Consider the following 72089-nt stretch of genomic DNA (forward strand, 5'->3'; position numbering starts at 1 on the left):
GAACAGGTATGCAATGGCGGGTTCACTGAACAGAACAGGTATACAGTGGCGGGTTCACTGAACAGAACAGGTATGCAGTGGCGGGTTCACTGAACAGAACAGGTATACAGTGGCGGGTTCACTGAACAGTACAGGTATGCAGCGGCAGGTTCACTGAACAGGTATGCAGTGGTGGGTTCACAGAACAGGTATGCAGTGGTGGGTTCACAGAACAGGTATGCAGTGGTGGGTTCACTGAACAGGTATGCAGTGGTGGGTTCACAGAACAGGTATGCAGTGGTGGGTTCACAGAACAGGTATGCAGTGGTGGGTTCACAGTACAGGTATGCAGTGGTGGGTTCACAGAACAGGTATGCAGTGGTGGGTTCACAGAACAGGTATGCAGTGGTGGGTTCACAGTACAGGTATGCAGTGGTGGGTTCACAGAACAGGTATGCAGTGGTGGGTTCACAGAACAGGTATGCAGAGGCAGGTTCACTGAACAGGTATGCAGTGGTGGGTTCACAGAACAGGTATGCAGTGGTGGGTTCACAGAACAGGTATGCAGTGGTGGGTTCACAGAACAGGTATGCAGTGGCGGGTTCACTGAACAGGTATGCAGTGGTGGGTTCACAGAACAGGTATGCAGTGGTGGGTTCACAGAACAGGTATGCAGTGGTGGGTTCACAGTACAGGTATGCAGTGGTGGGTTCACAGAACAGGTATGCAGTGGTGGGTTCACAGAACAGGTATGCAGTGGTGGGTTCACAGTACAGGTATGCAGTGGTGGGTTCACAGAACAGGTATGCAGTGGTGGGTTCACAGAACAGGTATGCAGTGGTGGGTTCACAGAACAGGTATGCAGTGGTGGGTTCACAGTACAGGTATGCAGTGGTGGGTTCACAGAACAGGTATGCAGTGGTGGGTTCACAGAACAGGTATGCAGTGGTGGGTTCACAGTACAGGTATGCAGTGGTGGGTTCACAGAACAGGTATGCAGTGGTGGGTTCACAGAACAGGTATGCAGTGGCGGGTTCACTGAACAGGTATGCAGTGGTGGGTTCACAGAACAGGTATGCAGTGGTGGGTTCACAGAACAGGTATGCAGTGGTGGGTTCACAGAACAGGTATGCAGTGGTGGGTTCACAGTACAGGTATGCAGTGGTGGGTTCACAGAACAGGTATGCAGTGGTGGGTTCACAGTACAGGTATGCAGTGGTGGGTTCACAGAACAGGTATGCAGTGGTGGGTTCACAGAACAGGTATGCAGTGGTGGGTTCACAGAACAGGTATGCAGTGGTGGGTTCACAGAACAGGTATGCAGCCAGGGACAAGCTAAGCCTAACTAATCTTTCCCTATGAGAGAGAGTGTGCAGCAGCTCGCCCTACTCTCACTAATGCAGGCACACGAGTGACCGTAATGGTCGCCGCTGCCTGCCTTTTAGTAGGGGGGAGTGGCTCCAGGGGCTAGTGTAGCCTAATTGGCTACACTGTGTCTGCTGACTGTGATGTAGAGGGTCAAAGTTGACCCTCCATGGTGCATTATGGGGCGAACCGAACTTCCGCAAAGGTTCGCCTGCGGGACGCGAACGCGAACCACGGAAGTTCGCATGGAACCGTTCGCAGGCGAACCGTTCGGCCCAACTCTACTGACAATACTCGTCTGGCCTGCAATATCTTACAGGACTCTAAATTAAATAACCAACGATTTTTATTATTGAGTCTTGATTTGCATAAAGCATTTGACTCAGTCTTATGGCCATATTTAAATAAAGTATAAATGAAAATGGGCATTCATGGTCCATTTTTGAAAGCAGTATTAGCTTTGTATGATAATCTGCAGGCCAGACTACGTATTCCGGGGTCCTTTCCAAATCAATCCCAATTAGCCAAGGTACCCGACAGGGTTGCCCTCTCTCCCTCTTATTATTTGCAGTGGCGATGGAACCATTAATCACTTGCCATTCAAACAAACACAGATATTAAAGGGTATATCAAGCAAGACAAGGAATATCAAGCAAGACAAGGAATATAAAGTCAGTTTATATGCAGATGATGCATTATTAATTTTGTCACAACCTATTACCTCTATGCCCATTCTTTTTCCATTAGATAAATTTAGCGATCTTTCTGGTTTAAAAGTCAATAACTCCAAATCTCAGGCCCTCCCAGTTAATTTACCACCACAGGTAGTTAAATTATATAAAGCTAATTTTGACTTTAAATGGGTTACCTCTAGCATTTCATACCTTGGCGTCAAATTAACAGCATCATATGACTCTTTAATAAAAACAAATTACCTCCCCCTTTTGAAATCTATCTCCAACACTTTGAATGAATGGTCACACTACAAAATTCCGTGGTTAGGCAGATCTGCTGCTCTGAAAATGGTTATTTTACCTCAGATCCTTTATTATTTTAGAGCACTCCCTGTTAATCCTGGTCGCTCTTTGATAATAAAATTCCAAAAACTATTTACTAAATTTATCTGGGACTCCAAACCCACTCGTTTCAAGAATGCAAATTTATATAGGCCTTCATCAGATGATGGAGTGGGTCTTCCAAATTTATGGTATTACTTCTTAGCTTCCAGATTTGCACAAATGCTACCTTGGTTCGCTCCAACCCCTAATATACTTTGGACACAATTTGAGGCAGATTCAGTCCTTCCCTACAACTCAGCTTCTTTGCCTGCACTCTCGTGCAAATTCAAATCTTCTATACAACGGCTGAACCTAAAAGTAATTGAATATTTCTCATTGTGGTCTTTCTATAGGGAGAACATGAAGCTCTGCTCCCCTAAACCTCTTCGACTATCCTTCACCGGTCATCCTGACTTTCCACCTGCTCTTTGAGACCGTTCTAGTTTTGAATGGTGGATATCTAACTCTATGACTACTTCTAACCGTTTTTCGATAGCTGACAAATGTATTTCCTTTCAGGCTTCACAATTTGGTAGCGACGTGCCTACGCAAGAATATTTTAGATATATCCAAATACAATTTTTTTTTAAACACTCCAGTCCTTCTGGTCTCTATAATGCCACTTTTTTTGAACGCTTGTATCTATTTTCAGATGCTCATGCCTCTACAGCTGGAGTGATTTCAAAGTTATATACACATATGATAGCACTCTCACATTTGATTAAAACCAAAAGTATGGGAGAATGGGAGGTGGAGCTTCATGTGAACCTTTCGTTAGAAGATTGGAGCAAAATAGGTGACAACATGATGTCAGTCACTAAAACCCCAATGATCAGAGATACAGCACTTAAACTTTCTACGAGGTGGTATAGAACTCCTTTAAAATTGCGTAGAATTTGACCTTCAATCTACCCAATGTGCTTTTCGTGGATATACCTAGAAGGCTGTTTTCTTCATTTGTTCTGGGAATGCACAATTATGAGCTCCATTTGGGACAAATGTAAAAGTGATTTATCTCGAATTTCCTCAGTTCTAATTAATCTGGAACCACAACATGTATTGCTATTTAAACATAATGAAAGTATTCCCAAGAAATGGAGAAGAATTTATTATGTGATTATCTGTGCAATATTATGGGCAGTAGCTAGAAACTGGAAAACGTCCCTTATTCCTATCGCACAGATACTTCAGAGAATGGAGGATAGACCTATATCATACCTTATATGATTCTATACCAACCTACTCCTTTAACTGGGAGCTCTGGTCCCAAACAATTTTTTTCAACAACTAAAAAAAAAGTGCTTTACCTGGGAGAAACGTATTGTATCATTTAAAAAGAGATTCTTACAATTGCATAGGAGAGGATCTTTGTTTACTCATGTTATTGTTGGTTTATCTCACAGTTTGCATGTCTTACCGTATGTTCTTTATAGATTACGGATATACCTTATGGTCAACTTGTACATTTTATATATGCCTTACTCTTTGTCATGGACCATGTTTGGTTATCACATTGTTGTAACTTTTCTTGATGACTTTTCATTTGACAATGATCATATATGATGGAGCAGCTTCAATTGGTCGCCAGGGTGATAACATTGTGATTGGTAATGCTCAGGCATCGGGGCTGGTTAAGGATTCGTCTAGGGGCCATTAAAGATTCAACAGGACGTATCCTTGAAGGGAAGGTCCGAGGAACTAAAAGAAACCCACTTACCTGGGGCTTCCTCCAGCTCCTGGCAGCCGACCTGTGCCCTCACCGCAGCTCTGATGGCTCCTGGTCCCCTCAGGTGCGGATGCCAACCTCGTCTGCATCTTCCTTGTCTCCAGCGTGTGGCTCACTGGTCGCGCTGACGACATCCAGGCTGTTCTGCGCAGGCACAGAACTACTGCGCCTGCATAGTACAGTTTGGATGACGTCAGCGCGACAATGAGATCCACTCGCGCAGGTGCAGTGGACATCTTGCACTGGTGGGGACCCTGGGCCACCAGCAGGGAGCAGAGCTGCGATGAGGGCACAGGATGACTGGCAGGGGCTGGAGGAAACCCCAGGTAAGTGGATTTTTTTTTATTTTTAATGTCCTTTAACGACCCACTATGCCTGAGCAATATCCATCGTCGGCTGCTGTACACTCGTAACAGTCGTTGGCTGATATGGTCAGTCTCGGCTGTTGCAGCCGATGGTTACTGCATGTGTGGATGTGGAAGTAACTTTGCTGTGTTTCAGGAACAAAGTTCAGCAGCCCTAGCGTGTCTGTATATATAGTGTGTGTTTTTGTAATGGGTGCATGTGTATGTAGTGTGCAAGTGGTGTGGGTGTTTGTAGTGGCTGTGTAGAGTGCATGTATACCTTACAAGCTACCTGCCTCTGGTTTTCATATAAGATCCTTGCTGTTTCTGGAAACCTGGCTGCAGGTTACATGGGGTGCTGTTTTACTAACTTCTGCCAGCTGCTAAGAAGCAGCTAGCAAATGGCCATCAGCCTCTTCTCACTTCACAGCTTCACTTCAGCAGCCGCCAGCCGCCTCTTTTCCCACTGTATCAGAGGGGGAGGGGGGAGAGGGGGACTAAATCGGGCCTGACTAGGATAAGCTCACTTCACTACACTGCACTTTAGGTCAGGCCGAGCCAGAGACAGTAGCTGAACTGCGTGTGCTGCAGAGAGATCACTATCAGCGTAATCTGTGCAGAGCAGTCACATAGAAGAGCATTATGTGATGGTGATTACCACAAATAAACTCAGGGGGCACTGGGCAGCGAATTCACAGCAACTCAGCAAAAAAAAAGCCAGCAAGTAGCAAAGTGAGTGACAAGTACAAAAACCACATGTATAAAAACTCGCTCTGGCGACCTGAACCCGACCTCCTCTCCTCCTGCCTCCTCCACAGCTTAGCTAGTTGGCATCTCCTTCTCCCAGCCAGGACTAGATCTCTCCGACTCCTCCAGCCAGCTCAGCAGAAGTCTCACTCTGACAGGCACACACACAGGTTGCCTCAGCAGAGGAGTGCGCTGAGCGGCAATGGCTTCAGGCTGGGGGCGGGGTCAAGTCCCGACCAAATATCAGCATGCAAAGCACTGACCAGGGTACGCCACGGCTGCCTCAGCCCCTGATTGGATTAGGAGGAGGAGGAAGGAGGCAGACCGGTGGACCGTGGCGTGTGCATCTTAATTCATCCTCCGCCGGAAAAGTAAGGCTGTCTGTTACAGGGGGCGGGCCAGGTAGGGCAGAGCAGAGCAGGGGGCTGGCTTTGAAGTGAGCAGCCGCGGCAGATTAACAGCCTTTACTGGCAGTCGCTGTGGTGCACCTGTCCCGCCTACCGGCCCTAATTACTGAGGATTCGGGCGGCCTGGGGGGCAATCGCCACCGGTCTCCCTGGGCCAGTCCATGCATGTCTGTAACTCTGGGTGCTTCAAGTCCTACCCCATAGAGCCACATTAATCCATACTTATGAGGATCAACCAATCCAAAACAGTTTATCTCACAAGGACATCAAACAATGATTTGCATATTCAACAGTGATGCATTGTGGGAGACATCATATGCACTCTAATCTGAATAATTGCAAATGCCTTCTGTTTTAAGAAGGCAAACTTTTGTTTTGCATAACATTTTAGTATGAGGGCTTTTTGGTCTTTTGTAGCCCCTTACACACTCCTAGGAGTTTTGGTTCACCATGAGCTTGCTAGGTAATCTGAAAATAAATGGGATCCCTTTTTGCACAGAAATCGAGCAGAAACTGAACACCAGGGAGGTTATGGATTCTCAATGGCTCAAATTCTTCTGTTAAATCAGAAGGCCTCAATTTCCTCGAGGATCCAGGAATCCACCTACAAGCACCAAATTCATTGGTATCTGACCCCTAGTAGCAGGGGTGAGCCTGGGGTGCCTGGTACCTGGGTGCAAGATTTTCTCTGGCGCCTATGGGTGTATAGGTGTCCCCAGTATAGCCAGGTGTATAGGTGTCCCCAGTATATACAGCCAGGTGTATAGTTCTCCCCAGTATAGCCAGGTCTATAGGTGCCCCCAGTATATGAAGCTAGGTCTATAAGTGCCCCCCAGTATATGCAGCCAGGTGTATAGGTCTCCCCAGTATATGCAGCCAGGTGTATAGGTCTCCCCAGTATATGCAGCCAGGTGTATAGGTGCCCCAGTATATGCAGCCAGGTGTATAGGTGCCCTCAGTATATGCAGCTAGGTACATAGGTGCCCCCAGTATATGCAGCCAGGTGTATAGGTCTCCCCAGTATATGCAGTCAGGTGTATAGGTCTCCCCAGTATATGCAGCCAGGTGTATAGGTGCCCCCAGTATATGCAGCTAGGTGTATAGGTGCCCTCAGTATATGCAGCCAGGTGTATAGGTCTCCCCAGTATATGCAGCCAGGTGTATAGGTCTCCCCAGTATATGCAGTCAGGTGTATAGGTGCCCCCAGTATATGCAGCTAGGTGTATAGGTGCCCCCAGTATATGCAGCCAGGTGTATAGGTCTCCCCAGTATATGCAGCCAGGTGTATAGGTCTCCCCAGTATATGCAGCCAGGTGTATAGGTCCCCCCAGTATATGCAGCCAGGTGTATAGGTGCCCCCAGTATATGCAGCCAGGTGTATAGGTGCCCTCAGTATATGCAGCCAGGTGTATTGGTCTCCCCAGTATATGCAGCCAGGTGTATAGGTCTCCCCAGTATATGCAGCCAGGTGTATAGGTCTCCCCAGTATATGCAGCCAGGTGTATAGGTGCCCCCAGTATATGCAGCCAGGTGTATAGATGCCCTCAGTATATGCAGCTAGGTGTATAGGTGCCCCCAGTATATGCAGCCAGGTGTATAGGTCTCCCCAGTATATGCATCAAGGTGTATAGGTCTCCCCAGTATATGCAGCTAGGTGTATAGGTGCCCCCAGTATATGCAGCTAGGTGTACAGGTGCCCTCAGTATATGCAGCCAGGTGTATAGGTCTCCCCAGTATATGCATCAGGTGTATAGGTGCCCCCAGTATATGCAGCCAGGTGTATAGTTACATAGTTACATAGTTATTTTGGTTGAAAAAAGACATACGTCTATCGAGTTCAACCAGTACAAAGTACAACTCCAGCCTGATCCCTCACATATTCCTGTTGATCCAGAGGAAGGCGAAAAAACCCCCACAAGGCATGGTCCAATTAGCCCCAAAAGGGAAAAAATTCCTCCCCGACTCCAGATGGCAATCAGATAAAATCCCTGGATCAACATCATTAGGCATAACCTAGTAATTGTAGCCATGGATGTCTTTCAACGCAAGGAAAGCATCTAAGCCCCATTTAAATGCAGGTATAGAGTTTGCCATAATGACTTCCTGTGGCAATGCATTCCACATCTTAATCACTCTTACTGTAAAGAACCCTTTCCTAAATAAATGGCTAAAACATTTTTCCTCCATGCGCAGATCTAAGGCGTCTTTTCTCTAGACTAAATAAGCCCAGTTTATCTAACCTTTCTTGGTAAGCGAGACCTTCCATCCCACGTATCAATTTTGAAGCTCGTCTCTGCACCTGCTCTAAAACTGCAATATCTTTTTTGTAATGTGGTGCCCAGAACTGAATTCCATATTCCAGATGTGGCCTTACTAGAGAGTTAAACAGGGGCAATATTATGCTAGCATCTCGAGTTTTTATTTTCCTTTTAATGCATCCCAAAATTTTGTTCGCTTTAGCTGCAGCGGCTTGGCATTGAGTACGATTATTTAACTTGTTGTCGATGAGTACTCCTAAGTCCTTCTCCAAGTTTGATGTCCCCAACTGTATCCCATTTATTTTGTATGGTGCTAGACCATTGGTACGACCAAAATGCATGACTTTACATTTGTCAACATTGAATTTCATTTGCCATGTATGTGCCCATATAGACATCCTATCCAGATCCTGTGACACTATCTTCCTGAGAGTTGATGATTCTGCACAATTTTGTATCATCTGCAAAAATAGCAACATTGATCACTAGTGCATCTACTAGGTCATTACTAAATACATTGAAGAGCACTGGACCCAGTACAGACCCCTGTGGGACCCCACTGCTAACATTCTCCCATTTTGAGTACGATCCATTGACCACAACTCTTTGTTTTCTGTCCATTAGCTAGTTCCCTATCCATGCACACAAACTCTTCCCCAGTCCTTGCATCCTCAACTTTTGCACCAGACTTCTGTGGGGAACAGTGTCGAAGGCCTTTGCAAAGTCCAAGTATATCACATCTACAGCATTCCCAATATCCATATTAGCATTCACTACCTCATAAAAGCTGAGCATGTTAGTCAAACAGGACCTGTCTTTAGTAAACCCATGTTGCTGAGAAATAAGATTATTTTCTACTATGAAGTCATGTATAGTATCTCTTAGTAACCCCTCAAATAGTTTGCATACAACTGATGTTAAGCTTACAGGTCTATAATTTCCTGGATCTGATTTTTTGCCCTTCTTAAATAATGGGAAAACGTGGCTGTACGCCAATCCACTGGGACTCTGCCAGTTGCAAAAGAGACACAAAAGATAATATAAAGGGGTTTAGCTATAACTGAACTTAATTCCCTTAGGACCCGAGGATGCATGCCATCCGGGCCAGGTGCCTTGTGTATTTTTAATTTATTTAGTCTTGCCTTCACTTCTTCCTGCGTTAAGTATTTAATATTACAGTTAGAAGATTGAGACTCTTCTGCCTCTGTAATTTGCAACAGTGCTGTTTCCTTTGTGAAGACAGAAGCAAAGAAAGCATTTAATAACTCTGCCTTACCGTGGTCATCCACCATTGAGTTCCCACCCTCATCCTTTAGGAGTCCTATACAGTCAACCTTTCTTTATTTAGAGTTGATGTACTTGTACAACTTTTTTGAGTTAGATTTGATATCCCTAGCGATTTGATTTTCAGCTTCGATCCTTGCCAGCCTAATTTCTTTTTTACAATTTTTATTGCACTCCTTATAATTGCTTAGTGCAGCCTCGGTCCCCTCCTGTTTTAGGACCTTATAGGCATTCCTTTTCCTCTTCATTTTATCCCTAACCTTTCTATTCATCCATAGAGGCCTTTTTTTATTCCTAGACATTTTGTTTCCATATGGGATTTACATACTACAATATTGATTGAGAATAAGTTTAAAAGCTTGTCATTTCCCTTCAGTGTCCTCCCCTTGTAGTACATTATCCCAGTTCACCAAACTTAGTGCCTGCCTAATTTGATTGAACTTTGCTTTTCTAAAATGCATAGTTTTAGTGGTCCCGCTGCCCCGTGGCCTATCAGTCACCAGATCAAACGTTATCATGTTGTGATCACTATTTCCCAAATGTTCTTGAACCTGCACATTTGATACATTATCTGGTCTATTAGAAATAATCAGATCCAGTAACTCATTCCCCCTAGTTGGTTCCGTTACCATTTGAGTCAAGTAATTGTCCTGTAGTGCTGCCAGAAATCTGCTGCTTTTACCAGAATGGGTAGCCTCAATACCCCAGTCAATGTCTGGAAAGTTGAAGTCGCCCATAATTATGACCTCATTTTTACTTGCAGCTTTTTCAATCTGCTGTAGTAATCGCAGTTCTATAGGTGCCCTCAGTATATGCAGCCGGGTGTATAGGTGCCCATAGTTTCAATTCGGAAGGGTCGGTTGGTGAAAACAGGCCTAGGATGATGAAAAGTATAAATCCGGCCCTGAGTGCGGGCGCTAGGACCTCGCAGACACTGCACTGATATGCGGAAGTGACATCACTTCTGCATATGCAGCCCAGTTTTTTTTTTTGTTTAACACAAAATTTTTATTAAGTGAATTCACAAAGCATGAACAGCTAAATCAAAAACATTGAATGATCACTATACATATGCAAATATATACATAATTAGGATTCTATAAACAAGAAAGGTACATATACATCAGAGGTTATGATATTTTATCGTCCTTCTAACAATGTCGACTTCTATTTGTATCATGGTGCTATAAACAGCCTTAAAGAGTATTAGTAACATTGTAAGGCAAAAGAGAAGGAGATAAATACGGAGAGAGAAGTAAAACCTAGAGAGAATAAGGAGAAAAATAGAACTAGGAAGAGAAGGTCTATTTGTGTGGGTTTGTCTTTCCGTTTAGTAGTTGATGTTTGAGGTATAACTTCCTCAGGTCCCCGTTACCATTTAAACTTCCAGTTCAATCATGGAGGCATATAGTTCAAGAAGTATGTTTCCCATGGATCCCATATTTTATCATAAGTGGTTTCTGAGTCTCGTAGTAGAGCTGTTAAAAACTCCATTAGCTTGGTCCATCTGATTTTAGCCATAATCTCAGGTGTTGTGGGGCTACAGAGACTGCGCCAATTGGAGGCCAGAGAGAGTCTAGTGGCCGTGAGAATATGAGTTATTAATCTCATGGTATATTTTTTGACTTTAGGGATAGGTTTGCCTAATAGCATGTATATAGGATCCATGGGAATATAAATACCTGTTACTCTTAAGATCAGGGCCTGAATATCTGTCCATAGAGGTTGAATAGCTGGGCAAGACCAGAAGATATGTTCCAGGGAACCCATATGACCACACCCCCTCCAACAGGTGTTAGACACATCATGATAAATCTTAGCTAATACTTCAGGAGTTCTATACCATCTGAATAGTATTTTATAAATATTTTCTTTTCACTTGTGTGCACATAGAAGTGTGTTTAGCGTTTTCCCAGATAGAGGACCAGTCTTCTAAACTTATAGTTTGGTTCAGAGTTTGTTCCCATTTTGTCATATATGAATGATTAGATTTTGCAGAACCAGATTTATCAAGAAGCAAGATATAAATTGCTGATATAAGGCCTTTTTGATGGCCTTTATAATCACACAGACGTTCAAATGGAGTGTAAGTAGGTATAGGGTTAATGTCCTTGGAGAGGGATTTCAGAAAATGATAAATTTGATTGTATTCCATAGTGAGCATAGCTGTGAATTGTACTTTCTCCTCTATTGCTTCTTTAGTTACAATTTTTTCTGTTCGCGTGTCAATCCAACTGCTGAATTTAGTGTATTGAAGGGTGAACCATCTGCCCATAAAATCTTCTGCCATACCTGGGATAAAGGCTGGGTTTCCTAGTATAGGGTAAAGTGGGGATATGGGGGATCTAAGGTTGGCCGTTTTTGCAGTTGCCCGCCATATTTGCAGAGTGAATTTAATAGTAGGGAGTAATTGAGCAGTGGGGATCTTAGGCGGGGTCTGGGGCCAGATTAGAGCTGGTAGTGATATTGGGAAAATACTCATTGCTTCAATAAAGCCCCATTAAGGCCCCGTTCACACTTGCGGTTTTGCAAAAACCGCACCGGATGTCCGGACCGCACCGGAGCCGGATCGGACCTGAACCGTACGGTTCCTGTCCGGATCCGGTCCGGATCCGGTCCGGTTGCATACGGTTTCCGTGCGGTATGAACACGGTTCCGGTCCGGATCCGGATTCTTAAAGAGATAACAACCTGTATAAATACCTGGGGTTCTGGGAGGTCAGCAGAAGCTCTGGGGTCATTGTTGGAGACAGCTGGACGTGTGGAGACCATCCTTGGATACAGAGACAGCAGTTGGGACCATGGATCCAGTCATTTTTTACGCTTATTACCTGGGAATTCTCTCCTTCCTGTTGTTTACCTACTACTATGTGGGGAGAAGGCGTGCTCCTCGCAGGAGATGGTGGGTGCACCCTCTACTAGCCAGGAGGCAGAGGAAGGGAGAGTTCCAGGCCCTCTACCGGGACCTCAGACGACACCCACAGAAGTTCTACAGCTACACTCGGATGTCTATTCCCCTGTAAGTATATAGGCCTAAATACACCAACCCCCACCATTCCTAAACACCCCACCCTCACCCCCACAACACCTCATCCCTGTATACCTAGCTAAACACACCACCCTGACCCCCACACCCCTGTATACCTAGCTATACAGTACACCCCCACCCTCCACAACACTCCCAAACCTCTGTAAACACACCTCCCCCATCCTCCACCCAACACCTTGTCCCACAACATACTTTACAGCTTCTTCCTTTCCATCTCCTGACAGGTTTGATACCCTTTTGGAGATGGTGAAGGATGACCTTAGGAAGAAGGATACCACGTTCAGGAGAGCAGTCACACCACAAGAACAACTACTCATCACACTGAGGTATGTAAAAACAAATTTTTTTATTGCAAAAACAACCACTTTCCAACATGGAAACATTCTTCCAACATGGAAGACAAAAAAATAACATATCTATGGTATAGCCCGGTCAGTTTTAAGGAACACCAACCACCAACTTTGTGCTGGAAGAGTTGTAGGGCATAGCTGCCCAAGTGTCTTTCGGGGACACCAGGCCCTAATAAATTGAAGTGCTTCAAAAACCTAACCACTGGCACAGGACCCTCTGAGCCATGGATGAAGGACACAGGTCAGTGAAAAGGCTAGGCCTCTCACCGACCAGTGTAGGTGTCCTTCATCCATGGTTTCAAGGGTCTTGTGCAAGTGGTTAGGAACAAGAAAAAAGTGAGGAGCAAGAGGAACCGATGGCAGAGGTGTATGACTACAGGTGCAGTGCAACAGGCACAAGGTTGTGACCCAGGTAGTGTCTTTCGGGGACACCAGGCCCTAAAATTGAAGTGCTTCAAAAACCTAACCACTGGCACATGACCCTCTGAGCCATGGATGAAGGACACAGTTCAGTGAAAAGGCTAGGCCTCTCACCGACCAGTCAAGGTGTCCTTCATCCATGGCTCCAAGGGTCTTGTGCAAGTGGTTAGGAACAAGAACAAAGTGAGGAGCAAGAGGAACCGATGGCAGAGGAGCAGGACTACAGGTGCAGTGCAACAGGCACAAGGTTGTGACCCAGGTAGTGTCTTTCGGGGACACCAGGCCCTAAAATTGAAGTGCTTTAAAAACCTAACCACTGGCACAGGACCCTCTGAGCCATGGGTGAAGGACACAGGTCAGTGAAAAGGCTAGGCCTCTCACCGACCAGTCAAGGTGTCCTTCATCCATGGTTCAAAGGGTCTTGTGCAAGTGGTTAGGAACAAGAACAAAGTGAGGAGCAAGAGGAACCGATGGCAGAGGTGCATGACTACAGGTGCAGTGCAACAGGCACAAGGTTGTGACCCAGGTAGTGTCTTTCGGGGACACCAGGCCCTAAAATTGAAGTGCTTTAAAAACCTAACCACTGGCACATGACCCTCTGAGCCATGGATGAAGGACACAGGTCAGTGAAAAGGCTAGGCCTCTCACCGACCAGTGTAGGTGTCCTTCATCCATGGTTTCAAGGGTCTTGTGCAAGTGGTTAGGAACAAGAAAAAAGTGAGGAGCAAGAGGAACCGATGGCAGAGGTGCATGACTACAGGTGCAGTGCAACAGGCACAAGGTTGTGACCCAGGTAGTGTCTTTCGGGGACACCAGGCCCTAAAATTGAAGTGCTTCAAAAACCTAACCACTGGCACATGACCCTCTGAGCCATGGATGAAGGACACAGGTCAGTGAAAAGGCTAGGCCTCTCACCGACCAGTCAAGGTGTCCTTCATCCATGGCTCCAAGGGTCTTGTGCAAGTGGTTAGGAACAAGAACAAAGTGAGGAGCAAGAGGAACCGATGGCAGAGGAGCAGGACTACAGGTGCAGTGCAACAGGCACAAGGTTGTGACCCAGGTAATGTCTTTCGGGGACACCAGGCCCTAAAATTGAAGTGCTTTAAAAACCTAACCACTGGCACAGGACCCTCTGAGCCATGGATGAAGGACACAGGTCAGTGAAAAGGCTAGGCCTCTCACCGACCAGTCAAGGTGTCCTTCATCCATGGCTCCAAGGGTCTTGTGCAAGTGGTTAGGAACAAGAACAAAGTGAGGAGCAAGAGGAACCGATGGCAGAGGAGCAGGACTACAGGTGCAGTGCAACAGGCACAAGGTTGTGACCCAGGTAGTGTCTTTCGGGGACACCAGGCCCTAAAATTGAAGTGCTTTAAAAACCTAACCACTGGCACAGGACCCTCTGAGCCATGGATGAAGGACACAGGTCAGTGAAAAGGCTAGGCCTCTCACCGACCAGTCAAGGTGTCCTTCATCCATGGCTCCAAGGGTCTTGTGCAAGTGGTTAGGAACAAGAACAAAGTGAGGAGCAAGAGGAACCGATGGCAGAGGTGCATGACTACAGGTGCAGTGCAACAGGCACAAGGTTGTGACCAAGGTAGTGTCTTTCGGGGTCACCAGGCCCTAAAATTGAAGTGCTTCAAAAACCTAACCACTGGCACATGACCCTCTGAGCCATGGATGAAGGACACAGGTCAGTGAAAAGGCTAGGCCTCTCACCGACCAGTGAAGGTGTCCTTCACCCATGGCTCCAAGGGTCTTGTGCAAGTGATTAGGATCAACAAAGTAAGGAACAAGAGGAATCAAAGGCACAGGAGCAGGACTACAGGTGCAGTGCAACAGGCACAAGGTTGTGACCCAGGTAGTGTCTTTCGGGGACACCAGGCCCTAAATTATTAGTGCTTCTAAAACCTAACCACTGGCACAGGACCCTCTGAGCCATGGATGAAGGACACAGGTCAGTGAAAAGGCTAGGCCTCTCACCGACCAGTGAAGGTGTCCTTCACCCATGGCTCCAAGGGTCTTGTGCAAGTGATTAGGATCAACAAAGTAAGGAACAAGAGGAATCAAAGGCACAGGAGCAGGACTACAGGTGCAGTGCAACAGGCACAAGGTTGTGACCCAGGTAGTGTCTTTCGGGGACACCAGGCCCTAAATTATTAGTGCTTCAAAAACCTAACCACTGGCACATGACCCTCTGAGCCATGGATGAAGGACACAGGTCAGTGAAAAGGCTAGGCCTCTCACCGACCAGTGAAGGTGTCCTTCACCCATGGCTCCAAGGGTCTTGTGCAAGTGATTAGGATCAACAAAGTAAGGAACAAGAGGAATCAAAGGCACAGGTGCAGGACTACAGGTGCAGTGCAACAGGCACAAGGTTGTGACCCAGGTAGTGTCTTTCGGGGACACCAGGCCCTAAAGTTCAAGTCCAGCAAAACCAAAAGTTAAAAAGCCCTGTGATGGTATCCTTCCTCCGAGGATCGGAGGTATTCAGAGGAGCATGTCCAGGAACAATTTGACTTTTTTTTTCAAATTGTATCGGCACCACTACTAGAAAAGGTGGGAGTTGCTGCCTGGAAATCTGGACTCTCTTGGGTGCTGGTCGTGGATGAGCTGGACCCTGACAGCGGTGGCCCATATTGACTGCCTCTGTAGCCGGTGTACATCTGTGATGATTGCCAGGTGGGCACCGCTGTTGGTTGTGGGGGTCTAAAAATTGGTGGTTGCAATAATGGCGTGTCCATGTGCTGTTTAATCACCTCCAGCAAATTGGAATGGCACGCCATCAGGTTTTGGGAAGGCACCTTTTCCAGATATGGTATTAGAGACATCACAGTGTGAAAACACGGGTGTGCCTGCAATTTCAGTAGTTCCTTGCTTTGTTGATGCATTTGCTGCATCATGTTCTGCAGCTGGCCCACCGACTGATGATGCTGCGCACGCAGTTGGTCGATTTCTCCTCTGTGCATCTCATGCACCATTTTAAGCTCGTCCCTGTAGTGCCCATGTACAGCGTCGAGCTCACATTGCAGTGAAGTGATGTGGGACTTGTACTGCTCCATGATATGGCCCCTGTCCTCATCTTGCAACTGCCGGGTTATGAGAGTTTGGTGGCTCTGAAGAATCCCGAGAAGTCCGGAGACAGCCCCGGACATCTCGGACTCTGTCTCTCTCCTTGTTGGGGGGAGGGTACCTCGACGCCTCACTGGTGTGGTGGTCCTCACTGGTGGTGTGGCAGCATCTTCCCGTCCTCTGGCCTGTGTCGGGGTTGCCCTGCGCGCTGGTTGTGCTGCAGTCTCTCGGTGCTCCTCACTTTGTTCTTGTTCCCCTGGAGCTTCCATAGCAGTCGATTGTGGAGGTTCAGCTTCTTCCACACTCGGTCCTGCAACCTCAACATCCAAGCTCTCTTCTGCCAAGTCATCATCAAAGGAGAGAGTTGGGATTAAGGACTCCCTCCTCCTACTCCTCTCCTCGGGGCAATAGGTTACATCGGCGACGTCATCATCCACCAAGCTCTCCTCACTGCTGAACCGTGCCTCCTGGGTCGGTTCCTCTTGCTCCAAATTGTCTTCAGTCCTGTAGATAAAAACAATATTTATTGGTGTGCCAAACAGCATGTGGCGTCAATTCACAGAGCTAGCAAACACTAGCAATCACTTTATCAACCGTTTCTACCCAACATTTGATAAAGCTTGTGAGAAAAGTTCGCTAGCCATGGGAATTGAGGCCATAGCAATACATGGCCGAAGTCATGGTAAATGAGCTCTCAGTTCCTGCCCACAGTAGTGGTACTTACAGTCTAGGTTCCAGGCTTGCATTGATGAAAGACAATTGCTTGGCAAATTGGTAGTCTTTTTGTCGCCTTCCCCCGCCACTGCCACTTCGTTCGGCAAGTTTTTTCTTCCGTAGCCATTTCACGTATGCATCCCGTATATTGCGCCACCTTGTCTTGAACCTTTCTCCTGTAACGACATGAAAAATTGATTTCGATTATTTCTCTTGTAGGTACATTGCAACTGGACAAACATATACATCGCTACATGTCACATTTCGTATTGGGAAGAGCACGGTGGCAGGCATCGTCGTGAGGACTTCGAGGATCCTTTGGACGCGACTGAGGGCCAGATACATGCCTGTGCCGGACACCACGAAATGGGAGGAGATCGCCCAGGGCTTCTGGACCGAGTGCAAGTTTCCTAATTGTGTTGGCGCACTGGATGGGAAACACATCCGGCTTCAGAAACCCGTGGGGAGTGGCAGCCATTATTTCAACTATAAAAAATACTTTAGCATTGTTCTAATGGCAGTGGCAGATGCGGACTACAAGTTTGTGTACGTGGACGTGGGGTCGTACGGTAGTTCCAATGACTCTGGAATTTTCCAGCGTACGACCCTTTGCCGGCTGATGGAGGAAGGCAGACTGCGTCTCCCCCGTGACAGACCCTGGCCTGGGACAAGGGCACCGGCCTACCCCTATGTGTTTGTGGGGGACGAGGCCTTCGCCCTGTCCGACCATGTAATGCGTCCGTACCCAGACAGGGGACTTGATGCCAGCCAGCTACACTTCAATGCTCGGTTGAGCCGTGCAAGGAGAATGGTGGAGTGCACATTTGGGATCCTGGTGTCAAAGTGGAGGGTGTTCCACACGCCCATGCTGCTGAAACCGGGCAACGCAGTTGTCGTGGTGAAGGCAGCATGCATCCTCCACAACTTTGTGCGGCAGGAGGAAAGAGAGACTCCGGAACCCCCGAATGTGCTTCCACTAATGCCCCTGCGGAGGTATGCAACCAGGCCAAGGGTAGTGTCACTGCGGAACAGGGACCAACTGAGACTTTATTTTACCACACCACCAGGACGAGGGTGAATGTTTGGTTTTTAATATGTTTTGTTGAAATGTGTTTATTTTGGAGTTTCAAGTTTTTGAGTGATTTTAAATGTATTAATTTTTTACAATAAATTGATGTATAATAATTGGTCATTGTGTATGTTTTATGTGCACAGGTGGGGTACATCGCAGGTGGGTGGGATACATCACAGGTGGGTGGGATACATCACAGGTGGGGTACAGGTGGGTGGGATACATCACAGGTGGGGTACAGGTGGGTGGGATACATCACAGGTGGGGTAGAGGTGGGTGGGATACATCACAGGTGGGGTACAGGTGGGTGGGATACATCACAGGTGGGGTACAGGTGGGTGGGATACATCACAGGTGGGTGGGATACATCACAGGTGGGATACATCACAGGTGGGGTAGAGGTGGGTGGGATACATCACAGGTGGGGTACAGGTGGGTGGGATACATCACAGGTGGGGTACTGGTGGGTGGGATACATCACAGGTGGGATACATCACAGGTGGGGTAGAGGTGGGTGTGATACATCACAGGTGGGTGGGATACAGCACAGGTGGGGTACAGGTGGGTGGGATACATCACAGGTGGGGTACAGGTGGGTGGGATACATCACAGGTGGGTGGGATACATCACAGGTGGGATACATCACAGGTGGGGTAGAGGTGGGTGGGATACATCACAGGTGGGGTACAGGTGGGTGGGATACATCACAGGTGGGGTACAGGTGGGTGGGATACATCACAGGTGGGTGGGATACTGCACAGGTGGGATACATCACAGGTGGGGTACAGGTGGGTGGGATACATCACAGGTGGGGTACTGGTGGGTGGGATACATCACAGGTGGGATACATCACAGGTGGGGTACAGGTGGGTGTGATACATCACAGGTGGGTGGGATACAGCACAGGTGGGGTACAGGTGGGTGGGATACATCACAGGTGGGATACATCACAGGTGGGGTAGAGGTGGGTGGGATACATCACAGGTGGGGTACAGGTGGGTGGGATACATCACAGGTGGGGTACAGGTGGGTGGGATACATCACAGGTGGGTGGGATACAGCACAGGTGGGGTACATCACAGGTGGGGTACAGGTGGGTGGGATACATCACAGGTGGGGTACAGGTGGGTGGGGAACAGGTGGGTGGGCAACACGTGGGTGACACAAATCCATAGCAAAAGTGGAATACATCACAAGCTTAAACCACAAGCCCCCCCCAAAAACTTCTAGTCAACATACCCTCTGTGCCTTGCTGTCTCTTGCTCAAGTTCTCAAAGTCCTCCACATACAGCTTGGCAATTTTTTTCCACAGGCCTCTGCATTTTTTGATGTTGCTGTGGTCCGCATCCCCCTTGTCCCACAGGGCTGGTACCTGCTGCACCTGTAGGATGAGGTCTTCTGATGTGTAGGGCCTCACCCCCTCGCTATCAGACAGATCCTGCTCCATATTGCTGCCAAAGAGCTCCAGCATGAAGTCACTGCTGCTCCACTCTGTGAACGCTGGTGCCATGTGGTCCCCATCCAAAATGGCCACCATACCATAGAGTCAGCATAGGAAGTGTGGTACAACATCCGGTTTTTATAGCCAGTGTGTTGTGCGCTCTCCGGTTCTCATTGGTTTCCATTGGCCGGATGCAACATTCCGGCTCCGGTCCGGATACGTCAGCCGGACCAGCCGGACCAAAAAATAGCGCATGTTGGAACGGACGCCGGAGTCCGGATCCGGTCCGGCTCCGGTCCGGACGAAACGGACGCATGTGAACGGTCGCATAGACTTTCATTGCTATGCCGTGCGTCCGTTTCGTCCGGTCCGCATGCGGTCCGGCTCCGGCACGGCTCCGGCACGGCGATTCCGGATAGCAGCCGCTAATGTGAACCGGGCCTTAGTGAATGTTTTAAGATCAGACCATTCAGAGAGTTGTCTTAAATGCGCCGCTTGGTAGTATAGTTTTAAGTTGGGTAATCCCAGACCTCCTTGTTCCCTGGATGCCATTAAAATAGTGGATTTAATTCTGGGTTTGGAGTTATTCCAAACAAATTTTAAGAAAGCACGCTGTAGTATTTTAAACTGTAAGGGTGGTACTTGAATGGGAAGGGTCTCAAATAAATACAATAATCGTGGCAGGACATTCATTTTGAGGGAGTATATTCTGCCAATCCATGATATTTTATATGCCGTCCACTTGTGTAAGTATAGATTGGATTAGAGATGGATAGTTTGCTTTATATAATGTAGAGTAAGTTTGAGTCAGGTGAATACCTAGGTATTTGATAGCATGTGTCTTCCAGTTATAATGAAAAGTGTTTTGTAGGGTTTCGAGTAGGTTTTGTGGGATCTTAATAGGTAGTGCCTCAGTTTTTTCCTGATTAAGTTTAAAGCCTGAGATGGACTCAAAGTTCCGAAATATAGTATGTAAGACAGGAAGTGTAGTGAGCGGCTGAGTCAAGGTTAGCAGGATATCATCCGCAAAAAGCGAAATTTTATAATCTTGGGTTCCTTGCCTAACGCCTACAATATCTGGATTCTGTCGTATTGCACAAGCGAGTGGTTCTATACTGAGAGCGAATAATAGAGGGGAAAGGGGACATCCCTGGCGTGTACCGTTGTGGATAGGGAAGGGTGTTGGGGACGCAAAGGGCAATTTTACTGAGGTGGATGGAGAAGAATATAGGAATCGTATTAAAGTTAGAAAGGGTCCGTCGAACCCCTGATGTTCCATGACTCTGAAGAGAAATGGCCATGATAATCTGTCAAAAGCCTTCTCTGCATCTAAACTCAGAAGCAGAGAAGGCTGTTTAGATCTATTCATTAGTTCTATCAAATTGATTGCCTTCCTTGTATTATCTCCTGCTTGGCGGCCCATTATGAAACCAACCTGATCATTATTGATTAGGGATGTGAGAATTGGGTTTAAGCGATTAGCCAGAACTTTAGTTCAGAACTTTAGGTCAGATAGGGAGCTAAGATGAATTTAAACTTTTTGTAGTAGGAATATGGTAGTTCATCAGGGCCAGGGGCCTTAGAGGAAGGTAAGAATTTGATTACATCTAGGACTTCTTCAGTTGTTATAGGGGAATTTAAAAGCTGGACGTTATCTTCCGTTAATTTTGGTAGAGGTAGTTGATTTAAGAACTCGTCTATTTTAAGCATGTGTGTAGGGTGGTGGAGTGGTTTGGGAAGGTTATAGAGTCGCTGATAGTATTCTGTAAAGATTTGAGCAATTTTTTGAGGATGGAAGTGTGTGGTTCCTTGAGAATCTTTAACAGAGTAAATAAGTTGTTGGGGTGATTTTGGATTTAATTTTCTAGCGAGAATGGTGTGGGGCTTATTACCCCTTTCAAAAAAGAGTTGTCTGGTCCATCTCAGGCTTTTTTCTAACTGTGTGGATTGGAGGGCTTGAATTTCTTGTTTTATAGTGTGTAGGGCGGTGTAGTGTGTCTGGGAGGGATCGTCTTTATAGAGGTTTTGTGCCTGTTTAAGTTTTGAGTGAAGAGTTAAGAGTTTAAATGACGCTGCTTTTTTACGTTTAGTAGCTTCCGAAATGAATAATCCCCTAATAAAAGCTTTATGAGCTTCCCAGAGTGTCCCTACGGAAGAAACAGAGCCCTTATTTATGTCAAAGTAGGATTGCAACTCATTTGTCAGTCTTGAAAAAAGTTCCTTGTCTTGTAACAGAGTTTCATTTAACCGCCAAAAATTCGGTTTATGACTATGGGAGAATAGGTCAATCTCTACAATAACAGCTTGATGGTCCGACCATGCGATTGGTTGTATTTCAGCTTCCTTTAGTAATGGTAATATAGAGGCTGTTGAAAACAGGTAGTCTAATCTGGAGTGGGATGCATGTGGTGGAGAGAAAAAGGTATATTCTATAGAGGTGGGATTGGATATTTGCCATAGGTCTAATAACCTATATTGTCTCATTAGTGTTCTGAATTTACGAGAATTACGATTGTGGGAGGATGTAGTGGTTTTATTAGGAGGAATATATCGGTCTTTTATATCAGAGAAAGCTAAATTAAAATCTCCCCCTATCAGTAGCGTGCCCTTAGTGATTTTAAATAGTTTCCTAAGAAAGGTTGTTAGAAATGATATTTGGTCCTGATTAGGGACGTATACGTTAGCCAAAGTGATAGGTTTACCTAATAAAGAGCCAATTAGTATTAGGTAACGCCCTTTGGGGTCTGCGACAGTCGTAGAGATCTGTAGAGGGAGTGTTTTTTTATAGATTATGGCTACCCCTGCTTTCTTTTTGGGACCTGAGGCTAAACACACCTCAGAATATAGCTTATTATATAGACGAGGTGGATCTTTTTTGCATATATGAGTCTCTTGTATGAAAGCTAAATCGATATTTAGTCTTCGTAAATCTTTAAACAGAGAGAACCTCTTCTGAGGTGTGTTTAGTCCTTTGGTGTTTAGGGTCAAAAAATTAACCATTGTCAAAGATGATGTGAGCGCTTGCATATAATCCTAAGACAAACCCAATAGACCTAGAAACAATACCTAATATAGATGGAGAAGTAGCAATAATAAGAAAAGCAAAGCTAAAAACATATATAATAATCTGAACATTAATCTGGCAGAACATGCCACTGCTATTACAGTGGTCTGTTGTAGGGGCAACATAAAACTGTTGCCTATATGGAGACCTCCCCGAGTTGGTCACCCGTAAAAACGAGTGATCAAATTGAGGAAAAGTCCCCCGGAGGTACATGAGGAGTCTCAGGAGAAGGCAAATAACAATCAGCATAGTAAACAGTGTGATATAGTGGTGGGAGAAACCGACTTCCACCGCCAGCTTTGGGAGTGTATTCAGTTCGCTTCTAGAGTTAAGGAGCCGCCAATCAAATAAAGTTTAACGGTTACAAAAGGGGAGAACAGAAAAGCTGGATATGTGAAATGGGTAGGCAGTTTGAAAGCAATATCCTGTCTCTGTAGGAGACACAAAAAGATATGTTGAGGCCCGCGCTCAGGTTCCAGATGGTTGGTCTTCCATATTGTCAGCTCTGTCAGGATAAGTGATACTGCGAATCGGACCTTTCGACCATTCTGAGATATGTCGCATCTTCCGCGGGGGTGATGACATAGGTGACGAGCGGGACGTAGATGTAGATGTATTAGGGAGTTTAAGTCCCATTTGTTTAAGGCAGGTGTGCCCAACCTACGGCCCGCGGGCCATTTGTGGCCCGCGAGGCCTGTTTATGTGGCCCGCGGAGGTGTCCTGGAGAGGATCGGGTGAGGGCAGAGGCTGCACGCGGAGGGAGACGATCGGGGGGTTATATGAGGCTGCCCGCGGAGGGAGAGGATCGGGTGGATATAGGCTGAGAACGGAGGGAGAGGATCGGGTGGTATTGGTACAGAGTCTGTACTACAGACCGTTATCCTTGCTGCATCGGCATTCGGCAAGTAGTTGCGCGCATACACCCGAGTGTGCTGCGTATTCAGCCCCGGGTAGCGCTGGGATAGTTACAAAGCCTTCCTCATTGGTTATTGCAGGAACCTTCCTCCAATAGGAATCAGCCTGATTCCTATTGGAGGAAGGTTCCTGCAGTAACCAATGAGGAAGGCTTTGTAACTATCCCAGCGCTACCCGGGGCTGAATACGCAGCACACTCGGGTGTATGCGCGCAACAACTTGCCGAATGCCAATGCAAGGATAACGGTCTGTAGTACAGAGTCTGTACCAATACCACCCGATCCTCTCCCTCCGTCCTCAGCCTATATCCACCCGATCCTCTCCCTCCGCGGGCAGCCTCGTCCTCAGCATAATTACAGGCCCACGCAGAGCCGACAGCCCCCTCAGCCAGCACAGAGCTGACAGCCCCCTCAGGCCCACACAGAGCCCACAGCCCCCTCAGCCAGCACAGAGCCGACAGCCCCCTCAGCCAGCACAGAGCCCACAGCCCCCTCAGCCAGCACAGAGCCCACAGCCCCCTCAGGCCCACTCAGAGCCGACAGCCCCCTCAGCCAGCACAGAGCCCACAGCCCCCTCAGCCAGCACAGAGCCCACAGCCCCCTCAGCCAGCACAGAGCCCACAGCCCCCTCAGCCAGCACAGAAGCGACAGCCCCCTCAGCCAGCACAGAGCTGACAGCCCCCTCAGCCAGCACAGAGCTGACAGCCCCCTCAGCCAGCACAGAGCCCACAGCCCCCTCAGGCCCACACAGAGCCCACAGCCCCCTCAGCCAGCACAGAGCCGACAGCCCCCTCAGCCAGCACAGAGCTGACAGCCCCCTCAGGCCCACACAGAGCCCACAGCCCCCTCAGGCCCACACAGAGCCGACAGCCCCCTCAGCCAGCACAGAAGCGACAGCCCCCTCAGCCAGCACAGAGCTGACAGCCCCCTCAGGCCCACACAGAGCCCACAGCCCCCTCAGGCCCACACAGAGCCGACAGCCCCCTCAGCCAGCACAGAGCCGACAGCCCCCTCAGCCAGCACAGAGCCGACAGCCCCCTCAGGCCCACACAGAGCCGACAGCCCCCTCAGGCCCACACAGAGCCGACAGCCCCCTCAGGCCCACACAGAGCCGACAGCCCCCTCAGCCAGCACACTACAGGCAGGCCACGTGTGAGTAATTAGGCCTCTGTTCCTCCTCAGCAGAGCTGACAGCCTCCTCAGCCAGCACACTACAGGCTGGACTCTGATACCATTGCTGCATCAATCTGCCCTGTGCATACACCCAGGTACCGTACTGGACTCTTGATACCATTGCTGCATTAATATCTGCCCTGTGCATACACCCAGGTACCGTACTGGACTCTGATACCATTGCTGCATCAATCTGCCCTGTGCATACACCCAGGTACCGTACTGGACTCTTGATACCATTGCTGCATTAATATCTGCCCTGTGCATACACCCAGGTACCGTACTGGACTCTGATACCATTGCTGCATCAATCTGCCCTGTGCATACACCCAGGTACCGTACTGGACTCTGATACCATTGCTGCATTAATCTGCCTCTGCACATACACGGGCACACTACAGGCCCTGTAAGTGGCACAATGTCGGTTCGTAAAAAGCTGAAGGTGCACTCGGAGTGCAGAAATTTTCAAGAGAAGTGGACAAACTTGTATTTTTTCGTACAACATGAAGATAAACCATTGTGTCTCATCTGCAAGTATACAGCATCAGTGTTTAAGGAGTACAATGTCAAACGACACTATGAAACAAAACATAAGGCTAAGTATGATGAATATGTTGGTTTGCACAGAGAACAGAAAATTGCCAAATTGCGTGAAGAACTTGGTGGAATACCAAAAATGTTCAATCAAAAAAGAAAAGAGAATGAAGCAGCAGTCAGAGCAAGTTTTCGAGTGGCTCATATATTGAGTAGGGAAGCCAAACCATTTTCTGAAGGTGAATGTGTAAAAAGGTGCATCTTGGCTGTAGTGGAAGAACTGTGCCCGGAAAAAAAGAGTGAAATTGAAGCTGTTAGCTTGTCGCGTATGACTATCACGAGACGGGTGGAAGATTTGGGAAGCGATCTTCAGCTACAGCTAAAGAAAAAGGCAAGTCAGTTTGTAATGTTTTCAATTGCAGCTGATGAATCTACAGATGTGAGTGACACTGCTCAATTGTTAGTATTTATTCGTGGTGTTACCCCTATGTTTGAAATTACTGAGGAACTGGCAGCAATGAAGAGCATGCATGGAACAACTACTGGTGAAGACTTGTTCAGAGAAGTGTCAGAAGTGATCAATGACCTTGCGCTAGACTGGAGTAAATTAGTAGGAGTGACTACGGATGGTGCAAAAAGCATGGTTGGACGGCACAATGGGTTGGTTGCAAGAGTAAGTCAAAAGGTGATCGAATCAAATGGATCTCGACCATTGGGGCTCCATTGCATTATACATCAGCAAAATCTCTGTGGGAAGCAGTTGAATTTGGAACATGTGATGAAAGTAGTTGTTCACTCTGTTAACTTCATAAGATCCCATGCGCTGAATCACAGAACTTTCAGAAAATTACTAGATGAAATGGAATCAGAACACGAAGATGTCATTTATCATAGTGAAGTCCGCTGGTTGAGCAGGGGAAGGGTATTGAAACGCTTTTTTGAATTGCGAAACGAGATCAATATCTTTATGACTGGAAAATCAAAGCAACTTCCTGAGCTTGGCGATCCCTCATGGCTGTGGGATTTGGCAATTCTCTGCGATTTGACGGAATATTTGAATGAGCTCAATGTCAAGCTGCAAGGCAAAAACAAACTTATCTGTCATGTGTATGCAGACATAAGTGCATTTAAAACTAAATTGCAACTGTTCATAGAACAAGCAGAACAAGAAATATTGGTGCACTTTCCAACCTGCGCTGCCTTGCGACAAGAACAGAGTAGTCCCTTCCCAAGGAGAAAAATGATTCAACTTTTGAAGCTGCTGAATGAAAGTTTTGAAGAAAGGTTTGAAGATTTTCACAGCCTCAAGAATGAAATCCGTTTGTTTGAAAACCCATTTTCAGTTGAGGTTTCCACTGCACCAAGTGATTTACAACTGGAACTGATTGAGTTACAATGCCAGACATCGCTTCAGGACAAGTTTAGAGAAAAGTTGCTACCTGAATTTTATGCGGAACTCCCACTGCAGGACTTTCCAAATTTGCGGAAACACGGCCTGAAAATGGTCACAACTTTTGCCAGTACTTATGTCTGTGAGCAAACTTTCTCAGTGATGAAAAGGGCAAAAACTGGCTCACGTTCTCGCATCACAGATGATCATCTTCATTCTGTATTAAGAATAAATGTTACAAATTTGGAGCCAAATATCCAGAAATTGGTTTCTGAAAAACAGCCGCAAACTTCTCATTAAGAAAATGTACATCAAATGGTGAGTACAACATTTCTTATATTGTCGTTTTCTTTCCATTTCCAACACCATGTTAACTGTTACTAGAAAAACGTTAAAAGTTTTACATCGAAATTTTGTATGCATGTGTTCCGGCCCTCGAGATTTTTCTTGATTTGAAGTTCGGCCCTCGGGCCAAAAAAGGTTGAGCACCACTGGTTTAAGGAATAGAGGTGCATCGTCAAAGTCAGATAAAGTGAGAGTCAGGCCCTGTTTGTTTACAATCAGTCGAAAAGGGAAGCCCCATTTGTATGGGATATTAGCATCCCTGAGTAGCTGCGTAACTGGTCTAAGAGCTCTGCGTTTAGCCAATGTTATTAATGATAAATCGTTGTAGATAGCAATATCATCTCCTTTAAATGAAATGGTGGTTGTGTTTCTAAGAGCTCTAAACAGGGCGTCTTTGGCCTCATAGTAGTGCAGTTTCGCGATAATGTCTTTGGGTCTTGAAGTACCAGGGCGCCGTTCACCTAAAGATCTGTGGGCTCTATCAATCCTCCACATTTCTTCTGGCATATCAGGCAGAATAGTATGGAACAGTTCTTTCAAGTGGGCCTCAATGTGTTCACTTTTTAAAGACATGGATACCCCTTTAATGCGTACATTTTGTCTCCGCTCTTTGTTTTCCACGTCTTCTTGTGCTGTGCGTATTGATTTTATATCAGTCTGCATGAGTTGCTGCTCCTCAGCTAGGTCAGCCTGTTTAACAGTTAGAGCATCCATCTTGTCTTCTAATGCCTGGGTGCGCTCCCCCATCCCTGATATGTCTGCCCGGAGCTCCTGTACAGCAGATAATATAACATTTTGTAGGGAGTCATGGAGGCTGTGGTAGTGTCTGTTTAACGTTTGCTCCAGCAAGTCTGCTGTGAGAAGCTGCGTGTTCCCCCCTGCACTTGCCTGGTCAGAGAGCTGAGAGTCCTGGAGAGCTGCGTGGCCAGCGCCATCTTGACTGGGAGGGGGGCGCAGGAACTTTTCCATGGTGCCCGCTGCAGAGGTGTTTCTCTGGGCCCCTTTGCCTGTCATAAGCTGCGGAGAAGGATGCGGAGGTCGTCCCCTTCAAAGCCGCCCGTTTGTGAGGCTGGGTAAGCGGAGGGAATCGCTGCTGACGGCGGTGGAATACGGAGCTCCTCTCCTATGCGGCCATCTCCCACGGCTCGCGCATGCGCCTCTCCTATGCAGCCCAGTTTTTCCGGAGTACCGTGCACCTGCTCTCACTGATCGCCAGCTGATTCAGGTACCTATCTAACCTATACTGGGGAGCAGCTACCTATCTAACCTATACTGGGGAGCAGCCACCTATCTAACCTATGCTGGGCGGCAGCCACCTATCTAACCTATGCTGGGCGGCAGCCACCTATCTAACCTATACTGGGGAGCAGCCACCTATCTAACCTATACTGGGGGCACCTACTTATCTAACCTGTATTGGGGGCAACTATAATGGCTACCTATATTGGAGGCACCTACCTAACCTATACCAGGGGCACCTACTTATCTAACCTGTATTGGGGGCAACTATACTGGCTACCTATATTGGAGGCACCTACCTAACTAACCTATACCGGGGGCACCTACCTATCTAACCTGTGCTGGGGGCAACTATTCTGGCTAACTATATTAGAGGCACCCACCTAGCTAACCTGTACTGGGGGGCACCTACCTATCTAATAACTTATACCGGTGGTGCCTGCCTATCTAACCTATACTGGGGTCAACTATACTGGGGCACCTATGCCTGGCTACCTATACTGGGGGGACCTATATCTGGCTACCTATACTGGGGTACCTATTCATGGTTAACTATACTGGGGGGACCTATACTGAGTGCAACTAGATCTGGCTAACCTATACTGCGGGCACCTATACCTGGTTCTGCGGGGGGGGGGGGGGGCGCATTTTAGCCTAGAAACTGCCCTGTCTGAAGCTAACAGTACTGATAGCCGAAATATGTGAAGTTCCCTGAACAGAAAGAGGCAGCTCCGACAATTTAGATAAGAGGATTTAATTACATGGCTTTCCTGTTCTGTCCTCTCACACACACATACACACGCGTACGTTAAAAAGGGGCGCTGGGAAAAAAAGGGCGCGGGGTTTTAAACGATAAACATGGATAACGTTTAAAAATATAATGTACTATATTTCGTTTAAATATTCGTTTTTATAAAGTTATAAATCATTAAATAATGTTCATGAAATCGGCAAATGTGAAAACGTTAATCTTCCAGTTAAAAAGTGAAATGTATAATAACGTTTAAAAAAAAAATAGTAAGTAACCCTCCCTGTACCTACCCTTAACCCCTAGACCCCCGTATTGGTGCCTAAACCTAAGACCCCCCTGGTGGTGCCTAAACCTAAGACCCCCCTGGTGGTGCCTAAACCTAAGACTCCCCTGATGGTGCCTAAACCTAAGACCCCCCTGATGGTGCCTAAACCTAAGACTCCCCTGATGGTGCCTAAACCAAAGACTCCCCTGATGGTGCCTAAACCTAAGACCCCCCCTGATGGTGCCTTAACCTAAGACCCCCCCTGGTGGTGCCTAAACCTAAGACCCTCCTTAGTGATAACTGTATTGTGTGTAGAATAATGTTTTAGAAACAGTAAGGGATAAAATATATTACAATTTACGTTACGTACTGATCACTTTATTTTGTGAATAATAATGTTTTACAAACAGTAAGGGATTACATTTAAAATAATGTTTTATTGAAATAGGAAACGTAAATCATCACAAGAAGTTATAAAACATTAAAAATCTTCGGGCGCCCTTGGAAAACGTTATTATACGTTATTATTCTCGGGCGCCCTTTTTTCCCGTTCGGCGCCCAGTAAACGATATTTATTATGGAGTGAATGGCGGCGCCCGATTTGTCCACTAGCCTCCTGCGCCCTTTTTTACTGTTGCCCATACACACACCATGTGCTCTCCTGTCTCTGCCCTGCTCAGTGAAGTATGTTGGTGGTGTGCTATACATGTCCCTAACAAACGGGACCAGTGAAGGCTAAACTCCCAGTCTGTCCCTTCTGTTTCACTGCCACCTCCCACCCTTCTTCTCTCTAGTGTGTTTTTACTTCCTCTCTGTTTTGCCCTCTCTGTTGTGTCCACCCTCTGCCTTTCCCACATGTCTCACTCTCCTCCATTTCCCCCTCTGCTTCTCTTATCCTTCCCCCTTCCTCTTTCTATCTATTGCTTCTCCCTGTAAAAGGAATTTGAAATAAATCTGTTAGTTTATCTCACCTGGAGCTTCTTCCAGCCCCTTGAAGTCCTGTGCCCTCGGTGTCATTCCGCAGGGTTTAGATCTGCCAGACTGCCACTGTCCCCCTCTGAAAGCTGGCAGAGTCCACCAGTCACTGGCCACGACACATGCCCTGCCCCCACCACTTCGATCACGCTCCCATGGCTGGGAATGTTATATGCATTCGCAACAGAATTTTTTTCTTACAGCGCAAGCGCATAATGCTTCCAGCCATGGGAGCGCGATGAAGGAGGCACATGGCACCTGGTCGCACATACAGCTTTCAGAGGGGCAGAGTGGCTGAATGGAGCAGGGCCGAATGATAACCAGGGACCAGAAGGACTTCAGGGGGCTAGAAAAGGCCCCTGGAAAGTAACTGGCAACATTACATTCGCTTAAAATCTTTCTTTAAGATTGCCACTAATGGTCCAATTTCCTGAACAATTAACTGTCTGAAAATCGGCCACAAGTGATTGATCTGGAACACCATGGAATCGATTCCCACAATCGGTTTGAATCTAGCAGATTTTAATTTCCCATTAGTGTTCCTGGATGATTTTCAGCCATTCTTCAGGAAACTGGACCATTAGTGGCTGCTTTTGATTCCATCGCTCCCTCTGCCCACCACCCTCGACATCATCTGCAGCATTTTACAGAGTACATAGTCATGTCACTGACTGTCCTCAGAAGAGCTCACAATCTAATCTTACCATAGTCATAGTCTAATGTCCAACCACATTATTATGTATTTATATAGCACTGACATAATCTACTTTACAGAGTACATAGTCATGTCACTGTTTGTCCTCAGAGGAGCTCACAATCGAATCCTACCATAGTCGGTCTAATGTCCTACCATATTATTATTGTGTATTTATAGCACTGACATCTTCTGCAGCACTTTACAGAGTACATAGCCATGTCACTGACTGACCTCAGAGTAGCTCACAATCTAATCCATACCATAGTCATAGTCTAATGTCCAGGGGGGGGGGGGGGGGGGGCGCAGATTTCAGTGTTTGCCATAGGCGCAATTATACCCAGATACGCCCCTGGGGCACCTACCTAATCTAACCTACACTGGGGGGCAGCTATCTATCTAACCTACACTGGGGGCAGCTACCTATCTAACCTACACTGGGGGGCAGCTACCTAATCTAACCTACGCTGGGGGGCAGCTACCAATCTAACCTATACTGGGGGGCACCTACCTAATCTAACCTACACTGGGGGCACCTACCTAATCTAACCTATGCTGGGGGGCAGCTACCTAATCTAACCTATACTGGGGGGCACCTACCTAATCTAACCTATACTGGGGGGTAGCTACCCATCTAACCTATACTGGGGGGCAGCTACCTATCTAACCTATACTGAGGGGCACCTACCTAATCTAACCTACACTGGGGGGCAGCTACCTATCTAACCTACACTGGGGGGCAGCTACCTATCTAAACTATACTGGGGGGCAGCTACCTAATCTAACCTATGCTGGGGGGCAGCTACCTATCTAACCTGTACTGGGGGGGGGGGCACCTACCTAATCTAACCTACACTGGGGGGCAGCTACCTATCTAACCTACACTGGGGGGCAGCTACCTAATCTAACCTACGCTGGGGGCAGCTACCAATCTAACCTATACTGGGGGGCACCTACCTAATCTAACCTACACTGGGGGCACCTACCTAATCTAACCTATGCTGGGGGGCAGCTACCTAATCTAACCTATACTGGGGGGCACCTACCTAATCTAACCTATACTGGGGGGCAGCTACCCATCTAACCTATACTGGGGGGCAGCTACCTATCTAACCTATACTGAGGGGCACCTACCTAATCTAACCTACACTGGGGGGCAGCTACCTATCTAACCTACACTGGGGGCAGCTACCTATCTAAACTATACTGGGGGGCAGCTACCTAATCTAACCTACGCTGGGGGGCAGCTACCTATCTAACCTGTACTGGGGGGGCACCTACCTAATCTAACCTACACTGGGGGGCAGCTACCTATCTAACCTACATTGGGGGGCAGCTACCTATCTAACCTATACTGGGGGGCAGCTACCTAATCTAACCTACGCTGGGGGGCAGCTACCTATCTAACCTATACTGGGGGGCACCTACCTAATCTAACCTACACTGGGGGGCAGCTACCGATCTAACCTACACGGGGGGGCAGCTACCTATCTAACCTACACTGGGGGGCAGCTACCTAATCTAACCTACACTGAGGGGCAGCTACCGATCTAAACTACGCTGGGGGCACTTATCTAACCTGTATTGGGGGCACCTACCTAGCTAACCTATACAGATGGCAACTATACTGGCTACCTATATTGCAGGCACCTACCTAAATAAACTATACTGGGGCAACCTACCTATCTAACCTATGCTGGGGGCAACTATTCTGGCTACCTATATTAGAGGCACCCACCTAGCTAACCTGTACTGGGGCACCTACCTATCTAACTTATACCGGGGGTGCCTGCCTATCTAACCTATACTGGGGGCAACTATACTGGCTACCTATACTGGAGGCACCTACCTGGCCAACCTATAGCGGGGGCAACTATACTGGCTCACCTATGCCTGGCTACCTATACTGGGGTACCTATTCTTGGCTACCTATACTGGGGGGACCTATACTAAGTGCAACTAGACCTGGCTAACCTATACTGCGGGCACCCATACCTTGCTCGGGGGGGGCGCAGTTTTTACACCCTTGCCCTGGGTGCATTTTAGCCTAGAAACTGCACTGCCCTGGCTGCAGTACAGTCTAATATCTGATCTCCAAGTATCACTGGTTGCCAGGTTCTCACTATTCCCTCTCACAAGGAGATAGTTCCAGCACACCCCAGGGCCACCTGCCCCTCAGGAGGTTCTTGGATGGGCTGCCTGTATCTCCCGCCTCACGGGAGATAGCCTACAGTTACACCAAACACTTACACTTTATTAGGTGTCCAGAGGTTAGTCATACTTGTATTATTGGTGATTCTGCAGATCATCCATAATCAAGTATACATCTGTATTATTGATGATTCTGCAGATCATCAATAATCAGATTCTCTCTGTGTGCTGACACCGATCGTTACACCTTTTTTGTTTGATGGCAGATGGTATCGACAGGCCTCTGGCGTGGCGATGGGGACCCGGGTGGCACCTACTCTTGAGAACCTCTTTCTGGTGCATTGGGAGGAAGAATTTGATCAGTGGAATCCCTATCGCCACACCATAGTGTCCTGGCATCGATACATGGATGACGTCCTATTGGTCTGGTCAGGGGATAAATCCCTTTTTGATGAGTTTGTTGAATGGCTTTGTTTCAGGCCAGGTGCACACATGGCAGAAATGCTTGCATAGCATAAAATGCTGCGTTTTATGCAGCAATGTTAGTCTATGGGCCACAGGAAAAAACGCATGTAAAAAACGCATATGTGTTTTATATGCGTATTTACAGTAAGCGTTGCAGTGTTGCATAATATGCAGGCTGGCTGCCAAAACGCACATAATGAAAGTCTATAGTAATGCGTATGCATTGCGTTTTGCATGTGTTTTTAATTTTAAAAAACCATAGATTTCTGATGTTTTTCCGCTTCCTGTTGTCTTCCTAATAATTTGCATATATCACACAAACAGTAGCGCGGAATAGGGAGAAATGCTGCTGGAGGTGCGCTGGCTTCACAGCGCAAGAGAAGGAAAAGTGTGTCTATGATACCTCAGCGCAATGGATACCACTTTGTCCGCATAAAGCAGGATAGTCACAGTACCTGTTCCTGGAGTTCCCACCTCTTGGACTTTGCGGAGTGAGTTAAAACGGAGCTGTGATCTTGCTGTAATCCCGACCACTACCAACACACACCGCTCCGTATGGGTGCTAGGACGGTCACGCTGGACGGATTTCCGGGCCTCTAGGTCATGTGATCCACACTGGATGGTTCCCCTGTGCGTTCCAAGTGCGTCCTCTGCGCGGTGCTTTATTCTTCTTGCTTCAAGGTTGAGGCACGTACTCTATTAGATAGATAGAAGATGCGGCGTATGCTACGACGCGGGACGGCTAGTAAAATCTATTTTCTAACTTATAATAATAAATAGCAGCTTTTTTCAGCTGCATGATGACAAATATAAAATAAAAAAATTTTATATTTGTCATCATGCAGCTGAAAAAAGCTGCTATTTATTATTATAATAAGAGGACGCACTTGGAACGCACAGGGGAACCATCCAGTGTGGATCACATGACCTAGAGGCCCGGAAATCCGTCCAGCGTGACCGTCCTAGCACCCATACGGAGCGGTGTGTGTTGGTAGTGGTCGGGATTACAGCAAGATCACAGCTCCGTTTTAACTCACTCCGCAAAGTCCAAGAGGTGGGAACTCCAGGAACAGGTACTGTGACTATCCTGCTTTATGCGGACAAAGTGGTATCCATTGCGCTGAGGTATCATAGACACACTAATAATTTGCATATATTTAAATTTAAAACATAAAAAAGCATACAAAACACATATACGTTTTCTATTAGCGAACCGCAAGCGCGTACAAACGTACACAATATGCATCAACACTGCAAACGCACAAAAAATGCAAAAAAAAAGCATTACAGGAACGCAACCGCACCTACTGAAAATGCAAGATTTTCACACTATGCTATGTGTACACTTCTCAATTATCTGAATATACAGTTTACAGGAGTGTGGGAATTCACTCAATTGCAGTTTTTGGATTTGGTGGTCTTTTGGGAGGGAGGGAAACTTTTATCCTGGGGTTATAGGAAATCCACAGCCACCAATTCCATTCTCTCTTATTCCAGCTTCCATCCTAGACATATTTTGGATGGTATACCGTATAGTCAATTTCTAATTTTGAAAAGAAACAATAGCAGACAGGAAGACTTCGAGAGCCAATGTAGAGAGGTGGGTTTTAGGCTGCTATCCCGTAAGTACCCCCTCTCCCTTCTGATTGATGCTTTTGTGAGGGCCAATGGACAAGGAAAAGTGAAACTTCTCAATAGAAAAAAGAAAAATGCAGTAAGAAACGTCCCAGTTAGGGGGAAACCTGCTATATCATTTGTCTTTGATTTATCTCCTATAAGATTTTTCAATCAGTTGGTAGGAATTGGATAGATCTGGTGAATATGCCTCGAATGAAAAATAAACTTTAGGAAAAACCCTTAGTTACCTTTAGACCGGCTCGTACTATCGGTGACTATTTGGTCAAAAGTGAACTTTGGGAGGCAAGAGACGTTAATTGGGTAACTATAATGAGATCTAAGGGCAATTTCCAGTGTCACAAATGCAGCCATTGTCACCAATTAATCAATGTTAAAGAGAACCCGAGGTGGGTTTGAAGAATATTATCTGCATACAGAGGCTTGATCTGCCTATACAGCCCAGCCTCTGTTGCTATCCCAAACCCCCCTAAGGTCCCCCTGCACTCTGCAATCCCTCATAAATCACAGCCACGCTGCTGACAAACAGCTTGTCAGAGCTGGCTGCGTTTATCTTTATAGTGTCAGTCTGCTGCTCTCCCCGCCTCCTGCAGAACTCCAGTCCCCGCCTGCATCCCTTCCCTCCCTGTTGATTGGAGGGAAGGGACGGGGGCAGGGACCAGAGCTGTGCAGGAGGCGGGGGAGCAGCTGAGACTGACACTACAGATGTAAACACAGCCTCACAGCACGGCTGTGATTTATGAGGGATTGCAGAGTGCAGGGGGACCTTAGTGGGGTTTGGGATAGCAACAGAGGCTGGGCTGTATAGGCAGATCCAGCCTCTGTATGCAGATAACATTCTTTAAACACACCTCGGGTTCTCTTTAAAGTGATCAATCTGGGGGGATATGAAGTTGTGATTAAGGACTTTATTCATTGTAAATCTACTCTCACTGTGTATGTAACCTTATGTCCTTGCAGGAGGTTATATATCGGAAACACTACAAGATCAATTGGCACCCACTTCAACAACATTATAAATCCATGGAGAATGGAAAGGGAGCTGTGAGACTAATTGCACATGTGAGGAAAGAACATGCGGGAAACCCCGACTGCCTACGGTTCTGTGGCCTTAGGACAGTGTCATTACCCCATAGAGGGGGTTGTAGGGATCAATATCTGCACAGAGAGGAGGCCAAATTGATTTCTGCAACTGATGTTTGCGATAGATTGGGACTAAATGAGTGAAACAAATTGTGGTGCTTCTTGGATAAGCATTAATTGTGTGGTGATTGAAGCGGATAGGATCTTTTTTGTCAGACCGGATCTGCATTTCCTTTTTTTCTCTTTTTTTTACTTCTGTTTTTCCTCTTCTGTTTGTCTTGCTTTTTCTCTCTCCTCTCCTGCATCGACTCCTTATGTTCTTCCCTCCCTCTTCCCTTTTTCTTTTCTATATCTTTCCTTGGTTCAATTTTGCAATTCCAGTTGGCCAATCTAATTGGGATGTGTATGGAGTGATTCCCAAGTTGCTTGGACTTCAGTTATATATGTATATACGATATCCCTCCTTCCCACCTGCTCCTTAGTTGACCCCTAGGGGTGCAGTTAGGAATGGGCCCCTTATACAAATAATTGTGGGAGGTTAGGTTATGACCGATTTAAGCTCAATGACCCACTCTTTTGATGGTATTATGCCGAATTTTGTCAAAAACTGCCTGAATATCACTTAAAAATCGCCTGATTTAAGGATATTTGTTGTAATGTAATTATGTATTTTTTTAGAAGGCTTCGTGCTTCACTTTTCAACTATGATCTGTTTGTTTTTATTTACAGCTTTCTCGTTCCTATGCAGGTCACCTAGACAACTAGACGTTTGCTCTTCACTCCCCCCTGATACTGTGGCCGGAACTGCGTGAGATGCGATTGGTCACCTGGTGGTCACGACAGCCTATCAGATTTTTGTATACGCACCCAGAAGGGGTGGGGCCTATCTGGATGTTGTTAGCGGCTTGGAGCGGCGTTTTGTGATGCACACTCGGCTGGGGGGAGGTGCCATAGGAGTGGTAAGGTGATTTTTTAGTATATATGTATATATAAGTATATATATGTATATACAAGTTTGACATTTGTATGATGTATATGGTTTGCCTCTGAAGAAGCAGATTTTGTTCTGCGAAACAGACTGTCAGGCTATGCATCTATTTTATTAAAAAATTCAACCCATAATGTGCGCTCCTCAATCAATTTGTTAAACTAGCAACACTCTAAAATTGGTTACTGTGTTTTTGGATCGCTCCCAGTATTCAAGTGTGTGCCACTTTAAATCATAGGTAAATTTTAAATAAACCAGGGCGCTCTACAATAAAATATAGCCAAAGGTAGGTTCCTCATAACCTTTGCAATTCACTGAATAACAAGTCCCAAAATTAAAGTTCATGTGCAGCTATCTCCAGACTCTCATAGGATGCAAACAATCTTCCTGTGACACAGTGACCAGTAAACTCTCACCAGATTCTAAGCTGCCTTTTCAGGAACAGCTCATAGCGCTCCTGGCCCAGCCAGTAGTTCAGCCAATCTCCCAGATGTATCCTAGATCTTCCTGTGTCCTCAAATCATGGGGGCATAAGACAGAAAAAATCGCAATAGTGTAATACTGTTGGTAAGTAATATGGCTAAAGTAAGCACCAGTGCTCCCAGAGATTACGAGACACCACGTGCCCCTCCACCAAACACTCAATGAAGCCTCTCACCAGACTTCATGGCTGACCCAGCACAGACCAGCAGTAGCGCTTCATAGATACTCTCAATAATCCTCCTTCAGCAGCAGTATCCCTGAAACTCAGACAGGGACCAGCATAGTGTAAAACCGTTTTTTATTAAAAAGTATTAAAAAGAAGTGCACTCACAAATTTTCAGCAACAATGCGCATATAAAAAGTCCTTGAGCTCGATCAGAGTCCCTCGCTCCTTAGGCTCCGCCCAACTAATTTCGTCTCATGACTCATCAGGGGCTTAAGCCAATCAGAGCGAGAGGACGCTTTATACTCTGCCCACGCCGTCACATACCCTCAGGTGTCAGCATAATCTATTCATCACTCATTGGCTAAATCCTCATCCTACTCCGTAATTGGCTTATAGGTGCCTACATTACCCACCAGCCTCTAGTGGCCTAAAAACTTGGGCTCTGCAATTGGCTCAGTTACATGTCACTCACCACTCTCCTGTTTGAGCAGCCAACTGCGCCATACTAGATTCATTTGACGCCTACATTCCCCATGACTCCCTGGGGATACCAGAAACGTTCCGCTATTGGTTAGAGTTTCCGCTCCCGCTCACATCCCCACCCAAGGGCACCTGTCTGACAGCCCAAAAACCTCCCAAAAAACTCCCAAAAACCGTGTTTCATCCGCGTAACCTTACATGTAAGACTCTCTTTTCCCCTTAACTACATTCCCCATAAGGAGCATGACCGCTAAGTGGGTGAACATATTGCTAATATTAGTAGGGGCTTTAGGGGACATAATGTGTCTAAAAATTTTCTAGAAAAACATGATCGTAATCCAGCACTTTTGAAGTTTTGCGGTATTCAGAAACTCACCACAAAGTGAAGAGGTTGTCATAAAGTCCGGGAAATTTCAAGAATGGAGACAAGATGGATATTCGATTTTCAAACATTGTCGCCTGGTGGGTTGAATGTCGAGCTGGACATTAACTGTTTTATAGCTGATGATTGAGGGGAGGCACCAATATGGGTAAACATGTGACAAGTGTACCTAAAAGCTATGCAATGTATGTTGGGATGCTAAAACGGGGCACAGTCGGGTGGGTACCTAATGTGCAATATGAGGTAATCCCCTTTTGTGTGGATTTATGGATATGAAGGAGGGGGTCACTAATTGTGATATACTTTCCGATGATGGTTCTCACCCTTGTCAGCCTTTTGGGTGTTATGAATTGCATTAAGAGAGGGGCCGGGAAGGTCTATTGTGGAGATACCGGTCTATGGTGGAGATACCCCCCTATGAATTAACTCCTGTCCCTTTGTAAGATTTAAAAAGATATAATAGAGATATAACAAGAACAGTGATGCTGCTTGTAATTGCATTTAGGTAATGGTTGGGAAGGTCTATGTTGCATATTTCAAATAAACTGTTGCCCCTTTAAGAGTTTTAAAAGATGTAAAAAGATAGAATAGAGATAGAATAATAACAGTGAGCCGCTCTATTATGTAGGCAATAGACCGCTGACGGGTGGTGTAGCGGCACGACCACCTTAGCGGTCATGCTACTTATGGGGAATGTAGTTAAGGGGAAAAGAGAGTCTTACATGTAAGGTTACGCGGATGAAACGCGGTTTTGGGGAGTTTTTTGGGAGGTTTTTGGGCTGTCAGACAGTCGGTTGCCCTTGGGTGGGGATGTGAGTGGGAGCGGAACGTTTCTGGTATCCCCAGGGAGTCATGGGGAATGTAGGCGTCAAATGAATCTAGTATGGCGCAGTTGGCTGCTCAAACAGGAGAGTGGTGAGTGACATGTAACTGAGCCAAAAGTTAAAGAGAAATCGAGAGCCCAATATGGTGTAGTATGTCAAAATTGATTGGATAAATGAAACAGTGAGATGGTAATATTCACAAACACGGGTTAACACCTAGGTAACCACTCATTAGGCAGGTGAGGAGATTAGACCTGTCCTCACTCAGGATTAAGAAGTCGCTCTCTGTAGATAGGAAGAAAGGGGGTAGATCACCCCTCCACCTGGGGTGGACTCAAATATATTGGTAGGTGAACAGAGGCACCAGAAGGATAAAAGTACATAAAATTTTTTAAAAAATTGCTGGGAGGAAGTGGTGGACTCGCCTCCGTTAAAGCAGACACCAAGGACTGTAAATATATAGATATATACATTTATTGAAAATACCCCAAAGATGCAACGCGTTTCGCGGGCACAGCCTCTGGTGCTCTGCTTGCTATAACTGAATTGCTGTTGTTTATCCCCTGCTTATTGCCTGAAGAAGTGGGCTGTGCCCGCGAAACGCGTTGCATCTTTGGGGTATTTTCAATAAATGTGTATATCTATATATTTACAGTCCTTGGTGTCTGCTTTAACGGAGGCGAGTCCACCACTTCCTCCCAGCAATTTTTTAAAAAAATTTATGTACTTTTATCCTTCTGGCGCCTCTGTTCACCTACCAATATATGTAACTGAGCCAATTGCGGAGCCCAAGTTTTTAGGCCACTAGAGGCTGGTGGGTAATGTAGGCACCTATAAGCCAATTGCGGAGTAGGATGAGGATTTAGCCAATGAGTGATGAATAGATTATGCTGACACCTGAGGGTATGTGACGGCGTGGGCAGAGTATAAAGCATCCTCTCGCTCTGATTGGCTTAAGCCCCTGATGAGTCATGAGACTTAACTAGTTGGGCGGAGCCTAAGGAGCGAGGGACGCTGAACGAGCTCAAGGACTTTTTATATGCGCATTGTTGCTGAAAATTTGTGAGTGCACTTCTTTTTAATAAAAAACGGTTTTACACTATGCTGGTCCCTGTCTGAGTTTCAGGGATACTGCTGCTGAAGGAGGATTATTGAGAGTATCTATGAAGCGCTACTGCTGGTCTGTGCTGGGTCAGCCATGAAGTCTGGTGAGAGGCTTCATTGAGTGTTTGGTGGAGGGGCACGTGGTGTCTCGTAATCTCTGGGAGCACTGGTGCTTACTTTAGCCATATTACTTACCAACAGTATTACACTATTGCGATTTTTTTTCTTATGCCCCCATGATTTGAGGACACAGGAAGATCTAGGATACATCTGGGAGATTGGCTGAACTACTGGCTGGGCCAGGAGCGCTATGAGCTGTTCCTGAAAAGGCAGCTTAGAATCTGGTGAGCGTTTACTGGTCACTGTGTCACAGGAAGATTGTTTGCATCCTATGAGAGTCTGGAGATAGCTGCACATGAACTTTAATTTTGGGACTTGTTATTCAGTGAATTGCAAAGGTTATGAGGAACCTACCTTTGGCTATATTTTATTGTAGAGCGCCCTGGTTTATTTAAAATGTACCTATGCATCTATTTTACTCTGTTATATGACTGAGGATGACATAAAGGTGTAGTTCTTTGTACTGGAGCTGGTGTCGGATTCTCTTTATCTGCCTTGCTGGTCACTTTTGGTCTGGAGGCATGGCTCGAGACACCATATTCCCTCAGCAGGTCAGCCACTCATCTATTGCCGATCCATAGACTTTCCTTCTCTTTGTGGATATTTTGGAAAATGCCTTGAGATCTCTAGCTGTTGGATGGATGTTAAAAAGTATATCAAACTTTTGACAGAGGGAGAACCGGTCTCCAACCCATCCTTTTATCTGTTTCATAATACCAAAAAAACTGTTATAAAGTTTAAGCGCTCTCTTATGAAACATCTTATCCATGCAGTTCTTATACTGATAGCTAGATATTAGAAACTATGCCGTTCTTATACTGATAGCTAAATATTTGAAATCTATTCAAGCTTCATAGTCCATGCAATGGGTTCATGAGCTTAAAGTGTATCCATACAATGGATTCCCTTACTGCTCTTGGACCTAAAAACAAGATGCAATGTTCACACCCGTGGTTACCATGGCTTGAATTCCTTGAGTCTGATGACAACAAAGCCTTAACTGCTTCTTATCCAAATGGATGATCACATATTGTCTTGTATAATTAATTCCCCTGGATATTATTTGGGCATGATAGCCATATGAACCTGATCCATATATCTAAGGCTGAGTAGGGTCTTCTGGCCTTCTTGTCCAAGTGTCTCTGTTCTCTTTGCCTTTTTCTTCCCTTTTTTTCCACCTATGTTTTATACTCTTCTCTTTTTGTCTTATGGAACCCCTTCAAATAGCTTCATGCTGATGTACTTTGCTTTTATATACAATTTTCTAATACTTTTAGCTATCTAAGAGGTCTAGGTGTGTGTTCCTGCTGGGTCCTAGGTCTCTCAACCTGTCATAGGATAAGGCTGATATACGATATACGGGATCAGTGAATAATGGCGCACAGCGCCTATGCATAACAATGGCGCCGCATTAAAAAGATACGCTTATCGCTATTTATCGTTAGTACTTGTCACGTTCCGTAACAACTAGTGAGGACAGAGAGTGACTGATCTCCGGAGATCTGCAGTATCGCCAGAAATACAGATATACCTGATTATAAGTGATCTGCAGTCTCACCGATAATCCGATATATATGCTAACCTCTGTCCACCCAAAATGGAGTGTAATGATTGGTGCAAACAGTAAATAGCGTATTGCTCTGTGGCGAGGGCCCACAGAGCACAGACTATTGTCCAGCGGCAAGGGCCCGCTGGCGGGGATGGTCGACAAACAGGGGTCGGCAACAGGTAATCAGAAATACGAGGTACAGAATCAGGAGGCAGAGGCAGAGTATTGAGGGCTAGCCGGGGTTCGGCAACAGAGATCAGAGATACGAGGTACAGAGTCAGAAGGCAGAGGCAGAGTCTTGAGGGCTAGCCGGGGTTCGGCAACAGAGATCAGAGATACGAGGTACAGAGATGGTAGGCAAGAGAGTGAACGAGGGCACAGCAAGGTAGGCAACGGGTAATCAGATAGGCAACAGTACAAAAGGATTAGACAAACTCAGAGTCGAGAACAGGCAAAAGATCAAAGGCACAGGTAAATACAATGGTATATTTCTTCCAGTACTTATATATTGGCGTAACCAATATATAAGTATACTGTGGATCCGAGAGCTAGCACAGAGTGTGATCGCTACAGCGGACAAGGAGAACTGGCAGTCTGCTGCTTAAATGCAGACTGTCAGTCCAGGAACCCCCACCCCCCTGATGAGGTCAGCAAGAGGCGGGGAGTGCCTCAGCAGGACGGATCAAGGCAGCCTCCTCCTTAGGGCATAAAGGGCCTGACGCTCCGTGCGTGAGCGCGTTGCCCTGCCCTGAGATGAGGACATGCGGCTGGAACGACCGCCGGCGCTGCCAGCTGACGCGGGCCGGAAGTTCGGGGATCCGGTGACGTCAGAGCCGAGAGCAGCGTCCACACTGCCAGCCGCCGGAGGGGTGAGTCTATGCCTGACATTACCCCTCCCCTGAGGCATGGTCTCCGAACGCGCCAATGAAGGTTTATCAGGATGGGAATCGTGAAATTCCTGTATGAGTTCTTGTGCATGGAAATGATGTGCTGGTACCCAGGATCTCTCCTCAGGACCGTATCCTCTCCAATGAACCAGATACTGGAGAGAGTTCCTAACAAATCGAGAGTCTAGTATTCTCTCGACCTCATACTCAGGCTCACCGTCTACAATAACAGGAGGAGGACCAGAGTCCACATGCACCGCGGGTTTCAATAAAGACACATGAAATGTTCTTACCCCACGCATAGATTGGGGTAACGTTATCTGATAAGATACTTTATTGATTCTTTTAGCTACCGGATATGGACCTACGAATTTAGGCCCAAGTTTAGCTGATGGCTGCCGCAAAGCGATATGCCGAGTGGAGATCCAGACAAGATCCCCGGGAGAGAACTCCCACTCGGGTGAACGCTTTCGGTCAGCCTGTTGTTTCTGGAGGGAAACTGTTTTCTTTAAATTGGCATTCACTTCCCTCCAGCGAGATCTTAACGTCTCCTGCCAGGTTTCCAGGGCAGGAAAAGGAGAGGAACTGACAGGAAGGGGGGAAAACCTAGGAGATCTCCCATTAACAATCTGAAAAGGTGAAAACCCTGAGGAAGAGCTCCGAAGATTGTTGTGGGCAAATTCGGAGTATGGTAAGTATTGAACCCATTCCGTTTGATTGTCTGCCACATAACACCGGAGATACTGTTCCAGTGACTGGTTCACCCTCTCTGTCTGACCATTGGTCTGAGGGTGATAACCAGACGAAAATGAGAGCGTGATTCCTAGTACTCTGCAAAATTCCTTCCAAAATTCCGAGACAAACTGCACCCCCCTGTCAGACACTATATTCTCCGGGACCCCATGAAGGCGAAGGATGTGGATCACAAACAGATCTGCCAGTTCCTTGGCCGAAGGAAATTTTTTCAATGGCACGAAATGAGCCATTTTAGAAAATCGATCGACAATAACCCAAATCACCGTATTACCATCTGAAGAAGGTAATTCCCCTACGAAATCCATGGATATGTGAGTCCAGGGCTCGGAGGGTATGGGTAGGGGTTGGAGGGTACCTACTGGAGATATATGTGAGGGTTTGCTCCGTGAGCATACTGTACAAGAGACAACAAACTCCTCGACATCCCTCCTCCAATTGGGCCACCAGACACTTCTAGATAACAATTCTCTGGTTCTGGCTACTCCAGGATGACCTGCCAGTTTGGATGAATGAAACAGCTGTAACACTTGTAACCTAAACTGTAAAGGAACAAACATCAGATCAGGAGGTTTTCCTGCCGGACTGTCTGATTGATGAGGAAGAAGAACAGAGGCCAGATCCTCCCTTGAGTCTATACAAGCCAACACCACTTTCTCTGATAAAATTGGATCTGGTTCAGAGGGCAATACCGATTCTATGTCAAAGCATCGGGAAAGAGCATCTGCTTTGACATTTTTGCTTCCCGGTTTAAACGTGATAATGAAATCAAACCTGGAAAAAAATAAAGACCACCGTGCCTGTCTAGGATTTAACCTCTTAGCCCCCTTCAGATACTCTAAATTCTTATGATCCGTATATACTGTGATCACATGTTCTGCCCCCTCAAGCCAGTGTCGCCACTCCTCAAAAGCCAATTTCACAGCAAGCAATTCCCTGTTCCCGATATCATAATTTTTCTCTGCCTCAGAAATTTTTTTCGAAAAAAAAGCGCAAGGATGGAGTCTTCCCTGTGACCCGGTGTATTGTGATAAGACTGCCCCAACCCCAATCTCAGATGCGTCCACCTCCACGATAAACGGCCTGGAAGAATCGACGTGATGCAAAATGGGGGCGGAACAGAAGGCTGTCTTAAGGCTTTGAAAGGCGGAGATGGCCTCGGAAGACCAATTGACGGTGTTAGCCCCTTTTCTTGTCATATCAGTAAGAGGGGCTATCAAAGCGGCATACCCTCTTATGAATTTTCTGTAATAATTAGAAAAGCCCAAAAACCGTTGTAAGGCCTTCAGCCCAACCGGTTGAGGCCAGTTCAATACAGCCGTGACCTTGCTGTTATCCATTGATAACCCGGAACTAGAAATTATATAACCTAAGAATGGTACCTCAGTGACCTCAAACAAACATTTTTCCAATTTGGCATATAATGAATTCTCACGTAATTTGAGCAAAACATACTGAACCTGTGACCGATGTTCCTTGATATCATGAGAAAAAATCAGAATGTCATCTAAATAAACGACCACAAACCTCCCCACAACGTCCCTAAAAATGTCATTAACCAGCTCCTGGAAGACAGCGGGGGCATTACACAGGCCAAAAGGCATGACCGTATATTCGTAATGCCCGTCCTGAGTGTTGAACGCCGTCTTCCATTCGTCCCCCTGTCTAATTCTGACCAAATTGTAGGCTCCCCTAAGATCCAACTTAGTAAATATCTGGGCACCGGTGACCTGATTAAAAAGATCGTCGATCAGGGGAAGCGGGTAACGATTCTTAATCGTGATTGCGTTGAGAGCTCTGTAGTCAATACAAGGACGTAGCCCACCATCTTTTTTTTTCACAAAAAAAACCCCTGCCCCAGCGGGTGACCTAGAGGGTCGAATGAACCCCTTTTCCAAGTTCTCCCGGATGTATTCTCTCATGGCCACTTTCTCGGGACCAGTGAGATTATAAAGGTGACCCCTGGGAGGCATGGTTCCAGGTCTGAGTTCAATCGGGCAGTCATACGGTCTGTGAGGTGGCAGTGAATCAGCAGACCGTGGACAAAACACATCGGCATAAGATACATAAGGCTGAGGGAGGCCCTGAAGAACTAAATGAGTAGAACGAAGCGGGATTTGGGAAATACAATGCTCCTGACAGTAGGGTGACCAGGATAGTAATTGCCCAGAGGCCCAATCAATCTGTGGGGAATGCAGACGTAGCCATGGCAAGCCCAAAATAATAGGACAGGATGGCATTCTAATGAGATAGAATCGTAACTTCTCACAGTGTAGAACCCCCACATTACAAGTTAATTCAGGTGTGACAGAGACAGGCAAACTATCCTGCAATGGTGAATCGTCAATGGCCGTGACTATGATATGCTTCTCTAAAGGAATGACTGGTATGCCCATCTTTAGAGCCAGATTAGAATCCATAAAATTGGCTGCAGCGCCTGTGTCAATAAAAGCCTGCAGTAAATAGTCTTGTTTATTCCAGGAGATGGAAATGGGTAATACGACCTTATCTCTGGGAGGTACAGAATTCTCGCCCAGGGTAGTACCTCCGACTAACCCTAGGCGGAGAAGTTTTCCGCCTTCCTGGAACAAACAGACGCGATATGACCTTTCTCCCCACAATAAAGACATAGACCCTCTTTTCTCCTTCTTAACTTTTCTGTCTCCGATAGTTTGGAGTGACCCAGTTGCATGGGCTCGTCAGAGGGAGGAGAACTGGGAAGACTCATGGGAGGCTGGAGTCGCATAATGGGTCGCTGTCTAGATGACTTGTGAAAACGTACCCTGCGATCGATCTTAATAGCAAGACTTATGGCCTCATCCAGGGTTCTGGGTTCGGGATGACTTAACATCAACTCAGATACGGAGTCAGCCAACCCAGTCAAAAACCTATCTAGAAGAGACTGTGCCTCCCACCTGGTGGAGAACGACCACTTGCGTAACTCCGCAGCATAAGTCTCAACAGAGTTCTGACCCTGTCTGAGTCTTTTCAATTTCATTTCAGCCGTGGCAGCAATATCTGGGTCGTCATATACCACCGCCATGGCTTCGAAAAACTTCTCAACAGAGGTAAGGGCCTCATGACCTAAGGGTAAGCTATAGGCCCAGGTCTGTGAGTTGCCCTGTAGGAGGGTCTTTATAAGCGTGACCTTTTGTAATTCAGAACCAGATGAAATGGGACGCATCAAAAAATATGACTGACAGCGATCTCGAAAGTTTCGGAAATCAGCACGTTCCCCTGAAAACGGTATGGGCAACGGCATCTTAGGTTCGACAGGTGCTTTAGGAGCGGGAACACCTGGCGCCTGCAAGTTTTGCACAATCTCTGTTAATCGGTTGAGCTGGACCTGCTGGTCTTTAATGGTCTGATCCAATTGAGCAACAACCGTCATCAGAGTATTAACCTGCTGGACCAGGGCCTCCATGTTAATTGGTCCGCTGTACTGTCACGTTCCGTAACAACTAGTGAGGACAGAGAGTGACTGATCTCCGGAGATCTGCAGTATCGCCAGAAATACAGATATACCTGATTATAAGTGATCTGCAGTCTCACCGATAATCCGATATATATGCTAACCTCTGTCCACCCAAAATGGAGTGTAATGATTGGTGCAAACAGTAAATAGCGTATTGCTCTGTGGCGAGGGCCCACAGAGCACAGACTATTGTCCAGCGGCAAGGGCCCGCTGGCGGGGATGGTCGACAAACAGGGGTCGGCAACAGGTAATCAGAAATACGAGGTACAGAATCAGGAGGCAGAGGCAGAGTCTTGAGGGCTAGCCGGGGTTCGGCAACAGAGATCAGAGATACGAGGTACAGAGTCAGGAGGCAGAGGCAGAGTCTTGAGGGCTAGCCGGGGTTCGGCAACAGAGATCAGAGATACGAGGTACAGAGATGGTAGGCAAGAGAGTGAACGAGGGCACAGCAAGGTAGGCAACGGGTAATCAGATAGGCAACAGTACAAAAGGATTAGACAAACTCAGAGTCGAGAACAGGCAAAAGATCAAAGGCACAGGTAAATACAATGGTATATTTCTTCCAGTACTTATATATTGGCGTAACCAATATATAAGTATACTGTGGATCCGAGAGCTAGCACAGAGTGTGATCGCTACAGCGGACAAGGAGAACTGGCAGTCTGCTGCTTAAATGCAGACTGTCAGTCCAGGAACCCCAACCCCCCTGATGAGGTCAGCAAGAGGCGGGGAGTGCCTCAGCAGGACGGATCAAGGCAGCCTCCTCCTTAGGGCATAAAGGGCCTGACGCTCCGTGCGTGAGCGCGTTGCCCTGCCCTGAGATGAGGACATGCGGCTGGAACGACCGCCGGCGCTGCCAGCTGACGCGGGCCGGAAGTTCGGGGATCCGGTGACGTCAGAGCCGAGAGCGGCGTCCACACTGCCAGCCGCCGGAGGGGTGAGTCTATGCCTGACAGTACTGCATAATAATGGCGCACAGGGAAAAAAGAAGAAAAACGGCACACACTAACGTTATTTATCAATAGTGGCACACACTAACGTTATTTATCAATAGTGGCACACACTAACGTTATTTATCAATAGCGCCCTACATAAGCCAAACTGCAGATGTTATTTAACTGCAAAACGGGTAATGGATTTAATGTAACACTGTCAAGGTTAGGGTTAGACACCACTGGGGGGGGGGTCTTAAGGTTAGGCACCACCAGGGGGGTCTTAGGGTTAGGCACCACTAGGGGGGTCTTAGGGTTAGGCACCACCAGGGGGGTCTTAGGGTTAGGCACCACCAGGGGGGTCTTAGGGTTAGGCAACACCAGGGGGGTCTTAGGGTTAGGCACCACCAGGGGGTGGTTAGGGTTAGGCACCACCAGGGGGTGGTTAGGGTTAGGCACCACCAGGGGGTGGTTAGGCACCACCAGGGGGGTCTTAGGGTTAGGCACCACCAGGGGGTGGTTAGGGTTAGGCACCACCAGGGGGTGGTTAGGGTTAGGCACCACCAGGGGGTGGTTAGGGTTAGGCACCACCAGGGGGGTCTTAGGGTTAGGCACCACCAGGGGGGGTCTTAGGGTTAGGCACCACCAGGGGGGTTTAGGGGTTAGGGATAGGTACAGAGAGGGTTCTGTGTGTTAACGATAAATAACAATAAGGCTTTAACGTTAAATAACAATAAGGCTTTAACGTTAAATAGCGATAAGCGGCAAACGGATTAGCGGCAACACCGTGCGCCATTATTCGCAGGCGCCATTTTCAGATGGATGCTGATATACATGTGGGGGCAGACACGTGTATTTCATTCTTCTGCTCCTCAGCATTGATATTTTTAGTGCCTAGCTGTCAGGGTTATATTTGAATTACCCTGTTGTAATACTGCAAAAATAAAGAATTTTTAAAGAACAAATTGACTGTGGTAATGCACTGGCAACTTCAATATTTAAACTTCCTAATTTTCCCTTTGAAGCTGCCCATGATTAGTTCAGAAAATGTAAAATAATCTTTTGTTTAGTGATGCATTGTTTTTGGGCATTGTGCCATAGAACACACAAGAACAATGTCCACAAAGGAATGCAAAAAAGAATGCATGAAAAACATGGAATAGCTACACTTTTTGCTTACGTCTGAAAAGTCCAAACATTGCATTCAAACCAAGCTGTATTTAAACCCTCCATTCCACATGCCATGAGTTCAAATTTCAGCTGGACATACACGATTGAAACATGGGAAAGGTATGCAATAATTTATAAATATTTTAGTTAGTTATGTTACTAAGTTAAGTATGCATTTATTTTTTAGGAAAGAAAATATGATCTATGAAACGAAAACTATTAAACGAAAACTATAAAATGTTGGAGACCTCCAAAGAGAGTACCTAGTCACCACTTAAACAAGTGTACACCTAACTAAATATAAAAAATACACACATTTTAAAATCACAAACAGTTCCATTCACTTGAGGGTAATGTGTCCATATCATTAAATGATAACTGCTTTCCAGAGGAGTCAGTAATCCCTATCCAGTTTCTTCTGATAAATCTTCAAACAACTTAGTGCAATATGATCTACAATGATTTGCAATGATCCTTGTATGAAGCTACTGGAAAATATTTCTCCTTTATAGAGTCATCACTGGTCCACCATTAAAATCCAAATTATTTATCGTACTCAGTTGAAATATTTGGTTGCTTTTACATCGATTCCATGTTTTCAATGCTGATACACAGTTGAAATAGTAGCTCATATATCAGTTCTCTGATTTCCTCAGAAGTACAATGTTTAGACAACCACAGCTCTGATATGGAAGATGTGGATATGAAAGTGGCTGTAACCCACCACCGACAGACTTATACTTAGAACTCTCACACTTTCTTAAGTACAGCACTACCAAGTGTGGTAAAGGTGAAGTCCATGGTGACCAATCACAGCACCTGCTTAACGTCAGGAAGATGATGGTCAGGGCAAAGATGCTGGGAAAAGATTATGAAAACCCCTAGGGTGCCCAGTCAGAGATGACAATGTCTAAACAGAATAGGAGTACCCACAGAAGTTGGTAATCAAAGCAGGTGGAGACAGTCAGATACAACGAGATCCTCCAATATGAGGAGTAGATCGAAAAGTTCCAAAATACTGCACCAAGATACAAGCAAAGTTCATAAAAGTTCTCACCCCCCTCCTCAGTATAGGTTCCAGAGATGCCACCAAAGGACAAGAGAGAAATCCATGTACGTATTAGGTCAGCATATTTTGCCATCAATACAACAACCTTTAAATTGTAACGGTTTAAAATGAATATTCACTAAATTGGGAACACTTTTTGTTCAACAGATAATCTTTTATGAGGACAAGAACTTCCAAGGTCGCTCTTATGAGTGTAATTCTGAATGTCCTGACATGTCCTCATACTTCAGACGCTGCAACTCCATCCGAGTAGAAAGTGGAAACTGGATCCTGTATGAATTTCCGAACTACAGAGGGCGCCAATACTTTCTACACAGAGGAGAGTACCCTGACTTTCAGCAATGGATGGGATACAATGATTCTATTAGGTCTTGTCGTCTGAGTCCTCATGTAATTATAAATATCTTAATTTTTTTGCTTGACAGGGCATAGCATAAATCTGAAGTGGGAACTATATGAAGGGTGCCAATGCTGTACTCTATACATAACAATTGATACGGGGCACCAAAACCTGCCAAGAACAACCACAGAGTCAGTGGTGCAAGAAGGGGATTGGGAACAGTTTGTTAATGATTACTACTATTCAAAGCATCTATAGAAGTGATTATTACCAGCACATGACCAATAAAGAACTACTACTGCGGTTGAGAGAGGGCCCCTCTGGCCCAAGCGCCCTGATGTGGTTGCTACCGCTGCAACCCCTATTGCTATGCCACTGGCTGATCCTTTTCCATTAATGCCTTAAAGGAAAACCAAGATAGGGTAGTAAGGAGTTAACATACTTGTATAGATAATGTAATTCAGATGATGACTCTGTCCTCCATTCTGTTCAGCACTGCATAATTTAGCACTGTAAATCCTCCCACAACTCACTTGGCTCGCCAGGTTGGGACCATAGACTTGGATTTATAAATCACGTTGCCATCATGGGTATACACAGTTCAATTCCAAAGGACCTTCAGCAGTGGGAGCATGGCTGCTGCATCCTTTGGGATTGAACTGTGTGTGCACATGACAGCAATGTAATTTTTGGATCTGGGTTAAATGTCATTAACCAAGTAGGTTGTGGACAGGTGCAAAAGGATTTACACTGGATTACATTATCTGTAAGTATAAGTATGTTAACGCCTTACTACCCTGGTTTCACCTTGGATTTCCTTTAAAGTGTACCAGAGCTGAATAAAAAAGAAAATGTTTTATACATATCTGGGGCTTCCTCCAGCACCGTCTGCTCGGATCACTCCCACGCCACTTTCCTCCACTGTCTGCAGCTCCGGTACAGGGTCCCGTCACTTAAGCCAGTCGGGGTCACTCTACGCACGAGAAGTGCTTCCTCTACGTTTCTCTACAGTGGCTGCTGGAGAGATACGAAAAAAGAGCGCACTTCTCTTACTTCAGACTGGCTGCGACTGACAGAAGTGACAGGACCTGGTACCGGAGCTGCAGACAGCGGAGGACGGCGGCATGGGAGCGATCCAAGCGTATGGGGCTGGAGGAAGCCAGGTATGTATAAAAAAACTTTTTATTTTATTCGGCTTTGGTTTCCTTTAAGAATCACTATTCTAAGATGAGTAGGTAAGTGAGGTGTCCTAAATCTACTCTGACTTCACTGACTGCATGCTTGTTGCAGGTGGCTGCTGTTGCATAGGGATGAGCAGAAATTATGCCTATGCAATGATAATACAAAATTTTGGGAAAAGCGTAATTAATTTTGTATGTAATTTTAAGCATTTGTAATTACGCATGAATTTGCGTGTAATTTATGTGTAATTTCGTGCCTACTTTGGCAGTGAATAGCAAAGCCCCCATACATACTATTGCTACCAATATTGCTACCAATATTGCTACATATGTTAAGGAGAATGGTGGGTACATTTTAACCACTTGAGGACCACAGTCTTTCTACCCCTTAAGGACTAGAGCCTTTTTCTCCATTCAGACCACTGCAGCTTTCACGGTTTATTGCTCAGTCATACAACCTACCAACTAAATGAATTTTACCTCCTTTTTCTGTCACTAATACAGCTTTCTTTTGGTGCTATTTGATTGCTGCTGCGAGTTTTAGTTTTTATTATATTCATCAAAAAAGACATGAATTTTGTCAAAAAAATGACTTTTTTAACTTTCTGTGCTGACATTTTTCAAATAAAGTAAAATTTCCTATACATTTGAGCGCGAAAGTTATTCTGCTACATGTCTTTGATAAAAAATAACATTCAGTGTATATTTATTGGATTGGGTAAAAGTTATAGTGTTTACAAACTATGGTGCAAAAAGTGAATTTTCCCATTTTGGAGCATCACTGACTTTTCTGACCACCTGTCATGTTTCATGAGGTGCTAAAATTCCAGGATAGTATAAATACCCCCCAAATGACCCCATTTTGGAAAGAAGACATCCCAAAGTATTCACTGAGAGGCATGGTGAGTTCATAGAAGATTTTATTTTTTGTCACAAGTTAGCGGAAAATGACACTTTGTGACAAAAAAAAATGGAAAAAAGTTTCCATCTCTTCTAACTTGCGACAAAAAAAAAAAATGAAATCTGCCATGGACTCACTATGCTCCTCTCTGAATACCTTGAAGGGTCTACTTTCCAAAATTGGGTCATTTGTGAGGTGTGTTTACTGTCCTGGCATTTTGGGGGGGGTGCTAAATTGTAAGCACCCCTGTGAAGCCTAAAGGTGCTCATTGGACTTTGGGCTCCTTAGCGCAGTTAGGCTGCAAAAAAGTGCCACACATGTGGTATTGCCGTACTCAGGAGAAGTAGTATAATGTGTTTTGGGGTGTATTTTTACACATACCCATGCTGAGTGGGAGAAATATCTCTGTAAATGACAATTTTTTGATTTTTTTTTTACACACAATTGTCCATTTACAGAGATATTTCTCCCACTCAGCATGGGTATCTGTAAAATACACCCCAAAACACATTATACTACTTCTCCTGAGTACGGCGATACCACATGTGTGGCACTTTTTTGCACCCTAACTGCGCTAAGGGGCCCAAAGTCCAATGAGTACCTTTAGGATTTCACAGGTCATTTTGGGGCATTTGTTTTCTAGACTACTCCTCACGGTTTAGGGCCCGTAAAATGCCAGGGCAGTATAGGAACCCCACAAGTGACCCCATTTTAGAAAGAAGACACCCCAAGGTATTCCGTTAGGAGTATGGCGAGTTCATAGAAGATTTTATTTTTTGTCACAGGTAAGCGGAAAATGATTTTAATTGTTTTTTTTCACAAAGTGGCATTTTTCGCTAACTTGTGACAAAAAATAAAATCTTCTATGAACTCACCATACTCCTAACGGAATACCTTTGGGTGTCTTCTTTCTTGTCTTGAAACCAAATGTCGCAAAATGACCTGTGAAATCCTAAAGGTACTCATTGGACTTTGGGCCCCATAGCGCACATAGGGCTTGATTTACAAAACGGTGCTAACTTTAGCACTGGCCCTTAGCACGTCTAAACTCAGTTGAAATGTGAGAAGTAGTGATCGTGCGCAAAGTACCGCGCGCACTTCACAGAGCGCAGGCAGAAGTGCCCACTAAAGCCTATGGGACTTAGCGCGCGCATAGGATTTTGTGTGCGCAAAATTTTGCACGCGGTACTTAGCGCACAATCTGATTGAGAAAACTGGTGCTAACCTACTTAGCACCCTGGTTAGCGCGCCTTAAGACTTTAGACGTGCTAAGTAGGTTAGCACCTCTTAGTAAATCAAGCCCATAGGGTGCAAAAAAGTGCCACACATGTGGTACTGCTGTACTCAGGAGAAGTAGTATAATGTGTTTTGTGGTGTATTTTTACACATACCCATGCTGGGTGGGAGAAATATCTCTGTAAATGACAATTTTTTGATTTTTTTTTTACACACAATTGTCCATTTACAGAGATATTTCTCCCACTCAGCATGGGTATCTGTAAAATACACCCCAAAACACATTATACTACTTCTCCTGAGTACGGCGATACCACATGTGTGGCACTTTTTTGCACCCTAACTGCGCTAAGGGGCCCAAAGTCCAATGAGTACCTTTAGGATTTCACAGGTCATTTTGGGGCATTTGTTTTCTAGACTACTCCTCACGGTTTAGGGCCCGTAAAATGCCAGGGCAGTATAGGAACCCCACAAGTGACCCCATTTTAGAAAGAAGACACCCCAAGGTATTCCGTTAGGAGTATGGCGAGTTCATAGAAGATTTTATTTTTTGTCACAGGTAAGCGGAAAATGATTTTAATTGTTTTTTTTCACAAAGTGGCATTTTTCGCTAACTTGTGACAAAAAATAAAATCTTCTATGAACTCACCATACTCCTAACGGAATACCTTTGGGTGTCTTCTTTCTTGTCTTGAAACCAAATGTCGCAAAATGACCTGTGAAATCCTAAAGGTACTCATTGGACTTTGGGCCCCATAGCGCACATAGGGCTTGATTTACAAAACGGTGCTAACTTTAGCACTGGCCCTTAGCACGTCTAAACTCAGTTGAAATGTGAGAAGTAGTGATCGTGCGCAAAGTACCGCGCGCACTTCACAGAGCGCAGGCAGAAGTGCCCACTAAAGCCTATGGGACTTAGCGCGCGCATAGGATTTTGTGTGCGCAAAATTTTGCACGCGGTACTTAGCGCACAATCTGATTGAGAAAACTGGTGCTAACCTACTTAGCACCCTGGTTAGCGCGCCTTAAGACTTTAGACGTGCTAAGTAGGTTAGCACCTCTTAGTAAATCAAGCCCATAGGGTGCAAAAAAGTGCCACACATGTGGTACTGCTGTACTCAGGAGAAGTAGTATAATGTGTTTTGTGGTGTATTTTTACACATACCCATGCTGGGTGGGAGAAATATCTCTGTAAATGACAATTTTTTGATTTTTTTTTTACACACAATTGTCCATTTACAGAGAGATTTCTCCCACCCAGCATGGGTATGTGTAAAAATACACCCCAAAACACATTATACTACTTCTCCTGAGTACGGCGATATGACATGTGTGACACTTTTTTGCAGCCTAGGTGCGCTAAGGGGCCCAACATCCTATTCACAGGTCATTTTGAAGCATTTGTTTTCTAGACTACTCCTCACGGTTTAGGGCCCCTAAAATGCCAGGGCAGTATAGGAACCCCACAAATGACCGCATTTTAGAAAGAAGACACCCAAAGGTATTCCGTTAGGAGTATGGCGAGTTCATAGAAGATTTTATTTTTTGTCACAAGTTAGTGAAAAATGACACTTTGTGAAAAAACTATAAAAATCAATTTCCGCTAACTTTTGACAAAAAATAAAATCTTCTATGAACTCGTCATACATCTAACAGACTACCTTGGGGTGTCTTTTTTCTAAAAAGGGGTCACTTGTGGGGTTCCTATACTGCCCTGGCATTTTACGGGCCCAAAACCGTGAGTAGTCTGGAAACCAAATGTCTCAAAATGACTGTTCAGGGGTATAAGCATCTGCAAATTTTGATGACAGGTGGTCTATGAGGGGGCAAATTTTGTGGAACCGGTCATAAGCAGGGTGGCCTTTTAGATGACAGGTTGTATTGGGCCTGATCTGATGGATAGGAGTGCTAGGGGGGTGACAGGAGGTGATTGATGGGTGTCTCAGGGGGTGGTTAGAGGGGAAAATAGATGCAATCAATGCACTGGGGAGGTGATTGGAAGGGGGTCTGAGGGTTTGACTGAGTGATCAGGAGCCCACACGGGGCAAATTAGGGCCTGATCTGATGGGTAGGTGTGCTAGGGGGTGACAGGTGGTGACAGGAGGTGATTGATGGGTGTCTCAAGGTGTGATTAGTGGGGGGAATAAATGCAAGCAATGCACTGGCGAGGTGATCAGGGCTGGGGTCTGAGGGTGTGGGCGGGTGATTGGGTGCCCTAGGGGCACATAGGGGTCTAATCTGATGGGTAGCAGTGACAGGTGGTGACAGAGGGTGATTGATGGGTAATTAGTGGGTGTTTAGAGGAGAGAACAGATGCAATGCACTTGGGAGGTGATCTGACATCTGCGGGCGATCTATTGGTGTGGGTGGGTGATCAGATTGCCCGCAAGGGGCAGGTTAGGGGCTGATTGATGGGTGGCAGTGACAAGGGGTGATTGATGGGTGATAGGTGATTGGCAGGTGATTGACAGGTGATCAGTGGGTTATTACAGGGAAGAACAGATGTAATTAATGCACTGGCGAATTGATAAGGGGGGGTCTGAGGGCAATCTGAGCGTGTGGGCGGGTGATTGGGTGCCCGCAAGGGGCAGATTAGGGTCTGATCTGATAGGTAACAGTGACAGGTGGTGATAGGGGGTGATAGGGGGTGATTGATGGGTAATTAGTGGGTGTTTAGAGAAGAGAACAGATGTAAACAATACACTTGGGAGGTGATTTGACGGCGGGTTTGCGGGCGATCTAATGGTGTGGGTGGGTGATCAGATTGCCCGCAAGGGCAGGTTAGGGGCTGATTGATGGGTGGCAGTGACAGGGGGTAATTGATGGGTGATAGGTGATTGGCAGGTGATTGGCAGGTGATTGACAGGTGATCAGTGGGTTATTACAGGGAAGAACAGATGTAATTAATGCACTGGCGAATTGATAAGGGGGGGTCTGAGGGCAATCTGAGCGTGTGGGCGGGTGATTGGGTGCCCGCAAGGGGCAGATTAGGGTCTGATCTGATAGGTAACAGTGACAGGTGGTGATAGGGGGTGATTGATTGGTGATTGACGCGTAATTAGTGGGTGTTTAGAGAAGAGAACAGATGTAAACAATACACTTGGGAGGTGATTTGACGGCGGGTTTGCGGGCGATCTAATGGTGTGGGTGGGTGATCAGATTGCCCGCAAGGGGCAGGTTAGGGGCTGATTGATGGGTGATTGATGGGTGATTGATGGGTGATTGACAGGTGATTGACAGGTGATCAGGGGGGATAGATGCATACAGTACACGGGGGGGGGGGGGGGTCTGGAGGGGGGGGTCTGGGGAGAATCTGAGGGGTGGGGGGGTGTGATCAGGAGTCCCCAGGGAGCAGTTTAGGGAATTTTTTTAAAAAATAGCGTCGACAGATAGTGACAGGGAGTGATTGATGGGTTATTAGGGGGGTGATTGGGTGCAAACAGTGGTCTGGGGGGTGGGCAGGGGAGGGGTCTGAGGGGTGCAGTGGGCGATCAGGGGGCAGGGGGGGCAGATTAGTGTGTTTAGGTGCAGACTAGGGTGGCTGCAGCCTGCCCTGGTGGTCCCTCGGACACTGGGACCACCAGGGCAGGAGGCAGCCTGTATAATACACTTTGTATACATTACAAAGTGTATTATACACTTTGTAGCGGCGATCGCGGGGTTAACACCCGCCGGCGCTTCCGAACGGCCGGCGGGTTGTCGTCGCGGGTGGGCAGAGCCAGTTGCCGGGGGAAGCACGCGTCATCAATGACGGGATCGCTCCCCCAGCATGCCGAAAGGACGCAACGCCCTTGGGTGTATTGCGGTCCTTTCGGCGTCCACTTTGCCGCCGCCCATCGGCTGTGGGCGGTCGGCAAGTGGTTAAAAAAATACATTTTTTTAAAAAGACCTTTTAGTTTTTGAGAAAATTGATTTTAATAATACAAAGAAAAATATTTTTTAACCTCTAGCCGACTGCTCCATGCCAACTGGCATAAACTCGTCGGCAGCCCCAGGACCACTCCACGCCAATTGGCATGAAATCCTGGGGCGGGATTTTGCAGGAGATTGCGCCCGCCGATGCGCATCTCCACTTGAATGACAGAGCTCCGCTCCGTCATCAGTCTCCCAGCCGCGATCGCTGCTAGGAGACTGTTAGAAACCACTGCCTATTTACTCTGTACAGCACTGCGATCTACGACATCGCTGCACTGGGGACAGCCGTGTGACATGGCTGTCCCCCTGGGTGGCAGGAAAGTGATCTGCTGTGATAGGCTGAAGCCTATGACAGCCAATCGTGCTGATTGTCTGGCGGGGGGAGTGAGGGATAAAAAAAATAATTTTAGATTTTTAATTTTATTAGACCATAAAACAAATAAATATTTATAAAATAAGAAACATCCTGGGAGCGATCAGACCTCACCGACAGAAAGCTCTGTTGGAGGCCAGAAAAGGAGGGGGGGGGATCACTTGTGTGCTGAGTTATACGGTGCTGCAGCGAGCCCTTAAAGCTGCAGTGGCCTATTTTGTAAAAAATAGCCTGGTCACTAGGGGGGTTTAAGACCATGGTCCTCAAGTGGTTTAACTGTCATTTTTCTGAGTTTAAAAACCATTTTTCTTTGCCTCTTTAAAATCGATTTTCTCAAAAATGACAAGGTCTTTTTGACTTATATCCACTATTCTCCTTAACATATGTAGTAATTTTGGTAGCAATAGCATGTATGGGGGCTTTGCTATTACCACCAAAGTTGGCACAAAATTATGCTTAAATTAATGCTTAATTACGAATGCTTATACAAAATCAATTGCATTAACAATTTGTTATTACGTATAAGCACAATTGCAAAAATGTATGCAAAATGTTGCGTAATCGTATCTAGCTGATTACAATCATCACTGCTGGTGCATTTTTCAGACACTGATAAAGGTAAAGAATCAACCTTGACATTTTCAGTTTTAAAAGATAATAGTAATGACAGCTTAGCTATTTCCCTCCCTTCAAGGTTCCTTTAATATATCATCTTATTTTCTTTATTTAAGTACAGATAACCTCAACACTGCAAGCATTTTTTTTATAAGGTACTTACAATACGCAATCATGTATCTGTTTTATGTATTCATCCCTCCCATCCTCCAGGTTACATTGTTAAAACATGGAACCAATTGAGACCTAAGTGGAGTTTTTGATAAAACATAGGTTAAGCATAAGTGATTTTGATTATGCTCACAAATCACTACCCAAACATGTTCTTTGAGCACTCATGCAATTACAATGCATTAGGCATTTTGGCCTCCAGAAGTTACCTAAAAAATCTCATTTCAAGCATTATTTGAATGCTTTGTTCAACTATGTTGGCCTGAATTACTAAGTCAAACAATTCAAATTGTATTGTCAGATTTGTTCTCTTGAATGCTCATAACTGACAGGCAGAATGCAAACCCACTCTGCCCAGGCTGTGATGCAGCTGCATTGTGCAGAGAAAGGAACCCTGTAGCTCTCTACACATAAGTATCAGAATCAATGTAATGAATGAAGAATATTGCACATGCATCAATGTTATCTATTATAGCCTGGCATTGTGCTACCTTGGCGGCATGTGGTTTAAAAAAAAGTATTTTTTTTTTTAAATTAGCTGTGGCTGTGCAGTGCAATGTCTGCGGAACACTTTAAAACTGCATGCTCATATGTATGTGCAGTTTGCAGGTGGAACTTGGAACAGAAACTTATGAAAGTTTTCTTACAAAACATCTTAAGTTATAGAGATTGAATGATTAAAACACAATGATACATTGTCTACATAACTTTTAACATTTGGACATAACATGCAAGTAACCTGTAGAGCCTTACTTCCAAAAACACCATTGTCCAAGTGTTGAGGTAAATGATCTCTTTCCCACCACCGTCCCACCACTGCCCCAAAAATGGTGTGGATAATTGACTGGGGGATTATGCTGCTATCTAGTCACCAATTTAGTAAGCAACAAATAAGTCAACATCATCAAGAGTTAAAGTTAAAATAAATTAAAAGGTGGAAGTTGCACATGAAACAAAACAAAACAAAAAAAGATCAATAATAACTTGCCACTTGTACTTTGTTTTGTTTTAAAAAAAAATGTTTTAACAGCATCAAGGCTCATTCAGAATCAGAATCTATGAGAGAGAAGACTTCAGAGGTCAAATGATGGAGTTTACTGAAGATTGTCCTCATGTTTATGAAAATTTCCACTATCATGACATTTACTCCGTTGATGTACAAGATGGATATTGGATGTTCTATGAGGAACCTCAGTACAGAGGACACCAGTATTATCTGAGGCCTGGAGAATATAGAAGATACATTGACTGGGGTGCAACTAACCCCAGAATTGGGTCATTCAGAAGAGTTCACTATGCCTACTAATTACAGAGAAAACTAACATTGAATATAAAATTTGAAACAATTAAAATTCTTAGATTATCTTTCTTGTTTCGAGTCAAATTTATTTGGGATATTTTGAATTAATTTTGAAACATTCTGTTCAGTTGGTTTATACTTGATAGAAAATTGTTTTCTATTTTCATAGATATGTACTGTAAGTCATGCTTTCAGAAAAGATAGATCAAATAAAAAAAGAAGGGGGAGTATGTTTGTTAGAACTTCCTTAGCTCCAGTTTTGATGGATGACATGGCTGAGGACTATGGCAATGTAGAATCTGTATGGCTAAGTGTTCATTCCAGAGATAAGAATTGCCGATTGCTTATTGAGGTCTGTTATAAACCACCTCACGAGATGGAGGAAGTGCAATTGCTGCAGTAGATTGCAAAAGCGGGGTCATGGGTGATTTCAATTATCCAGACATTAACTGGGAAATTGAGGCCACTCCCTCTAGTAAAAGTGACAGATTTATATCAACACAGCAAGACAATTACTTAACTCAGATGATAACCGAACAAGCCAGGGGAAATGCTCTGCTTGATTTGATCATTTCAAATAGACAAGATGTTATATTTAAATGTGCAAGTTTGAGAACATTTGGGAAATAGTGAACATAATACAGTAACATTTGACCTAATACTCATCAGTGTTGTGGATAAGGGGACAACTGAAACTATGATTTTAAAAAGGCTAACTTTAAGAAACTAAATGTCAGTGTGTGGTTAAAAAAATATCTACAGTGTCACTAACTAATTAGAACCGCAGAGGCCCAGTCTGAGTGTTCCTGGAATATGGCAAGAAACCTTTTTCACCAGGTCTGGCTGGAACTCACCTGTTTGTTCAACAACTTTAAAAAAGCATGGTCTTGTTTCAAAACCTATACCCATCTGTTCCATAAAGTTTGATCTCTCAAGATTGGCACTACCTGTGGATCTTTTAAATTTAAATTTAACATAGTCAAACCTCAATGACTGGATACATATGGGATCTCCACTCACACAGTAAGTCCCCCTCGTGAGATTAACTTGGTCTGAACAATTATGAAAATGTACAATGAATGTGTCTCTAGACTTCATGTTTAAAAAACAAACTTTTCCTTCAGCCACCGGAGACATTGGTTTGACTTCATGGAAAATCTTTTGAACAGCAGCTGGGCCTTCTGTGTTATTGAGCCAGCATACTTTGTCACTAAATCTTACTGTACTTGTCTTACTTACTTACTTATCTTTCCTGGCAAACAGATGCATTTGTCTGGAAATTGCCAGCATAAGGTTAAATCTACCTGTATTACCTCTTTGTCTAGTACCATAAAATGTTAACCTCTCAGATCATGGTGCAGGACATGTGTGGATGTCACAGGGGTTCCTAGGGATATTAACTGAAAAATGTATTGGGCAATTCCCGCAATAGGAGCTAAGGAAGTAGCTGTGCATGAAGAACTGTCACAACCTCCCCACCTGTTGAACCAGAAACCCTTATGTATCCATGCAAAGGATTCTTTCCCAGGAAAATCTGTGAATCTATCCTTGTCTAGCCTCAGTTGTAAATGAGTTTTCCCTTCAGACAAGGCTTGAGCCATTACCTTAAAATCTCTGGTTAGTTTGGTCTGTACAGACAGGCAAGTTTTTTTTCCCATGCAACCTCCAATACAAGCACGCTGGACACTCCTGGTTCACACTCAATCCTGATTCAGGAGAGTGCATTAGCCGGTGCAATACCTCAAGCAGGTTCATCACTTCTGCTACACACTGTGACATACAAGAGTTCACAGAAGGATGCACTCCACAGGCTTGAGTGTACGTTCAGTTTAATGCATAGCCATTACACTACATGTTAAGAGCTCCACCCTTCATCAGGTGTAACGGTGTAACGGCTACCAGTTCCTCCTTCTATTTTTCCTAAATCCTTTGTGTACCACCACCATTCGAGGGATGGACCCCTAACCATGCACACCCAGTGAAATACATGAATATGCACACAAGTTTGTTTTATCACAACCAAATAAAACATAATTACAATAAGACACAATATTGCACACAAGGAACTACCAGTTAAGGTCTACCCTGAATAATATGATGAAGAGCTGCACATGCAGCATAAACGTTTTCTATAGAGACACATCAATTGGAAGAGCAGACAGTGTGTAAATTACATACGTTTAGCTGTTATCATTTTCATATTCAGACAGTCCAATTATTTCCTGCAGAGAGAATCATAGAAAGCATTTAAAATTTACTTCTTCATTCAAGCCTCTGGGGCAACACAATCTAACGCTCTAGTCCATGCAATATCCCTATTGTGTGTGATCATCTTCTGAAAATTTTTTGAATGTGCCTTTGAGCGTCATAAGAGTGTTAATTACTATTCCCCCTCCAGGTCCATGTGGATGGTGGGAAATGATGTAATTCGGCTTCCAGCTATTGCTGGTGGCCAAATTATAGTCTATTCCCTAGTGGTTACTATGCTCCTCCTATCCTTAAAATTAAATGAACATAAAAAAATTTAGAATAATAATAACTTTGGTGCACAATGCCAATAGTGTCAAAAACCTGAGCGTTTCTTGCCTTTTTCATGATTGTTAACTCAGTAAAGGACCAGCCTAGCGTTGCTATCATATAAATCCAGCATAGCGGGGTCTGAACCCTCTATAACAGTAATTATAGATTCACGGTGTACCTTGAAATGAATCAGAGCACTCAGTATATGATTTTATATAAAAAATGTATGCCTGCTTTAAATTTCTCAATAACTTGATCCCTGACCTGTCTTGTGTGTTCTTTGTACTTCACGGTGTTGTTGCTCCCAATATTCTCTTAGACAACCTCTGAGGCCCTCACAGAGCAGCTGTATTTGTACTGACATTAGATTACACACAGTTGCACTCTATTTAGTCATTAGCACTCATCAGGCAATGTCTATAGGCAACTGACTGCACTCAGATCAAAGGGGGCCGAATAATTATGCACACACCACTTTGCAGTTATTTATTTGTAAAAAATGTTTGGAATCATGTATGATTTTTGTTCCACTTCTCATGTGTACACCACTTTGTGTTGGTCTTTCATGTGGAATTCCAATAAAATTGATTCATCTTTGTGGCAGTAATATGCCAAAATGTAAAAAAATTAAAGGGAGCTGAATACTTTTGCAACCCACTGTACTTGAATCGAATTTGGGTACATTCGAGCAACCCTGTTTGTCACAGTACTCATAGTCTAATGTCCTACCAGATTATTATGTATTTATATAGCACTGATATATTCTGCAGCACTTTACAGAGTACATAGTCATGTCACTGACTGTCCTCAGAGGTGCTCACAATCTAATCCCCACCATAGTCTATGGAGCTATGGGCCCCGGTGTGAGTTTTACATTGGGCCCCCCTCCCCAAGCACTCTATACATAACAATTGATACGGCACAACAAAACCTGCCAAGGTCATCTATTGTATTAGAGGTGCAAGAAGGGGATGGGGAACAGTTTATTAATGATTACTAATATTTAAAGTATCTATAGAAGTGCTTATTACTACCACAGGACCAATAAACAGCTTATACTGTGGTTTAGGAAGGGCCCCTTTGGCCCAAGGGTCCCGATGCGGTGGCTCTGCAACCCCTATTGCTACGCCACTGTTATTATGTATTTTTTAAGCACTGACATCTTCTGCAGCACTTTATAGAGTGCATAGTCATGTCACTGACTGTCCTCAGAAGAGCTCGCAATCTAGTTCCCACCATAGTTTAATGTCCAATCATATTATTATTGTAACGATGGGTGTCAACACGCAGAGAGAATCTGATTATTGGTGATCTGCAGATTCACCAGTAATGCAGATATACACCAGATTATGAATTATCTGCAGAATCACTAATAATCCAGGTATGTCTAACCTCTGGACACCTGAGATATGAGTGTACAGTGTAACAGTAGTACTTTGAGAGAGAACCGCCAGCGGAACTGGAGGTAGGAAGAAGAAGGGAGTTCACCCCAAACTGTGGGTGAATCCCTTAGGCCAGGGGCTGCCTAAGAGAGAGGCCTCGGCTTGGTTGCAGGATGCCCTGCTGCTAATATGAACAGATACGCCCTTACTTGTTGTGAGATCCTAGCTCTCTACACCCTAGTGGCGGGCTAAGGAAATAGGTACACAGTGCTAGTCTTGGGTGTGAGGTCCGTAGTCACAACACCCAGGAACTAGTCTATAACATAACATAGCATTGACACAATTTCCTAAGCTTGGGTGTGAGGTCCGTACAGGGCTGTATTTAGGGTTTGGGCTCCCCTAGGCACCCCAAACCTATGGCGCCCCCCCCCCCCCCCCCCCCGAGGGCGTTGGCGGCACGCGGAGCGTGCTGCGGCGAAAAATGGGCGTGGTCACATAATACAGTGGGCGTGTCCATAACATACAGTGGGTGTGACCAATTAAAACTTCCTAGTAAGAGTGCAGCCCAAAGTCAAAGGCCATGTTTTCTCCCCGGGTATGAGTAAAGTGACTAGGGTTGCAACGGTATGAAATTCCACGGTATGATAACCGTCAAAAAAAATACCACAGTATGACGGTATACGGTATTATGCAATTTTTTGGACCAGGGCCCCACCTCCTTCCATTACATTTTGTGCCCCTCCACCCCAGTGTGGGGTGCCCCACTCCCTCGGGAACTGTAAAAAGGCTCACCCTATTCCTGCAAAGTCCTGATGGCGTGATAGGTGTAGCTAGTAATAGGTGGTCGCAGCATAGGTAGCTAGGGATAGGTGAAGCCAGGGATAAGTGTGGCCAGAAATAGGTGGCCGCTGTATAGGTAGCCAGGAATAGATGTAGCCAGTAGTTGGTGGCCGCTGTATAGGTAGCCAGGAATAGATGTAGCCAGTAGTTGGTGGCCGCTGTATAGGTAGCCAGGGATAGGTGTGGCCAGAAATAGGTGGCCGCTGTATAGGTAGCCAGGGATAGATGAAGCCAGTAGTAGGTGGTCGCAGTATAGGTAGCCAGGGATAGGTGTAGCCAGAAATAGGTGGCCGCTGTATAGGTAGCCAGGGATAGGTGTAGCCAGTAGTTGGTGGCCGCTGTATAGGTAGCCAGGAATAGATGTAGCCAGTAGTTGGTGGCCGCTGTATAGGTAGCCAGGGATAGGTGTGGCCAGAAATAGGTGGCCGCTGTATAGGTAGCCAGGGATAGATGAAGCCAGTAGTAGGTGGTCGCAGTATAGGTAGCCAGGGATAGGTGTAGCCAGAAATAGGTGGCCGCTGTATAGGTAGCCAGGGATAGGTGTAGCCAGTAGTAGGTGGCCGCAGTATAGGTAGCCAGGGATAGGTGTAGCCAGTAGTAGGTGGCCGCTGTATAGGTAGCCAGGGATAGATGTAGCCAGTAGTAGGTGGCCATAGTATAGGTAGCCAGGGATAGGTGTAGCCAGTAGTAAGTGGCTGCAGCATAGGTAGCCAGGGATGGGTGTAGCCAGTAGTAGGTGGCTGCAGCATAGGTAGCCAGGGATAGGTGTAGCCAGTAGTAGGTGGCCGCTGTATAGGTAGCCAGGGATAGATGTAGCCAGTAGTAGGTGGCCACAGTATAGGTAGCCAGGGATAGGTGTAGCCAGTAGTAGGTGGCCGCAGTATAGGTAGCCAGGGATAGGTGTAGCCAGTAGTAGGTTGCCACAGTATAGGTAGCCAGGGATAGGTTTAGCCAGAAATAGGTGGCCGCAGTACAGGTAGCCAGGGATAGGTGTAGCCAGAAATAGGTGGCCGCAGTATAGGTAGCCAGGGATAGGTGTAGCCAGAAATAGGTGGCCGCAGTATAGGTAGCCAGGGAATTGTTCTAATGACTGCATCTGCTCAGATACTGATAAAGAATCGTACAAGGATTTGTAGACAGTCCCTATTCAGTATATGGCAGGCTCTTGTGTACAGCGCCCAGCCACCAACCTCTACCCCTCCCCAAGTGTTCTGTACTGTAGTGATGCTGGAGGAGTCTGCAGAGCCAGTTCTGCTCCATCAGAGATGGACAGCGTGAGTGTAATAAGCTGAGGCTGGGAGCACACTGTATGTCCGTTTTCTGTACGTGTTTTCTGCACACCATGTGTGTCTGTATGTGTGAAAACATGCAATTTTTATCACAGGAGCTAATGTAATTGATCGAGAAAATGCGTGCAGTGGTTTGCTGCGGTCTGTTCTGATCTGCATGGGGAAAACACATTCAAGTGTGCACTAGCCAATTGATTAACATTGGTTCTCCGGTTACCTGTGCAGAAAGTGAAGGGGGTAGGGGGGCCCCATCCAAAGTTTCGCAGGGGGGCCCAGTGACTTCTAGTTACGCCCCTGCTGGGCCCCCTTGCAAAAATTTGGATGGGGTCCCCCCCATAGGTGCCAAATAATCGTAATGGGGCAGCGTTTCACTATAAAATAATCGTAATGCGGCAATGTTTCACCATAAAATAATCGCAATGTGGGCAACATTTCAGCAGAGAATAACCGCAATGAGGGCAACATTTCACCAGAGAATAATCGCAATGAGGGCAACATTTCACCAGAGAATAATCGCAATGAGGGCAACATTTCAGCAGAGAATAATCGCAATGAGGGCAACATTTCAGCAGAGAATAATCGCAATGAGGGCAACATTTCAGCAGAGAATAATCGCAATGAGGGCAACATTTCACCAGAGAATAATCGCAATGAGGGCAACATTTCACCAGAGAATAATCGCAATGAGGGCAACATTTCACCAGAGAATAATCGCAATGAGGGCAACATTTCACCAGAGAATAATCGCAGTGAGGGCAACATTTCACCAGAGAATAATCGCAGTGAGGGCAACATTTCACCAGAGAATAATCGCAGTGAGGGCAACATTTCACCAGAGAATAATCGCAGTGAGTGCAACATTTCACTAGCGAATAATCCCAATGAGTGCAACATTTCAGCAGAGAATAATCACAACGTGGGCAGTTTTTCAGCAGAAAATGTCCCCAGTTTAGGTAGTAGGTTTATAGGTGTCCCCAGTTAGATAGTAGCTAGGTATATAGGTGTCCCCAGTTAGATAGTAGGTACATAGGTGTCCCCAGTTAGATAGTAGGTACATAGGTGTCCCCAGTTAGACAGTAGGTACATAGGTGTCCCCAGTTAGACAGTAGGTAAATAGGTGTCCCCAGTTAGACAGTAGGTACATAGGTGTCCCCAGTTAGACAGTAGGTACATAGGTGTCCCCAGTTAGACAGTAGGTACATAGGTGTCCCCAGTTAGACAGTAGGTACATAGGTGTCCCCAGTTAGACAGTAGGTACATAGGTGTCCCCAGTTAGACAGTAGGTACATAGGTGTCCCCAGTTAGATAGTAGGTACATAGGTGTCCCCAGTTAGATAGTAGGTACATAGGTGTCCCCAGTTAGATAGTAGGTATATAGGTGTCCCCAGTTAGATAGTAGGTAGGTATAAGGCTCCCTGCACACTGCAAATCCGTTTTCCGATTCCGATTCCGTTTCCGATTCCGATTCCGTTTCCGATTTTCCTTGAATACATTCAACAGAAAAACGGATCAAAAAACGCAGCATGCAGTTAAGATTAAAAATCTGAATCGGAATCGGATGTAAAAACAGATTAAAAATCTGAATCTGAATCTGATTTGCTTGCAGTGTGCAAGAGGCCTATAGGTGTCCCCAGTTTAGGTAGTAGGTATATAGGTGTCCCCAGTTAGATAGTAGGTAGGTATATAGGTGTCCCCAGTTAGATAGTAGGTAGGTATATAGGTGTCCCCAGTTAGATAGTAGGTAGGTATATAGGTGTCCCCAGTTAGACAGTAGGTACATAGGTGTCCCCAGTTAGACAGTAGGTACATAGGTGTCCCCAGTTAGACAGTAGGTACATAGGTGTCCCCAGTTAGACAGTAGGTACATAGGTGTCCCCAGTTAGACAGTAGGTACATAGGTGTCCCCAGTTAGACAGTAGGTACATAGGTGTCCCCAGTTAGACAGTAGGTACATAGGTGTCCCCAGTTAGACAGTAGGTACATAGGTGTCCCCAGTTAGACAGTAGGTACATAGGTGTCCCCAGTTAGACAGTAGGTACATAGGTGTCCCCAGTTAGATAGTAGGTATATAGGTGTCCCCAGTTAGATAGTAGGTAGGTATATAGGTGTCCCCAGTTAGATAGTAGGTATATAGGTGTCCCCAGTTAGATAGTAGGTAGGTATATAGGTGTCCCCAGTTAGATAGTAGGTAGGTATATAGGTGTCCCCAGTTAGATAGTAGGTAGGTATATAGGTGTCCCCAGTTAGATAGTAGGTATATAGGTGTCCCCAGTTAGACAGTAGGTATATAGGTGTCCCCAGTTAGACAGTAGGTATTTAGGTGTCCCCAGTTAGACAGTAGGTATTTAGGTGTCCCCAGTTTAGGTATAGGTAGTAGGTATATAGGTGTCCCCAGTTAGATAGTAGCTAGGTATATAGGTGTCCCCAGTTAGATAGTAGTATATAGGTGTCTCCAGTTTAGGTAGTAGGTATATAGGTGTCCCCAGTTAGACAGTAGGTATATAGGTGTCCCCAGTTAGATAGTAGGTAGGTATATAGGTGTCCCCAGTTTAGGTAGTAGGTATATAGGTGTCCCCAGTTAGATAGTAGGTAGGTATATAGGTGTCCCCAGTTTAGGTAGTAGGTATATAGGTGTCCCCAGTTAGATAGTAGGTATATAGCAGTCCACAGTTAGATAGTAGGTATATAGCAGTCCACAGTTAGATAGTAGGTATATAGCAGTCCCCAGTTAGATAGTAGGTATATAGGTGTCCCCAGTTAGATAGTAGGTATATAGGTGTCCCCAGTTAGATAGTAGCTAGGTATATAGGTGTCCCCAGTTAGATAGTAGGTATATAGGTGTCCCCAGTTTAGGTAATAGGTATATAGGTGTCCCCAGTTAGATAGTAGGTATATAGGTGTCCCCAGTTAGATAGTAGGTATATAGGTGTCCCCAGTTAGATAGTAGGTATATAGGTGTCCCCAGTTAGATAGTAGGTATATAGGTGTCCCCAGTTAGATAGTAGGTATATAGGTGTCCCCAGTTTAGGTAGTAGTATCAGTGCTGCAGCTAGCTAAATCAGCTTACACCAGCAGTGAAAGGGTTACACACTAGAGACAGAGAGATGCTGGACTGTGTGATCAGGGCTGACATGTGACAGGCAGATAAGGCAAATTAAGTTGAGAGGAGGTGTCGTCTTACCATGGAGAGTGCCCGTGATGTTTGTGCAGCCAGTGTCCCTCTCCCCTTGAGCTTGATGAGGCAGGAGGCTGGGATTGAGGGAGAAAACCTGACGCTGCGCAGAAAAGCTGCAGACATCAGGCAAGACAGGGACCCTTGCAGAGTCATTTTAGACGAGCTGCCTGCTAAGCTGTCAGGAAATGAATTATGCAGCTTCAGGTCGCACTTCCGACCCTGCCCGCCTGCAGTTCATTGGCCAGTGGTTTGCTCTGTCACACACTCACAGGCTCAGCCCCGCTGAAGAGGAGGTCGGGACTAAACCACTGCCAGGCATGGATGGGGAGGGCAGGTGCCAGCTGCAGCTACCCTGGGCTGGACCAGACTCGCCCCCAACCCCCCCCCCTCCCCCCCCTCCCCCCCCTCCCTTAAAAAAAAAATAATAATCCAGAGGTCCACTCCAGAGGACCAGAGGAAAAATTTTAAATACATTAAATAACACACCATATAGGAGGCCGCCCCCCCCTGAGGGGCCGCCCATGGCACCGGCCCACGGGTGCCTCTTAAGAGATACGGCCCTGGGTCCGTAGTCACAACACCCTGGAACTAGTCTATAGCATAACATAGCATTGACACAGTTTCCTAAGAAATTTGAAAGATGAAGAAGGTCCGCACAATGCTCCTAGGATCCTTTGTCTTTATTTGTGGACGTATCCAAACAGGTCAACACATATATCCAGCTGACATGTTTCGGGCTATGATTAAGAACCAGTAGGTCCGAAACATGTCAGCTGGATATATGTGTTGACCTGTTTGGATACGTCCACAAATAAAGACAAAGGATCCTAGGAGCATTGTGCGGACCTTCTTCATCTTTCAAGTTTTTATGGGATCAGCTATCCTGGCCTGGCACTGCTCCATTTGGGGTGAGCGGTTTCTACCTTCTCTTCTACAGTTTCCTAAGCTTGGGTATGAGGTCCGTAGTTACAACACCCTGGAACTAGTCTATAGCATAACATAGCATTGACACAGTTTACTAAGCTTGGGTGTGAGGTCCGTAGTCACAATAACCTGGAACTAGTCTATAGCATAACATAGCATTGACACAGTTTCCTAAGCTTGGGTGTGCGGTCCGTAGTCACAACACCCTGGAACTAGTCTATAGCATAACATATCATAACATGAGAAGGTAATCTAGCTCAGTGTGAATCCCCAGGTCCTTCCTGGTTCAAACACACTGCAGGATCTGACTGAGGTCTGTGTGCTAACACATGAAGCATTTGCAGCGGCAGACGATGTGAGACTGAGGGACGAGTGGTTATATAGTGCAGCGCTGGGCAGCGCCGCCCAGTCCATTCCAGCCAATCCGCATACATCCATGGATCAGCTGACCAAGGGAGACAGCTGATCCCTCTCTGCTTCCCATAAAACTTCTGTCTTGCCGCGCGCGCGCGTGTATTCCTCAGCCTATGTGCACAGGAAGGCTGTACCAGATCAGACACATGTCGCCGCACGTAAACCGCCGAACTGGACGCGGAAACAGCCGCCACGCCATCAGAGCACGCGGCGGCCATTCCGCAATCCTTCACAGTACCCCCCCAAGGAGTGGACTCCAGACACTTCCCACCAGGCTTCCCAGGATGTAAGTCATGGAACTCTTTCCTCAAACCATCCGCGTGCATGCGGCACTATGGTACCCAAGTTCTATCCTCCACACCATAACCTTTCCAGTGTACCAAATATTGCACAGAATTTTGCACCAGCCGGGAGTCCAGAATCTTCTCAACCTCATACTAAGGTTGATCATCAATCAATACAGGAGGGGGGAGTGGAATCCACCTGCACTGCCGGCTTGAGCAATGACACGCCACGCATACTGGTAGGAAGATCAACGGCATAGGTGACAGCATTAATTATTTTGGTGACTGGAAACGGCCCAACAAATCTAGGCCCTAATTTGGGTGATAGTTGTTTCAATGCGAGATGTCGCGTAGACACCCAGACCAAATCTCCTGGTGAAAAGTCCCATTCAGCAGTGCGTCTCTTGTCGGCCTGCTTATTCTGAGACTTAAAAGCCTTTCCCAAATTTGTTTTCACCAGAGCCCAAATTTGTTTCAACGTCAGCTGCCAATCCTCTAATGCTGGGAAAGGAGTAGATACCACTGGCAAAGGAGCAAACTTAGGGGACCTCCCCAACACTACCTGAAAAGGGGAAAACCCAGAGGAAGAACTTTTCAGGTTATTGTGCGCAAACTCCGCGAAAGGTAAAAATTTTACCCAGTCGGTTTGTGCATCAGCCACGTAGCATCTGAGAAACTGTTCCATGGATTGGTTGATCCTCTCAGTCTGGCCATTCGTCTGTGGGTGGTAGCTAGTGTTGGGCGAACACCTAGATGTTCGGGTTCGCAAACGTTCGCCGAACATCGCCGCGATGTTCGGGTGTTCGCGCCGAACTCCGAACATAATGGAAGTCAATGGGGACCCGAACTTTCGTGCTTTGTAAAGCCTCCTTACATGCTACATACCC

General features: G+C 45.8%; 1 protein-coding gene across 3 annotated transcripts; it reads left to right on the forward strand.

Moving 5' to 3' along the window:
• The first annotated feature begins 36849 nt into the window (after positions 1–36849).
• On the forward strand, positions 36850–60380 carry LOC137525738 (gamma-crystallin-3-like). 3 transcript variants are annotated; one of them, XM_068246923.1, is made up of 4 exons: positions 49385–49393; positions 50490–50732; positions 59475–59488; positions 60122–60380. In XM_068246923.1, the coding sequence occupies exons 1-4, from the start codon at positions 49385–49387 to the stop codon at positions 60378–60380; spliced, it is 525 nt and encodes a 174-aa protein (XP_068103024.1). The 3 variants fall into 3 exon arrangements, with proteins under 3 accessions (XP_068103022.1, XP_068103024.1, XP_068103023.1); XM_068246921.1 differs by lacking the exons at positions 49385–49393; positions 59475–59488 and adding an exon at positions 36850–36919 and having other exon boundaries at positions 60105–60380; XM_068246922.1 differs by lacking the exon at positions 59475–59488 and having other exon boundaries at positions 60105–60380.
• The last annotated feature ends 11709 nt before the right edge of the window (positions 60381–72089 follow it).

The sequence above is a fragment of the Hyperolius riggenbachi genome, chromosome 7 (assembly GCF_040937935.1).
Source record: "Hyperolius riggenbachi isolate aHypRig1 chromosome 7, aHypRig1.pri, whole genome shotgun sequence".
NCBI lineage: Eukaryota > Metazoa > Chordata > Amphibia > Anura > Hyperoliidae > Hyperolius > Hyperolius riggenbachi.

Excerpts from the sequence above, each read along its gene's own strand:
- LOC137525738 (XM_068246921.1), top strand. The coding sequence starts at position 36,884 with ATGCACACTCGGCTGGGGGGAGGTGCCATAGGAGTG. Across the intron at positions 36,920-50,489 it reads GGGGAGGTGCCATAGGAGTG|ATAATCTTTTATGAGGACAA; the intron begins GTAAGGTGATTT and ends TTTGTTCAACAG. Across the intron at positions 50,733-60,104 it reads CTTGTCGTCTGAGTCCTCAT|CATCAAGGCTCATTCAGAAT; the intron begins GTAATTATAAAT and ends ATGTTTTAACAG.